This window comes from Leptodactylus fuscus, chromosome 4 (genome assembly GCF_031893055.1).
Source record: "Leptodactylus fuscus isolate aLepFus1 chromosome 4, aLepFus1.hap2, whole genome shotgun sequence".
Classification (NCBI taxonomy): domain Eukaryota; kingdom Metazoa; phylum Chordata; class Amphibia; order Anura; family Leptodactylidae; genus Leptodactylus; species Leptodactylus fuscus.
The window spans coordinates 30,894,847-30,966,935 of record NC_134268.1 but is presented as its reverse complement, the minus strand read 5'-3'; the positions used below and the strand labels follow the sequence as shown (position 1 = coordinate 30,966,935).

The window sequence follows — 72,089 nt, the reverse complement described above, 5'->3', positions numbered from 1 at the left end:
CAAAAAGAAATGTCTAGGTTAGGTATCAATGTTTCTAAAGTTTGGACTGAAATTTTTGTTGTGTTTTTGTATTTATTGTTTTTGTATGCATGGAGTGTGATTTGTTTGGTAGTAGAGATGGGCGAACCTCTCTCAGGGTTTCGGGTTGGGTGGCTTGGGTCCAAGATTTGATTCGGGTCAACAAGAACAATGTTTTTTTTAAATTGTCTTAAATTAAATTGGCTTAAAAATAAAATATATATATAACACTGTCAGGGCTCCTAGGAACCTATCTATAAAACATAGTGTAGAATACTGTCAGGACTCCTAGGAACCTATCTATAAAACATAGTGTAGAACACTGTCAGGGCTCCTAGGAACCTATCTATAAAACATAGTGTATGACACTGTCAGGGCTCCTAGGAACCTATCTATAAAACATAGTGTAGAACACACTTAGGGTTCCTTTAAATTAACTGTTTAATTTGTTGGTGCGCAAAGCCCTGCCCCCTCTCCACCCACTTAAGAAAAGTGGCATATTTTATTTTTATAAACTCAAGGGAAGCCCATAGAAATGCCATGCTCCACCTAGTGGCAAATACAGGAAAATGAAGTGAGTCAATAGCGGGAAGCAGGAGAAGTCGATCAGCACTGTGTTCCTTTCCCCAGGGGCTTTCATGGCAGTTGCATTGTCTGTGTTCATGGTATAAGATGCCACAGTGTGCTGGGATTTTGTGCTTCAGCATGACATCGTAATTCCACCAGGTACCGAGAGCCCAGATATAAGATCTATCAGTCAAATCCTCATGTAGAGATTTACATACACTCACCGGCCACTTTATTAGGTACACCTGTCCAACTGCTCGTTAACACTTAATTTCTAATCAGCCAATCACATGGCGGCAGCTCAGTGCATTTAGGCATGTAGACATGGTCAAGACAATCTCCTGCAGTTCAAACTGAGCATCAGTATGGGGAAGAAAGGTGATTTGAGTGCCTTTGAACGTGGCATGGTTGTTGGTGCCAGAAGGGCTGGTCTGAGTATTTCAGAAACTGCTGAGCTACTGGGATTTTCACGCACAACCATCTCTAGGGTTTACAGAGAATGGTCCGAAAAAGAAAAAACATCCAGTGAGCGGCAGTTCTGTGGGCGGAAATGCGTTGTTGATGCCAGAGGTCAGAGGAGAATGGCCAGACTGGTTTGAGCTGATAGAAAGGCAACAGTGACTCAAATAGCCACCCGTTACAACCAAGGTAGCCAGAAGAGCATCTCTGAACGCACAGTACGTCGAACTTTGAGGCAGATGGGCTACAGCAGCAGAAGACCACACCGGGTGCCACTCCTTTCAGCTAAGAACAGGAAACTGAGGCTACAATTTGCACAAGCTCATCGAAATTGGACAATTGAAGATTGGAAAAACGTTGCCTGGTCTGATGAGTCTCGATTTCTGCTGCGACATTCGGATGGTAGGGTCAGAATTTGGTGTCAACAACATGAAAGCATGGATCCATCCTGCCTTGTATCAACGGTTCAGGCTGGTGGTGGTGGTGTCATGGTGTGGGGAATATTTTCTTGGCACTCTTTGGGCCCCTTGGTACCAATTGAGCATCGTTGCAACTCCAAAGCCTACCTGAGTATTGTTGCTGACCATGTCCATCCCTTTATGACCACAATGTACCCAACATCTGATGGCTACTTTCAGCAGGATAATGCAATGCCATGTCATAAAGCTGGAATCATCTCAGACTGGTTTCTTGAACATGACAATGAGTTCACTGTACTCCAATGGCCTCCACAGTCACCAGATCTCAATCCAATAGAGCATCTTTGGGATGTGGTGGAACGGGAGATTCGCATCATGGATGTGCAGCCGACAAATCTGCGGCAACTGTGTGATGCCATCATGTCAATATGGACCAAAATCTCTGAGGAATGCTTCCAGCACCTTGTTGTATCTATGCCACGAACAATTGAGGCAGTTCTGAAGGCAAAAGGGGGTCCAACCCGTTACTAGCATGGTGTACCTAATAAAGTGGCCGGTGAGTGTACTTTCCCTGTCACCTCCTCCGCTTTATCTCTTACTGCGTGTTTACTCGCTTGAAGCAAGTCCATGGTAAACTACAACGCTTGATGTTTCCTGTGTCAGCCCCAGTGCACACTGCTGCTTAGTCCTCCGACAGCTGATATTTCATATTCCCAGCTGAGCTGGTTAATTGAATTGCAGCTCCGCAGTCCAAGTGTCTTTATTCAGCACAAGATTAGGAAAAGCCACTTACTTGCACCTGCACCGCTCTGAATCCAGGTCTATATTGCTTTAATCTTACTCTAACTTTGCATGCACTGCTGTGGATTATATAACTGCGATGGATTATACAACTTCACGTAAATCCTTCTGTCACACTAAAAATGGAATAAAATGTATTTATCAATATGTTGCAGCAGTGAAGAAGACAGCAATCTCCTGAAGAAGAATAATGCCCCAGCTGTATCCGTCAGCTAACTCAGGCATAAACAAGATGCTTGTCATGGAATTGGCCTGAGGAACTTTGCAACCTGATGGTCACATTGATAGGGATGCAAAGGGAAGATCATAATAGGACGAAATGTGTGGTTACGGGGCTGCAAAGTGTCCCAAAGATAAGTAATTGCCCATTTGTCCTATTATAATCCAACTTTGTGATCAACTTTCGGCATTAATGTTGTGGGAGACGGGAGTCTACTTGAGGTGAGTATTTATTAGGCAAACCTTGCAAGATCCACTGAGGTCCCTGATGTCATTATACTGCGAGGAGATGACAAGAACTGTTTCAATTATCCTTATGTATATACTGTTTTCATTTTATTACTGTAGGACCCGCACTGGGACATTATACAGTGTACAAGGGTCCACTCTGGGACATTATACAGTGTACAGGGGTCCACTCTGGGACATTATACTGTGTGGAGGGGCCACAATGGGAAATCATACTGGTTGCCTGGACCGCTAAGCAACATTATACTGTGTGAAGGGGCCACTATGGGCCACTATACTGAATGGTGACTATTATGGGACATTATACTCTGTGGAAAGGATACTATGGGATATTTTACTGTATGGAGACCAGTATGTGACATTATTCTGCGAAGAGGGGCCACTATTGGACTTTATACTGTGTACAGGGACCACTAAGGGACATTATACTAGGGGGGGACCAGGATGCTATAGGACATAATACTGTGTAGAGCAGGGGTAGGGAACCTTTGGCTCTCCAGCTGCTGTGAAACTACAACTCCCAGCATGCTTCATTCACTTCCATGGGAGTTCCCAGAACAGCAGAGCCAGTATGCATGCTGGGAGTTGTAGTTTTGCAACAGCTGGAGAGCCGTACATTCCCTACCCCTGGTGTAGAGGGACTACAGTCTGACATTATGTGCATTGGTTGCTATGGTACATTATACTGTATGGAGGGGCCACTATGGGACATTATACTGTGTGGAGGAGCCATTATGTGACATTATACTGTGTGCAGGGGCCACTATAGGAGATTATACTGTGTTCAGGGGCCACTATGTGACATTATACTGTGTGGAGGAGCTGTTATTAGGGTTGAGCGATCGGGATCGGAAAAAATCGGATTCCGATCAGCAATTGAGTAAATTTCACGGTCATGATCGGAATTCCGATCTTGATCTTATCCGGTGGGATTGAGGTCAGAGGTTATCTCAAGAATGGCTCAAGCCCAATCAATTATATGTCATTAATAAAGTTGAGTGATCGGGACTGGGAAAGATCGGATCCCAATTGGCGATCGAAAAAATTTCACGATCGGGATCGGCTGGAAAATTATCAGAAATCGGATTTTAAAACCGATCTTGAAATCTCAAGATCAGCTCAACCCTAGTCGTTATGTGACATTATACTGTGTGCAGGAGCCACTATGGGACATTATTGCTATCTCAGGGGTCTTTCTGAACCGCCTGGGGCCCATGGTACTTAGTCCATCTCTGTATGTATGACCACTGGAACCCTTTTTACGGCTAGTAGTCTTCTACTTTCGATGACTTTGCAAACAAGGAACTGAGATAAATTACGTGGCTCACAAGGACTGGAGTATTCTTAGGCCACCTTCACACACTTCAGCTTACATTGCAGAAAATCTGTAACTGAACATCATGTCCATTCATCTTAATTTGGTTACTTTAAGAACAAACACCTGGACTTCTGTAAGGCTCATTCAGAGGAACAAAGCTGATTCTTAGTACCAGATTTTCTGCAGCATACGTGCACATAAATCATATACGTGTGTTGGTCTCTGCCTCCTGTTGAAAGCAATGGCTCCTTCTAATAAATCAACTTTCATTCTGAAAATCCCTGCTATATCCATTTTAACATGGACTGCAGGTCACATGACTCAGATCATACATGTCTATAGAAATCTATAGCGAAGGAAATAAGAGAAGAAAGATGGGTTTGATCTAATGATGGTGCTAACTGGGAGCTTTATATCACAACAAAAGTAATTTACCCACAGCTGTATATATAAGGACTTCTCTATATATGTCCTGTACTGTCCTGGAGCTCAGTAAGAGAAAGGCAGCTTTGGAGCAGATTCTCCTGTACTTACTGTGTGCACTGCCTGACCGCTAGTCTCCGTCCATCAGCTCAGAAAGGACTGCAAACTACAGAGAGAGCCCGCAGAGGGCAAAAGTAGGAAAAAATTGGAAAATATAACTCATTTAATGGTGAAATTTATTGCTATGCTTCATATACACACATTGTACTACTGATATATGCAATGTTTTTGACAATTTAGATACACTTTATGTCTGGATTTCTAATGCTGTGAATTACAGCATACAAGTTACTCCTCTTCATTCGCCTTAAAAAGGCTATTCAGGCCCTGCTAATCGTATTATAAAAGACCCCCCATTTTAAACTAAGACCCTAAAAGCCAATATGCAAATCATACTTACCATACACAGTGGGCGGTTCGTGCACTGCTCGACATCATCTTTCGGTCACGTCCTCCTCTGGTGTCTTTTGTCTACGACGTCCTCCTGGCCTCCCGCTTCCCCACCTCCATCTTCGTTTCTTCCGGCGGGTTTTATCGAAATCCCGCGCTTGCATACTACTGCACTACTGCGCACGCTCCGGCGCCGTTTTTGTGAATGGAAATGCGCGACCGTACTGCGCATGCACAGTACACTCGCGTAGTTCTAGGGGGAACTGAGCTCATTTCCCCTTAGGACTACGCGAGCATACTGTGCATGTGCAGTACGGTTGCGCATTTCCATTCACAAAAATGGCGTGGGAGCACTACTGCGCAGGCGCGGGATTTCGATAAAACCCACCAGGAGAAATTAAGATGGAGGCGGGGAAGCAAGACGGCAGGAGGACGTCATAGACAGAAGACACCAGAGGAGGGCGTGACCAAAAGATGACATCGACCAGTGCACGAACCGCCCACCGTGCATGGTAAGTATGATTTGTATATTGGTTTTTAGGGTCTTAGTTTAAAACAGTGCATAAATCTGATGATAGAGCCCCTAGTAGTTTGAAGCCACTGCCGGAAGAAGACGTGAAGAAAACCCGTTCCTGAAGAAGATGGAGGCGGCACTGGAGAGTTCTCTCACAGCATTGGGGACGCCCCTAGTGCTGTGTGAACGGCGGGGCGGAGGAGACATCTAAAGGTAGGAGAAGAATAGCCTTTCTTAAGGCTATTCCTACGTAGTAGGTAGAAAAAAATTGAGTTTTAATGATAGGATCCCTTTAAGTTTTGTGCTCCTGTCTCCCAGTCATGCAAAATATACTATCTGCCGCTTTTTGCTACAGCATGATATTCTGTTTTCAGATCCCATGGGTTGCTCTCTGGATATCTCTGTCCCCTTGTACAATATAAAATGGATGGCTGTTTACTTAATGCAGTCTCACTATATCTGTCCTTCTAGATGACTCCACTTGTGGCGGTGGGGCTAACTTGTGACTCGCAGACTGATTATCATACTGTAGCAGGAAGTGTTACAGCCTTGCAGCGCTGGAGTCCTGGGTTCAAATTTTGCCCAGGACAACATCTGCAAGGAGTTTGTATGTTCTCCCTGTGTTTGCCTGGGTTTCCTCCCACACTCCAAAGACATACTGATAGGGAATATAGATTTTGAGCCCTATATGGGACAGTAACTGTCAATGTCTGTAAAGCGCTGCGGAATATGACAGCGCTATACAAATACGCATAATAAATAAATAAATACGTGTTGGATAGGACCTGTCATGTTATTGGGGAACAGTGTCATCTTTGTATAGAAAAATTAAAATGGGATAGGTTGCTGTAAAACTTCCTATAGAAACTTCTTTTTTGGTGGGTGGACTGCCCCTTCATAGGGAGTCTGTTACCAGAATCCAGCATATCAACCCATTCCCACAGAAAGATAGGTTAGGGCCACCTAAATTTAATATATCAACCAATACCTACAGATAGATAGGTTAGGGTAATCAGAATCCAGCATATCAACCAATCCCCGCAGATAGATAGGTTAGTGTCACCTGAATCTAACAGTGTTTCCAATTGTGAATTGCCACCTCCATTACAGAGATATTATTTTTTTTAACTACACAAATGAGAACTTTGGAGCAGTGAGGGTGTAGCCACTTACCTCTTTGGAGCAACTACAACATCCTCCCTGCATATTGACAAAACCAGTGATATCTCAGCAAGGCAGGCACTGATTCACAAGGAAAAAATACTGTTTGATTTAGGTGCCCCTAACCTATCTATCTGCAGGGCTGGGGTGATATGCTGATTCTGGTGACACTAACCTATCTATCTGCAGGGCTGGGGTGATATTCTGGTTCTGGTGACACTAACCTATCTATCTGCAGGGCTGGGGTGATATGCTGGTTCTGGTGACACTAACCTATCTATCTGCAGGGCTGGGGTGATATGCTGGTACTGGTGACACTAACCTATCTATCTGCAGGGCTGGGGTGATATGCTGGTTCTGGTGACACTAACCTATCTATCTGCAGGGCTGGGGTGATATGCTGGTCTCTGGTGATACTAACCTATCTATCTGCAGGGCTGGGGTGATATGCTGGTTCTGGTGACACTAACCTATCTATCTGCAGGGCTGGGGTGATATGCGGGGTCTGGTAACAGTAACCTATCTATCTGCAGGGCTGGGGTGATATGCTGGCTCTGGTGACACTAACCTATCTATCTGCAGGACTGGGGTGATATGCTGGTTCTGGTGACACTAACCTATCTATCTGCAGGGCTGGGGTGATATGCTGGCTCTGGTGACACTAACCTATCTATCTGCAGGGCTGGGGTGATATGCTGGTTCTGGTAACACTAACCTATCTATCTGCAGGGCTGGGTTGATATGCTGGTTCTGGTGACACTAACCTATCTATCTGCAGGGCTGGGGTGATATGCTGGGTCTGGTGACACTAACCTATCTATCTGCAGGGCTGGGGTGATATACTGGGGTCTGGTGACCCTAACCTATCTATCTGCAGGGCTGGGGTGATATACTGGTTCTGGTGACACTAACCTATCTATCTGCAGGGCTGGGGTGATATGCTGGGTCTGGTGACACTAACCTATCTATCTGCAGGGCTGGGGTGATATGTTGGGTCTGGTGACACTAACCTATCTATCTGCAGGGCTGGGGTGATATACTGGTTCTGGTGACACTAACCTATCTATCTGCAGGGTTGGGGTGATATGCTGGGTCTGGTGACACTAACCTATCTATCTGCAGGGCTGGGGTGATATGCTGGGTCTGGTGACACTAACCTATCTATATGCAGGGCTGGGGTGATATGCTGGGTCTGGTGACACTAACCTATCTATATGCAGGGCTGGGGTGATATGCTGGTTCTGGTGACACTAACCTATCTATCTGCAGGGCTGGGGTGATATGCTGGCTCTGGTGACACTAACCTATCTATCTGCAGGGCTGGGGTGATATGCTGGTTCTGGTAACACTAACCTATCTATCTGCAGGGCTGGGTTGATATGCTGGTTCTGGTGACACTAACCTATCTATCTGCAGGGCTGGGGTGATATGCTGGGTCTGGTGACACTAACCTATCTATCTGCAGGGCTGGGGTGATATACTGGGGTCTGGTGACCCTAACCTATCTATCTGCAGGGCTGGGGTGATATACTGGTTCTGGTGACACTAACCTATCTATCTGCAGGGCTGGGGTGATATGCTGGGTCTGGTGACACTAACCTATCTATCTGCAGGGCTGGGGTGATATGTTGGGTCTGGTGACACTAACCTATCTATCTGCAGGGCTGGGGTGATATACTGGTTCTGGTGACACTAACCTATCTATCTGCAGGGTTGGGGTGATATGCTGGGTCTGGTGACACTAACCTATCTATATGCAGGGCTGGGGTGATATACTGGGGTCTGGTGACCCTAACCTATCTATCTGCAGGGCTGGGGTGATATACTGGTTCTGGTGACACTAACCTATCTATCTGCAGGGCTGGGGTGATATGCTGGGTCTGGTGACACTAACCTATCTATCTGCAGGGCTGGGGTGATATGTTGGGTCTGGTGACACTAACCTATCTATCTGCAGGGCTGGGGTGATATACTGGTTCTGGTGACACTAACCTATCTATCTGCAGGGTTGGGGTGATATGCTGGGTCTGGTGACACTAACCTATCTATATGCAGGGCTGGGGTGATATGCTGGGTCTGGTGACACTAACCTATCTATATGCAGGGCTGGGGTGATATGCTGGTTCTGGTGACACTAACCTATCTATCTGCAGGGCTGGGGTGATATGCTGGGTCTGGTGACACTAACCTATCTATCTGCAGGGCTGGGGTGATATACTGGGGTCTGGTGACCCTAACCTATCTATCTGCAGGGCTGGGGTGATATACTGGTTCTGGTGACACTAACCTATCTATCTGCAGGGCTGGGGTGATATGCTGGGTCTGGTGACACTAACCTATCTATCTGCAGGGCTGGGGTGATATGTTGGGTCTGGTGACACTAACCTATCTATCTGCAGGGCTGGGGTGATATACTGGTTCTGGTGACACTAACCTATCTATCTGCAGGGTTGGGGTGATATGCTGGGTCTGGTGACACTAACCTATCTATATGCAGGGCTGGGGTGATATACTGGGGTCTGGTGACCCTAACCTATCTATCTGCAGGGCTGGGGTGATATACTGGTTCTGGTGACACTAACCTATCTATCTGCAGGGCTGGGGTGATATGCTGGGTCTGGTGACACTAACCTATCTATCTGCAGGGCTGGGGTGATATGTTGGGTCTGGTGACACTAACCTATCTATCTGCAGGGCTGGGGTGATATACTGGTTCTGGTGACACTAACCTATCTATCTGCAGGGTTGGGGTGATATGCTGGGTCTGGTGACACTAACCTATCTATATGCAGGGCTGGGGTGATATGCTGGGTCTGGTGACACTAACCTATCTATATGCAGGGCTGGGGTGATATGCTGGTTCTGGTGACACTAACCTATCTATCTGCAGGGCTGGGTTACGGTAATCCTGATCTATGTATCTGCAGGATCTGGTTGATATGCTGGATCTGGTTACAGACTTAAGATGTACAGTAAAGTCCTCTCCTTTTGCAATCTCACAATGCAGGAGATCCTTACCAATATGTACAATGAAGGCTGCCGTGCTGTCACAGTGTAATGTGAACATGCTGCAATTGTGTTCCGGCCATAAATCAACACTCGCATAATCAAAGTAGCGTTTTAGTACTTCACATCATGAAGAGCCCTTAACATATCCAAAGGAACAAGAGGCGCATAAGACGTCTTACTCATTCTAATTATTGTAGATCACTTTCGTAAGTGTTGTATATATCAGAGATACCTATATACTGACATCTAAGACATATTTGTGCTGCTATACCGCTTACCTTCTGGAATCAGATTTTTCTATAGACCAGGTAATAGAAGACCACTCATAGCCAGGAGCAAGTGACGACCAGTCCTTGTGTTTCATTAATACCGATTGGGCAATGGGAAATCCCTGTAGGGTTAGCAATCCAATATATGTTACCATGACAACCTCCGTTGCAGACAGGAAAAAAAAAACACACAAGTAACATACGTGTCAATGTATATTTGCAATGTATTACAATGTAACACTGCTCTACGTGCTTGTATTATGGTGAATGTTCCAGTCTATTGTCTTACTATTAAACCTGTACAGAATATCTTACTATTTGTTTTGCTTTGTACATATAGATGTCCCTGCGGAATATATTATTTGTTATTAAACACCTATATCTGTTGACCAGTACAACGGACTGAATTACCTGAATTTAAGGGAAGGTTCACATGGCATTTTCAAGGGATTATCTCCAGATTTTGGACACGGATTTCACCGTGCGTTTTTTCCACCCTGGATATCTTGATCTTCACTGACCTCTCAGTATTGGAGGGGTGACAGAATCAAGTGGTCCTAGTGCAAGAACTGAACCTGAAAATATCTTTGTAATTCCATCTTATCTGCCCACTCCAGATCCAACGACATCAGTAAAGTCAATGGAGGTCATTTGAAAAAAGGGGCAAAGTTCAAGGTTTCTATTGGATTGTGCTTTCATCTATTCTCTCCGACCATTAACCATCATTTGCAGAAGAAGTCACATCCTCGACCCTTTTTACTCCCTCTATAGTTCTGCGGATATCTGTAGAGACATAAATCAAGGTATAGAACAAAGGTGACGAGGAAGAAAGGGAAGAAGAGAGGGTAAGGTTGTTGGTTCAGTTGACTATATGGGTATAAACACATATAATTGTCTTCATTGCTGACTGTATATAGCCCAATAGGTCATGTGAACATCTTGTGAACCCGATTTCTTGTAGGATGTGACTGTGGTAGACTGGGAATGTACAGAAAAGGATGAATTATAAATTCCAACCTTCTTTGTGCCCATCTCTAGCAGAATGTAAGGTCACATTTGAGGACTGGGCAATACGTTGAGTTGACCATTAGTATCGGTCCATATTATAGTTACAATATGTGGATGTGTATAAAGGCCTTAGGCTGGAGTGACTAGAGGAGACGACATTTCTACATACTGTGACAGGACCAGGGGCAAAGTGGTAGAAGGAGTGCACGTTTCTCCCAGGTTCCTGTCTTATATGATCTAAATGCAGCAGAAAAATAAACATTTTTATGTTTTCATTTTTTACTCCTTACCTTCCAAAATCCTGTCTACACAGATGAGGGCTTGATTTTTGTGTGACAAGTGGACTTGGTACCATTTGTTATATTGTACAATGGTTTGTCAGCTTTATTCTTCAGGTCGGTACAATCACAGTGATACCAAATTTCTATAGTTTTTTTTCATGTTTTAATAACTTTACAAAAATCCTATATTTTGAATCACCATATTCTGACCCCTGTAACTTTTTTATATTTCAGTGTACGGGGCTGTGCAAAGCATTTTTTTTTGCGATGCAGTATGTAGTTTTTATTGGTACCATGATGGGGAATGTTGTTTTGATCACTTTTTATTCCATTGTTTTAAACAGGTAATTTGGCAAAAAAACCACCAAATCAGCCATTTTGGTTTTTTTCCCTTCTATGCCGTTTCACGTATGGGACAAATGTTTTTATATTTTAATAGTTTGGGCATTTTCAGACTTGAGGATAACTAATGTGTTAATGTTTACTGTTATTTATTTATATTTATATGTGATCTAGGGAAAGGGGGGTGAGTTAAATGGTTTTTTTTTGTTTTTTTTTTACCTCCCCCAGGGGGCTTGAACATGAGATCATTAGATCACCTGTGCCATAGACTGCAATACTACTATATTGCAGTCTATGGCAGATTTCCTATGTAACTACTATAAGCTGCCGGCAGGCTTCGGTAGTTACAATACTATGGCAGTGCTAAGAGCCTTCAGAGGGCTCCTGGTTGCCATGGTAACAGAACACCTCCCGCGATTGCGCCGCCGCTGTCCTATTACCAAGAACAGTATAGAAAGTGAAACTAACCACTCAGATGCTGTGGTCGCAATTGACCACGGCATCTGAGTGGTTAAATGCCGTGATCAGCATCATCTCTGATGCTGCCGGGTCCCTGCTGTATGAAACCCAACAACTATTTCAGAGCAGTTGCCATCTTTTTTCACGCACACCAGAATGTAACTGTACGTCCTGGTGCACCTAAGGCTTAAGGACACAGATTTCTTGCCCTGCGGTATCCTATGGTGGTGCACTGGAAGTCAAGATCCCGCTGCACATGGTGCATTGTCGCTACCTGCACTTTTTACTGACAGAAGACCCCCGATGTACAATGCTGTAAGGTGTGTTAAAGGGGGTGCTAGTGATTAATAAAAGGTAGATGCTGGAGGTATTATATATATATATAAAAGGGGGTACTGGGGGTACCATTATTTAGAAAGAGGAGGCATTCCTCCAAATGTTCCTGGGACACTGCCAGATTTAGTTTGCTCTTCTGCTGTCCCGACTTCAGCCCTCCCTGTTTCCTAGGACCCAGATAGAGTTGACTACAATGGTGAAGCAGAAAGCCATCACCTCCATCCTCTACCATTCACCTCCTGTCCCTTTTGTTGGTGGCTTGGAGATAGGCACGATTTAATGATGTCATTACTGGAAAAGCGCAATATATTACTTCTTCTTTTTTGCATTTTACTGTTGGGTATAAGAAGGTATAACACCATTTTATCGCTACAGGGGGGCATTACATTCTGTGGAGTATATGACCTTCACACAGTACAATGATCCATATTGGCCCCTCCACACAGTATAGCCAGTAATGGCCAAATTTTACAAAAATTTCGGGTTCATCTGAATATGAAATTTTAGTGATTCACACTCATGGGCTATTGCTATACTCTTTGGAGCCTAGAGTGTAATAAGCGGAGGCCCATAGGAGGTGACAAACATAATAAATAATCTTCCTCACTTTCCCTGGACTCCGGCGCAGCTCCGTTCTCATTGGTGAAGGGGTTGCGTCAGGGCAATTATGTGTCACGTGAAATATCCACCTGAAACAGAATACTAATATTAAAAAAAATTGTTGGTGAGGCAGTTGCAGGTACATAGACCCCCGGTGCGTTCAGGTTGACATTGGCACAGCAGGACTGCAATCATTTCCTTTGCCGTGAGAACAAGATTCGCATCATTACTAGATTTTACAGCCCAGTGATCATCAGAGGAAGCCAAGAGCTGGCAATAGTGGCCCAATTATCACTAGTGTGACCCTGAACCTGTGTCCTCTGAAACAAAAAGGGTTACAAGTCTGTGTAAGCTTAGCCACTTTTAACTCTTTCAGTTCCATATTGCATATCTAGCTCCAGAGTTTATTATTTTGTACAATTCATTGTGAATCTTCACTAGATGATACCTTTTTTTAATGGCTAACTCATAATGATGACAGAATAACGTTTCGAAGCTCTTTGGCTTCTTCTTCAGATATAACTAAGAACAATTTCTGAAGGCTGCATATTTATGTACAACAGGACACATAGGGATAGGATTTCAGGAGGGAGGGGGGTGAGGAGAAAAGGCTTATTAGTATATACATGTAAAGAATTCACAGTTTCCAGGTTCTTATCTTTATGGCTGTCTTAGTTCAGTGATTTCTATAGCATGACATGAACCCATGTGAGACATTTATTCCATTCTCCAGAGTATTAAATAGGGTCATGTTTTTGTATTCATGAATCCATCTCTGTTTACTTGATTTAAAATTCCCTCTTAAAATCAAATTTTTCATGTCATTGGTGATATTATGATCTTTAATGCAGAAATGTTTTAGCACGGGAAAGTCCATTCTCTGTTCTCTAATTGAAAAGGTGCAAAACCTGCCCTCACATACTGACCACTAACAGGATAGAGATACCAAACTCTAACAGGGAATATAAAATCCCAGGTACGTTTACCTGTAACACACCTAATGTAGTGTACAGTGGCTACAAGTAGTATTCAACCCCCTGCAGATTTAGCAGGTTTGATAAGATGCAAATAAGTTAGAGCCTTCAAACTTCAAACAAGAGCAGGATTTATTAACAGATGCATAAATCTTACAAACCATAAAGTTATGTTGCTCAGTTAAATTTTAATAAATTTTAAACATAAAAGTGTGGGTCAATTATTATTCAACCCCTAGGTTTAATATTTTGTGGAATAACCCTTGTTTGCAATTACAGCTAATAATCGTCTTTTATAAGACCTGATCAGGCCGGCACAGGTCTCTGGAGTTATCCTGGCCCACTCCTCCATGCAGATCTTCTCCAAGTTATCTAGGTTCTTTGGGTGTCTCATGTGGACTTTAATCTTGAGCTCCTTCCACAAGTTTTCAATTGGGTTAAGGTCAGGAGACTGACTAGGCCACTGCAACACCTTGATTTTTTCCCTCTTGAACCAGGCCTTGGTTTTCTTGGCTGTGTGCTTTGGGTCGTTGTCTTGTTGGAAGATGAAATGATGACCCATCTTAAGATCCTTGATGGAGGAGCGGAGGTTCTTGGCCAAAATCTCCAGGTAGGCCGTGCTATCCATCTTCCCATGGATGCGGACCAGATGGCCAGGCCCCTTGGCTGAGAAGCAGCCCCACAGCATGATGTTGCCACCACCATGCTTGACTGTAGGGATGGTATTCTTGGGGTCGTATGCAGTGCCATCCAGTCTCCAAACGTCACGTGTGTGTGGTTGGCACCAAAGACCTCGATCTTGGTCTCATCAGACCAGAGAACCTTGAACCAGTCTGTCTCAGAGTCCTCCAAGTGATCATGAGCAAACTGTAGACGAGCCTTGACATGACGCTTTGAAAGTAAAGATACCTTACGGGCTCGTCTGGAGCGGAGACCATTGCGGTGGAGTACGTTACTTATGTTATTGACTGAAAGCAACGTCCCCACTGTCATGAGATCTTCCCGGAGCTCCTTCCTTGTTGTCCTTGGGTTAGCCTTGACTCTTCGGACAAGCCTGGCCTCGGCACGGGAGGAAACTTTCAAAGGCTGTCCAGGCCGTGGAAGGCTAACAGTAGTTCCATAAGCCTTCCACTTCCGGATGATGCTCCCAACAGTGGAGACAGGTAGGCCCAACTCCTTGGAAAGGGTTTTGTACCCCTTGCCAGCCTTGTGACCCTCCACGATCTTGTCTCTGATGGCCTTGGAATGCTCCTTTGTCTTTCCCATGTTGACCATGTATGAGTGCTGTTCACAAGTTTGGGGAGGGTCTTAAATAGTCAGAAAAGGCTGGAAAAAGAGATAATTAATCCAAACATGTGAAGCTCATTGTTCTTTGTGCCTGAACTACTTCTTAATATTTTAGGGGAACCAAACAGAATTCTGGTGGTTTGAGGGGTTGAATAATAAATGACCCTCTGAATAAACTTTTCACAATTTTAAAAAAAATTAAACAAAGAAATAACATTCTTTTTTGCTGCAATGCATTTCACACTTCCAGGCTGATCTACAGTCCAAATGTCACAATGCCAAGTTAATGCCAAATGTGTAAACCTGCTAAATCTGCAGGGGGTTGAATACTACTTGTAGGCACTGTATTTAATAATGTGCACAAATGTTCCACTGAAAATCTGTATGTTGGAGAGACCGGTCAGAAGCTCAGAATGAGAATGAACGGTGTGTTCACCATACAATTAGAGAACAGAGAATGGACCTTCCCATGCCAAAACATTTCTGCAATGAAGATCATAATATCACCAAGGACACGAAAATTTTGATTTTAACAGGGAATTTTAAATCAAGGAAACAGAGACGCATTCATGAATACAAGAGCATGACAGAGCATTTAATACTCTGGAGAATGGAATGAATGTCTCACATGGATTCATGTCATGCTATAGAAATCACTGAACTAAGACAGCCATAAAGATAAGAACCTGGGACCTGTGAATTGTTTACATGTATATACTAATACGCCTCTTCCCCCCTCCCTTCTGAAATCCTATCCCTATGTGTCCTGTTGTTCATAAATATGCAGCCTTCAGAAATTGTTCTTAGTTATATCTGAAAAAGAAGCCGAGAGCTTCGAAACGTTATATTCTGTCATCATTATGAGTTAGCCATTAAAAAAGGTATCATCTACTGAAGACTATCAAGTTTTTTGTTTTTTATATTTCATACCCACTGGCTAACATGGTACAAAAACAAACATTTTCTTCTGTATACAATTTATTGGGAAGCTAAAAAAAAAGAATATAATTGGGGGGAATTTAAAAAAAAAACACAATTGTGCCATTTTCTTACAGGTTTTATTTTTTTAAATTCTTATAAGCTTTATTCTCTGCATTGGTGCCAATCACGGCAACATCAAGCTTATACAATTTTTTTAATTTAACATATACCTTCGTCACTTCCTCACTTGAGCTTATCAGGTTTGTTGCGGCATCAGATATGTCTTCCTATAGTCTTACATATTACTTGACATTTGTGTGGTCATTTGTCTGATTCTGGTTGTGACTGATTTTTACTGTTTATACCTGTATTCATATATGTGATTCTACTATGATGCTTACATGCCGCATCATCAGATTTACTTTCGGTCTACCAGCTTGTCTCCTCCTTTATCTGATGGTATGTTGATCTTTCACCTTTTTATGCTGTGTATTTATCTTTAATAAAGTTTGCACTTCATTTATATATTAGGTATTCCCAGTGCGCTTTTTTTGTTTTTTGTGTCTCCATTTTGGATTTAGGGATACAATCTTTCCATGTTTGACCCTTACGGAGGGAACATGCATGTTATGCATACACCAGGTATAGTGTTCCCTTGATATCATGTTAGTTTTATATATATTGTAGGTATAATACTACAGTGTAATTATAACATAGACACACAGGTGTTGGATTATATACTGTACGATATCAATACATAGAGGATATACCTGTTACCTATTATATACATGTTATTAATGATGTGCGTATACGGTATAATATAGTATATATTTGTAATACAGTGTATTTATAACGTGGACCTACACAGGTAATTGCCGATATACTGTATATTATCAGTAGCTACAGATCTGTATGTTCTACATGATATATATGTTACAGATGACGTGCATATCCAGTATAGATCATACTACAGTGTATGTATAACATGGACACACACAGGTAACGGTTTCTGGCCATGTGATGATATCTGAGGGTGCTGTACATTGGGGATTACCCCTGGCTGGATGAGGCAGCAGTGCTTGCTCTACAGGCAGAGGTGTCTCCTGCACACGTGTAGCAGCTGCAATGAGTGTAATGACATCACAGGGTCTCTGCTCCATCTCACTGGCACAGGCTACACTCCATAAAACTCCACCTTCCTCACGTTATGTCTCTGACACCAGCACAAAGAGCTCCTGCATCCCCATCACATCCACAGGCTGCAGCCAGCTCTGGAGCCAGCACATCCTCCTGCATGGATGGGAGCTCTGGGCCAAAGCTACAGACGTCAGCAGACCTCCTTCTCCTGAACCAAGGGGGGGCTTGTGTTTACTGAGACCCCTGAGGAGGGCACAGAGCAGGCACTGAGACACACATAGCATCAGGAGGAAGAAGGTACAGGAGAGTCTATTCAATGCAGCACAGAAAGCAGCACAATGCCCTGTAGGAAGCAATGAGGATACTTTGTAGCATTAGACGCCTCTCGTATACTTGTCTTATTATCAACTGCAGGCTCATAGCTTGACATGTGCCTCCTAGGAGCCCCCTGCCTGGCTTCTACCTACAGGATATGGACAAAGATCTGATGAGTCCTGGTCTGCGCTAAGGTCTACTCAACAAGGGCTTAGAAGGTATAGAAGGATCCAGAGCTACATCTTATTTCTTCCAGATATTTCACCGAGGAGACTATGGGCTGTGGAGGAAGCAGAGCTGATGCTATTGAGCCCCGCTATTATGAGAGCTGGACACGAGAGACAGAGTCCACCTGGCTGACCAGCACTGATACTGAGATCCCTCCTGCAGGACTGGGACATCCATGTCAGGAGGACCATAGCTCAACAGAGTCTGGTGTGAGGGAGAAGAGAGGATCACTTCATCCCGGTGAGACAAGTCACACTGTTACCTTATCATCATCATCCTCATCTTCTTCTTCTTCGTCATCATCATCTACACCAACCAGATATTGATGTTCTTTTACTCTACATCCATGTCATCCCAATTGTGCCATCCATGAGAAGCTTCTTCTGGAGCAGGACAATGGTGTGGTCACTCTGCTGTGTTGTGCCCTCAAACCTACTTCATGTATGACTAGTGAGATGTTATAATGTGTCCGGTACTAAGAACGTTCCATACATGATTTTAGACAATATGGACTGAACAGACATTACCTTTCTAAAGTTTTCATATTGTAAATTATACATTGATATATGGGATATGCAATCTTTTATATTCCGACAGATTATCGCATATAAATGCAAATTACCCCTGAATATACAACCAATCTATAGGTAAGGTTACGAGCACGAACATATGCATGTATGGGACCGTGACAAAACGACACATGGTTCATATATGTGTACAATTCGTGTCCTTCATGGACCCATATGTATGAGACCGCAAAACAGAAAGGAACAGGACTTGTCCTGAATTTTGCCTCTTTCATCATTATCACTGCATTGTTTACATGAGATTTGCAAAAATGTTGTCCAAAGATTACTAAGCAAACATTAGCTGTATCATTGTAACATTTGTAGGCTATTCTAGTGCAGGAGTATTATACACCATACATGTATAGGCTGCAGTCTGTGAAATTCTGTGAATGGGTTATTAAGTAACGTTGCACCGGAGCCTTCTGTATATTTTTATATAAATAAAGTTAATAACTTAAAGATTAGTAGTGGGTGAGTTTTATTTGACACCTAGTACATAGAAGAGATTAGCGCCTCATAGCAAAATTGGGCCCTGGCATGGAATGGTTTTAAAACCATCAGTACCCTATAACTGCTAGGGGAGCATGACCCCTGCCTGCCCCTCATACTTTCATAAGAATGCATGTGAGACTATCTATCTATCTGTCTATCTATCTATCTATCTATCTATCTATCTATCTATCTATCTATCTATCTATCCCTCTATCTATCTATCCCTCTATCTATCTATCTATCTATCTATCTATCTATCGCTAGTGTATGTGTACCTATACATACAGTAATAACAGCAGCTCTCTGTAAACATCACCACTACCTGTATAAATAGAACTGAGAATGCATTGTTGCTATTTGTTACATAAACCAATACATTTACTACTATCAGTTACTATCTATACATATTCATCTGAGGTTCCTTGTCTAAATAATTGCTCAAGCTTGTAAAAGCCAATCTGCGCAAGAAGGTGGCCTCTTTCAGATGGGACCCTAAGCTAAACCTACCTCTCCTTGACCCAGAATAGGTAAATAGCAATATAGAGTCATGCTGCAGTTCAATTAAAATAGCCTTAGACAGATGGAGGTGTGAAGAGGGATCTCAGAGTGTGACCTATTCCAATGCACTAGTCCTGGGCCAATGGATGGAGTGCAGGTCCAATATAGAAGCAACCACACCCCCATATAGTATAGAAAGCACAGGATAGCACATCCCAGTGGTAACAGGTAGAAAGATTACAGCCACACCCTGTACACTGGACCAAGACCTGTATAAATAGAGCTGACAATGTATTGCTGTATTGTTATATACTCATATACATTTGCTACTATTGGTTACTTTCTATACTTTGAGTTTCTTTGTAGCCATGATTAATCAAGATTATAAAAGCCCATCTGCATGGCATCTATCTATCTAGCTAGCTAGCTATCTCTATCTACCTATCTACCTATCTATCTATCTATCTATCTATCTATCTATCTATCTATCTATTTCTGTCTATGTCTATTACCTATTTATCTTTGTGTCTACTGTCTACATGTCTATTGGTCTCTATGTCTGTTGTCTATCTATGTACCTATCTATTTCTGTGTCTATTATCTATCTCATTGTGTATCTACTTGTCTATCCTGTGTCTATCTATCTATCTATCTATCTAGTTACCTGTCAATATATCTATCTATATACCTCTATTAATTTATCATCTTGCAACCCATTTCTATCTATGTATCTATCTACCTACCTATATCTTTATCTTCTATCTACTCTATCTTATCTATCTATCTATCTATCTATCTATCTACCTACCACTATGTCTTTTATCCATCTACCTATTTATATCTATGTACATTATCTATCCATCTTTGTGTCTATTATCTATCAGTCTCTGGTTATTATCTATCTATGTAACTATCTATCTCACTTTATGTATATCTCTATTTTTATTATTCTATCTATTTTCTTTTTGCCTGTTATTTTCTTTCTATCTCTGTATCTATTATCTATCTATCTTAGATCTATTATCTATCACCTCTTTGTCTATTATCTATCATCTCTTTGTCTATTATCTTTTTGTCTGTGTATTTGTCTATCTAGCACAGATCTGACTTCTGCTTTTTCTACACAGTCTCAGTCAGTGCTTTTACCTGATATTATAGTGAAGTCCAGTATTATTACACTGTTATAAAAGCAAATTGTGCCAAATGACCGACTCAGTTCTGCTACATCATGTATACATTGTTTTCTGAACTTATAATGCAGTATATCTTACGGGATATTCGCATTGCTATTGTCCGTATCCGTTACTGTAATGTGTCATAGGATGAGTGCAACGGACTTTACTCTCTGTGTCCACTCCCATTGTTATAATGTAAAAACAGAAAGCTTCCGTCATGTATGAGAGTGAACGCAGACGGACGCCAGACGGAGGGGGCTGTGTCTGCGTTTTAGGGTTAATGCCCGTTACTCTCATTCTATGATGCTTGAGAGCAATGGACATTAATAATGCTGGTGTGAACCTGTCCCTATTGGTAGAAGTTATTGTGGACTATTCAGTATTGTTCTGCACCTGAGTTGTTATTGATCTGGAAACTGTGCAGACAGAAATAATGTTTTCTGTGTCTGATTCACTGGAGATCATGAGAGCAGGAACATCAGCTAATGATTTTTTTTGGTTGCATCACTTGTTTTCTTCCCAGACGTAGGCAGGTTACAATATATTATTATGGTAAAAAATACCAATAAGATTATTTTTTTCCAACGTCGGGCTCCAGTTGTTTCAAAACTACAACTTCCATTATGCAAAAAGTTTTAGTTTGGATCAGTGGAAAAGTCACAGGTTAAGGAGCACCGACGTAGAAAACAACATCCAAAGGTATTTTGTATCTGCAGTCATTTCAGATTTCATAAGTTGTTGCTGCATAAAATATGGAGTCAGTAGTTGTAAAATGAAATGTAAGATTTATCTCTGTATTCTCAGATATAGAGCTCTATGGAGAAGGAAGGGGTGGAGTAGGAAGCTGCCACCAACTGGTTCATTGATTTATTGCCTCATTCTGTGCACTGGTAGCCTCTTATGTATAACCTAGCAGTGGCACAAGAGCACAGCATAACAGCAATTATATCACAGTTTTTTCTAGCTGCCTCCCCCCCCCCCTTTATATACTAATATGCAAAGTGGACAAGAAAATATATTTAGTTAATCAGATATATTGCAAACGTTCTTGTATTAACACATACTATTCTTTTGTGTAATAGTGTTTATATATGGAAAATAAACTTTAAGTTAACGATACGCTTAAGATACGGGGCTTGGTCATGGATAAATGTAATAGAACAGGGGAAGTAACCCACTTCAAGACACATCAGGTTGTGGCTTTTCTCCATTAAATACAAAGGGATTGACTATGTTGAAATCCTCAATGTTCAACCTCTGTCAGGGAAGAGTCAGGAGACCCCCTTACATTACATAGTTGGTCGATCCCGTGAGTTTATAGTATAGGTTTCTTCTTTATTGAGTATGGGAGAAGTTATGTTACCTAAACATTCGGAGTTACGTTTTACAACAGTCATATAGGAACCTGTAGCCTAAAAATGGCTCATGGACTTCTACGAGAGAGTGCTGTGGGCATGCTCTGTGACTTGTGACGAAGTCACTGTGGGGGAAGAGGTGATCTGTTACTATCGCCTTTTGTGAATCCTGTGTTATCTATATATAGGTTCTTATCTATGTGTAATCCTGCCTATGCTAATAATGACATAACTTCTAAGAAGTAATCTCTACAGAACAGGAAGTGCCAGTCTATTATGGATTTCGTTGACTGGAGTGATTTTTTTTTTTTAATATTTAGATCATGACAATCAACAAAAGATCTTAAAAATATGTTTAAAGGGGTATTCCTAACTCGCCCGCTCACCCATTTGCAGGCTGTGTGCTCTGTTCACTTCCTGGTTTTCTCAGTACATTGGTGGGCGGGGTTTCACTTGCTCTGCTAGCTCTCTTCATAGCAGTACATGTTTGCGGTCAGTAATGAGGGATGGTTGTAAATAAATTAGAATAGTATCACTGGAAGATGCACAATATGAAGCTGATGTAGCAGAGCTGGATTTGATAGGTGATGAGAATCCCAAACTTACATGCTACAGCACCAAGAGTCAGCTTGCAATAAACTCTGTTTTAGGTTTGTGTGTTACATACAGAGGTAATAGACTCCCTATCTCAGCCCTTATCAGCAAAATTCAATTAGCAGACTGATAACTGATAAACAGCTCAGAAATATAAGCTGCCCCAAGCACTCAGCTCCCCCTCCCCTATCTGATAGCAGGGAGCTACATCACTTGTCCTGGGTGGAGAGATAAGACCATCCCCAGGTCTGTGGTTATGGAAACGGAGTGTAAACAATGAAGTGAATAATCTCAGATAGAGGCCAAAAAAAGCAGTTTTGATGAAGCAATGTATTTAGGAAAAGTTTTAATTCCACATAAGCTAGCAGTATAGATAGGATCATTGAGAAGGGACAATCTCTTTAACTTAAAACCTTGCTTCACATTACAGGGTTGTATGTAGGTAACCAGGGCATTTTGGCCATGTCAGCCAGAAAGGAGGGTGTCAGAAAGTGTCTCACTCTCTCATTATCTAAATGGATTCCTTGGTGGACATTCATTTCGGCATTATCCCTACCCCTGGTGGACCTACCATGTCATATAGAGTGAATGTGCCCTTTAACACTGTTTACATTGCTGTTTCACACTGGTTACCTATATGCCCCGGTGGTTCCTATCTGACTATATGTTGTTAGTTTGTAGTTTGATATAACACCCCCTATATGTATAGTCTTTCCACTGCGATGAATGCCGTAATGGGTAAGATGCAAGCCTCGACCGCTCACTAAGCAGTGCCCTAATGAAATTCTCTGCCCCGGGCCATGTACTGGAAACGAAATCTCCACCATACTTCATTGCCTGCATTTGCAGCATATATATGTAAATGGAAACTATACTTATTATACAGTAAATGTGACAGATTCTGTAGAATATTTTTTTCATCTTCTGTGTAAGGGCAGTGGTGAGAACACAGAGCCTGTTCATATAGCAGACTCCTATATACTCTATTACTATATGATGTCTCTGTGATGGGATTTTCTAGACTTATCAATGGAGGACCTATCCTTAGGTCCAACACCCATGACCACAGCATGCAGGTGAGCACCGGTTGCTCTTTACGGAAAAACCAAGTACCAAGTACAGAGCCATAGTGGCTTTGTTTGATATCCACAGTCCAGCACATTCACTTGACTGGGACTGAGCTGAGGGCAGGTCATGTGACTGATGAACGTAACATCACATGGCGTGCGAAGCAAAAGGGGCCCCCTAAATTAATATTGTAGAATATGCCTCCCCCATTTGCAGATTGAAAAATCACCATATTTGACCCACACACAGTACACAGCTCCCTTTTTTTTGGCCCTCACATGGTACACAATCACCTTTTTTTGGCCCCCACTCAGTATATGATCCCCTTTTTTGGCCTCTCCCCAGTATATGATGCAATTTTTTTTTGCACTCTATAGTATATGACCCCCCCCAGTATACGACCCCCTTTCTTCCCTGCACTATATGGTACACCTTTTTTTTAGACCCCCTCAGTATATGCACCCCCTTTTTGCCACACCCCTACAATATGTGAACACCTTTTTTGGCCTCCACACAGTATAGAGCCACCTTTTTTTGCACCCCACATATATGGCACCCCTTTTTTGTCTTCTCCCACAGTATATGACCTCCTTTGTTTGTCCCCCCACAATATATGACCCCTTTTTTTGCCCTACTCTCACCACCCCAGTATATGGCACCACTCCCCTCCCCCAGTAGAGCTAGGGGTAGCTCTACTACTTTATTTCTTGTCCTATATAATAACCCCAGTAGGTAATAGGCCCTATTTACTTACCGATCCTGGTTCCTGGCCATGGTCACCTGCGCTTCTCCTTCTGCAGAGACCACTGTGAGCAGGAGCCAGGATCGGTAAGTAAGGCCACAGGCTCTACAAATGCTGTCTTTATTTTTGAGGGTCTTTTCAGATCCGCGAGTATAATGATTGGAGGGCTAGGAGAGGTGAGGGAGCATAAAAAACACAGTTATTTAGCGACATAGGGTCCGCACCGGACCGCATCGGACCAGGGAGAGGTAAGTAACATATTTTATGTTTGTCTCCGATTATTGTTAATAATTGTTCATGGGTGTCCACAAGGCATAATACTATGTGCAAGGGCCACTGTGGGGCATAATAATGTGTGCTGGGGCCACTACAGGAAATAATACTGTGTGCAGGAGCCACTATGGGGCATAATACTGTGTGCAAGGGCCATTATGGGACATCATACCGTGTGCAGGGACCACTATGGAGAATAATACTGTGTGCAGGGGCCACTATGGAGAATAATACTGTGTGCAGGGGCCACTATGGAGAATAGTACTGTGTACAGGGGCCACTATAGGGTATAATACTGTGGGCAGGGGCCAGTATGGGGCATAATACTGTGTGCAGGGGCCAGTATGGGGCATAATACTGTGTGCAGGGGCCACTATGGGGCATAATACTGTGTGCAGGGGCCACTATGGGGCATAATACTGTGTGCAGGGCCAGTATGGTGCATAATAATGTGTGCAGGGGCCACTATGGGACATAATACTGTGTGCAGGGGTCACTAGTGCTTGCAGAAATGCGGGGGGGGGGGGGGGATTGGTCAGAGTGGGCTCTTCGGTGGGAGTTTGTTGGGGGTGGGGGCTTATGTCAAAAGTTTGCCATATGGCCTATTCCTAGTTACGCCACTGCCAAGACCGGTGACTGTGGCAAGGGCACTAGGCCTGGCGGAGAGAACATTTCACCAGCACCATAGTTGGAGATTCTTTACTATAAGATCAGTGAGGCTGCGGAGCTCAATGTTGTGATAGTGGATTCACTGGGCAAGTTTAAGACGGGTTGGATGCTTTTCTTGGATGCAAAAACATTACAGGTTATTATGGGTTTTAGATTTTTGGTAAAGTTGATCCAGGGTTTTATACTGTAGGGTTATAGGTTGGACTTAATGGACCTGAATCTTCATCCAACCTCACCTATGATTATACTGTATATTGCCTGTGTCAATATTCACTCATTTTTCAGTATCTGTTTGCAGAATGTGAACAGTCAGTGCCAGAGGATGATGATCTGTCCTGGTCATGTGATGGACACATACAGTGGGGCAAAAAAGTATTTAGTCAGTCACCAATAGTGCAAGTTCCACCGCTTAAAAAGATGAGAGGCGTCTGTAATTTACATCATAGGTAGATCTCAACTATGAGAGACAAAATGAGAAAACAAATCCAGAAAATCACATTGTCTGATTTTGTAAGAATTTTTTTTGCAAATTATGGTGGAAAATAAGTATTTGGTCACCTACAAACAATCAAGATTTCTGGCTCTCACAGACCTGTAACTTCTTCTTTAAGAGTCTCCTCTTTCCTCCACTCATTACCTATAGTAATGGCACCTGTTTAAACTTGTTATCACTATAAAAAGACACCTGTGCACACCCTCAAACAGTCAGACTCCAAACTCCACTATGGTGAAAACCAAAGAGCTGTCAAAGGACACCAGGAACAAAATTGTAGCCCTGCACCAGGCTGGGAAGACTGAATCTGCAATAGGCAACCAGCTTGGATTGAAGAAATCAACTGTGGGAGCAATAATTAGAAAATGGAAGACATACAAGACAACTGATAATCTCCCTCGATCTGGGGCTCCACGCAAAATCTCACCCTGTGGGGTCAAAATGATCACAAGAACAGTGAGCAAAAATCCCAGAACAATGCGGGGGGACCTAGTGAATGAACTGCAGAGAGCTGGGACCAATGTAACAAAGCCTACCATCAGTAACACACTATGCCGCCAGGGACTCAGATCCTGCAGTGCCAGACGTGTCCCACTGCTATAGCCAGTACATGTCCGGGCCCGTCTGAAGTTTGCTAGAGAGCATTTGGATGATCCAGAAGAGTATTGGGAGAATGTCCTATGGTCTGATGAAACCAAACTGGAACTGTTTGGTAGAAACACAACTTTTCGTGTTTGGAGGAAAAAGAATACTGAGTTGCATCCATCAAACACCATACCTACTGTAAAGCATGGGGGTGGAAACATCATGCTTTGGGGCTGTTTCTCCGCAAAGGGGCCAGGACGACTGATCCGGGTACATGAAAGAATGAATGGGGCCATGTATCGTGAGATTTTGAGTGCAAACCTCCTTCCATCAGCAAGGGCATTGAAGATGAAACGTGGCTGGGTCTTTCAACATGGCAATTATCCAAAGCACACCGCCAGGGCAACGAAGGAGTGGCTTTGTAAGAAGCATTTCAAGGTCCTGGAGTGGCCTAGCCAGTCTCCAGATCTCAACCCTATAGAAAACCTTTGGAGGGAGTTGAAAGTCTGTGTTGCCAAGCGACAGCCCCAAAACATCACTGCTCTAGAGGAGATCTGCATGGAGGAATGGGCCAACATACCAACAACAGTGTGTGCCAACCTTGTGAAGACTTACAGAAAACGTTTGATCTCTGTCATTGCCAACAAAGGATATATAACAAAGTATTGAGATGAAATTTTGTTACTGACCAAATACTTATTTTCCACCATTATTTGCAAATAAATTCTTACAAAATCAGACAATGTGATTTTCTGGATTTTTTTTCTCATTTTGTCTCTCATAGTTGAGGTCTACCTATGATGTAAATTACAGACGCCTCTCATCTTTTTAAGTGGTGGAACTTGCACTATTGGTGACTGACTAAATGCTTTTTTGCCCCACTGTAGCTGCATGGCTTGTGTGTCCATGGTCTTGGATGAACTAAAATGTGACATGAATTGTAGTAATTCATTATACTCTGCTGTCTTTTTTAGAATAGGTGGATGGGGGAGATAAATCCCCCCCAAAAAACATTTATACTAACCTTTTTTGGGCCTCCATGGCACTTGGTGCCCTCCTGGCGATATCATGTGATTGGGCCAAAGTGGTCACATGGTCATGTTGAGCGTCGTGTCTTTGTACGCATGACATCACCAAGTCCCAAATATGGTGATGGAAGGTGAGGATAAATGTTTTATATTATTTGTAATCTTACCTGGGCCTTCATATAGTCAATTCTGGGGTTTGATATGATAATATCACTTCTGGTTCTATCTGAACTGGTTAGACCCATAACAAATCCAGGATCCGAGCCAGCCGAACCTGAAACAAAATGAATCTTGGGATCTTTGGCCATCTCTAGTTTTAGTGCTTTGTAAAAGCTGTCACTGATGTGAATGATGCCAATAAAATAATTGAATATGGCGCTAAATCTCATTCCATTCTGTGGCGCCCCCATGATATTCCAGTGCATTGAGTATCTGGCATAGATGGTATATGCAACCAGTGAAAGTTTCTGGACGCCAGAAAACACAACATCAGATCACACCTACATTCTAGATGAATCTGCCACTCAAGTACTAATGTATAATTCACATGTCCACATTTTGTAGACATAGGATGCCCAAGATATTCATGGACTGCATGCACACTTACTAAAAAACAGACATTTTACTATCCCTTTTCATATATATGTGACTACCAACAGGTCCTTATGGACAAAGTGTTTAGCATCTCATATTATCCTGTTATAGAGCCATTTGTGCCCGTGAACCTTTACTATACTGACCCTGCTGATGTCCTCCCTGCACCAATGAAGGCAGAGGAGTTCAGTGCGCATGCGCAAGACCTCAGGTGCATGTTCAGTGAAGGTGGGGGGGGGGCAGGGTGTACGTCCTCAGCTTCACTGCACAACAAAGCAGGCAAAAGGAGCACCAGAGAGGAGTCCGATGAGACTTATCAGACTCATCTCTACGCAAGTATTAAAGTTTTTTTTTTTTTTTTAATGGGTACACCAATGCTTTTACAACAGGACGATATGAGACACTAAACCCGTGATCTATAAGGATCTGTGGGTGGTTTGGTGTCCCAAATTGACCTGACAGGTTCCCTTTAAGATAGGCTGAGATTTATAAGGCTGCAATAATAAACACTCTTTAAATCCAAGATATGTAAGATCAATTCTCCAAGATTGTTTACTATATCAGGATGCCGGTATCTACTTTTTTCTGTATTGTTTATGTCCATTGCTGCCCTATGGTTATTAGCTATGGTGGTATCTTTGTGAGGGCAGAAGGGTGTCCACGAAAAGCCCCCTTAATGGCCACCATGTACTTTATCCACATCATCTTGGTAATATCAGCTCTTTACCAGGGGTCTTAAGTACGAGACCTGCAAGGCTCAGCTGCTCGCCCCCTATGGCTCTCAGGTTAACTTGGCTGTCTGTGATAAGACTTCCCCTTTAATGCATATCTTTTCTGTTGATTTCCATTATATCAATGGATGCCTTAGTAGTGATTAGAGGTTAACCTTATCCTGACACCCTGCAGGGCGAACAGACCTTTGTTTAGCGGTATCATTGTGTTATATTGGTATAGTGTAAAAATATTCATTACTTCCATACTCTGTGTCATGTATTCCTCACCTCCATTAGTCATGGAAATGATATTGTGTACACAGTTCTGGATTGAAACACTTCTCATGTATGTGTGGGTGTTACAGCATTTCCATGTCACATCTATAGTACCATATAACACGTATCATGTAAGAAATTACACCGCAAAACAATGCAAAGTGAAGCCTGATCTAAAGATTCCTACAGGAGGTTATGGGTACAAGACTGAGAAGATGCCGCCACCTCCTCCCACATAGAGGCCAGAAGGTTAATTGCTTGCTATTTCAATCTCAGATTATATAATCTCTCAGATAATTTAGATTAACTCTTTATATGCTAGTGCAGTTTTAGAATTAGAGCAGCAACATTTGCATATAGAGAAGAGGTTTTGTGGCACCTCCACTTTGGATTAAAGGAATCCAATCATTCAAACACATTTTTTTTCTGACTAACACGTCGGAATAGCCTTAAGAAAGGCTATTCTTCTCCTACCTTTCGTTGTCTTCTCCGTGCCACCGTTTGCCTGAAATCCTGGTTTTTGTTGGTATGCAAATGAGTTCTCTCGCAGCACTGGGGGCGGGCCCCAGCGGTCAAACAGCACTGGGGGCGTCCCCAATGCTGTGACAGAACTCTCTCCAGAGCGACCTCCATTTTCATCAGCAACGGCCTCTTCATCCTCTTTTTCCAGCGCGCGGTGGGTCAAAATTCAACGCATGTGCAAGTCAACTCTACCTTGGGCAGAGCTGACTTCACATGCGGGTGGCCATTTTTTTGTGGTCTCTTACAAAAAACGGGATTTCAGGCGAACTGCGGCACGAAGAAGACAACGAAAGGTCAGAGAAGAGTAGCCTTCCTTAAGGCTATTCCGACGTGTTAGTCAGAAAAAAATGCATTTGAATGATAGGATCCCTTTAAGTAAATATTCGGGTCACAAATTACCCCCTGTCTTTCTGATAAGTTGGAGTCTGCTTGTGTTTCCTGCCCCAGTTTGAATTGAGCAGCAGATCGAAAACCCACACTGCCACTCCATTCATTTGAATGAGAACTGAAGTACAGCACTCGGCTATCTCTGGCATTCCCCAGTGAAATGAATATAGCATTGGCTATATATATGTGAGATATATATGTGTGTTTCCGACCTGTCACTTCGTTCAAACCGATCTTGCGTTCGGCGGGGTACACAGCGATCGGACCCAGCAAGTAACTTGTTGTGACTGGTATACCTCTTTAACCCTTTAAAAACTGAGCCAAATTTAGTTTTTACATTTCCCTTTATTTTTCTTCACTACATTCCAAGAGCTCTAACTTTATTACTATGTTATTTTTGGGTTCACAGAGTCACATGATAGTTTATTTTTATGGGCAAATTGTACTTTTTAACAACATTGTCTAATATTTTCTGCACTGTATTGGGAAGCTGGGAAAAAATTGAGAATGAGGTGGAATTGGAAAAAAAAACAATTTTGGAAGTGTTTTGAAAAACAGACGTGAAACAACACTTTGCATTCAATATGTATATTCACATGGATGTTTTTTTGCGGCCTGTTTTAGATGGTCATCCAGTTTATGGAGATAGAAAGGGCAGGGTCATCCTACTCTCTAGTTGAGAATTGGAAGAACCCCTCATTTTTGGCAATGCGGGGAATACAAGCAGTTGGACCCCTACCCAACTTGCTAATATAATCTGTCTGATGGACAGAATTTAGAATGGGGTTCTTATGGGAAAACCCCTTTGGATAGATAGATAGATAGATAGATAGATAGATAGATAGATAGATAGATAGATAGATACATAGATAGATAGGAGATAGATAGATAGATAGATAGATAGATAGATAGATAGATAGGAGATAGATAGATATTGATATGCTGTATATACTTGCACATATACACATCCATTCACACACATCCATTCATATACCACATATACACACACACACACAGTATATAAAACACATAATGTACACAAATATAAACATCTATACATATTTTACACAAGAATATATACTCACATTTGGGTGACTTGCTGGATGACCAGGACATGGAAGAAGGCTCATCTGCAGCTCTGTCTGGCAGTGGTAAAGCAGCTAATCGCACAGGATGTCTCCCCTCACACTCCGATGCTGAGGGGGAGGGGCGGCACAGGAAGCTGCTCAGAGCGGGAAACTTTTACAAGCAACAAGCAGCGATCTGCAGCCCCTGCATGTACCAATCAGGGCCGCACCTCTAATGAGGCGAGGTGAAGCGCCGGCTTCAGGCGGCACTTTGGAGGGGGCGGCAGCCAGGGCAATTTGATTTTTTTTTTGTAAACTAGCGCAGGAGAGGGCTGCCCCGAAAACAAACCGAGCAGCCCTCTCCGTGCTAGTTTAAACCTCTGCGGCTCTCCTGACCGATCACAGCCGTCTTCTCTGCCTTCTGATGAAAGGCTCCAGTTCTGTTACCTCTCCGCTTCTCCTGTACCATATCACAGCACTAGAACTGGCCACATGCTGCAGTGTGATCCAGACAAGGAAAGCAAGTGTCCGGCTCACACTGCAGCATGTGGCCAGTTCTGGTGCTGTGATACTCAGGACTAGCTCAGCAGCAGATAAGTCATTGGTACTAGTGTCACCAGAACCCAGTGGCGGATCCAGGGTTTGCGGGGCCCTGGGCAATTGACTTTGGCGGGGCCCTACGCGCAGCGCACCGCAGCAAATTAGGCCCCACCCACTTTTATGTTGACTCCGCCCATTCCCATCAATTTTTTCATGTGATTCCACACAGTATAATCCTCCTACAGTCACCCGTAAATTATATGTCCCCCCTCCATCTCTCCCCATTTTCATATACACCCTTCATCTACCCCTAGTTTCATGTCCCCCCCCTCTATCTCTGTCCTCAGTTTCATGCCATTCTCCCCCTTTATCTGCCCAGAGTTTCATGTCCCCCCCGTCTCTGCCCCAGTGTCATGCCGTTCTTGTATGTATTCCAGCTCATCGGCGGACGGACGCCGATGAGCTGGAATCGTGACAGGCAAGTGCCGGGGGGTCCCCAGAGGCTCTGTGGGCCCCGGCACTTGCCCGACTATGCCGAGGCTGACCAGGACCATTTTGTTAGCGGGGCCCCGGGCGGTTGCCCGGCTCGCCCGGCCCTGGATCTGCACCTGCCAGAACCAGCACATCACCCCAGCCCTGCAGATAAATTGGTTAGTGTCACAAGACCCAGCATATCACCCCAGCCCTGCAGATAGGTTAGTGTCACCAGAACCAGCATATCATCCCAGCCCTGCAGATAGATAGGTTAGTGTCACCAGAACCAGCATATCACCCCAGCCCTGCAGATAGATAGGTTAGTGTCACCAGAACCAGCATATCACCCCAGCCCTGCAGATAGGTTAGTGTCACCAGAACCAGCATATCACCCCAGCCCTGCAGATAGATAGGTTAGTGTCACCAGAACCCAGCGTATCACCCCAGCCCTGCAGATAGATAGGTTAGTGTCACAAGACCCAGCATATCACCCCAGCCCTGGAGATAGATAGGTTAGTGTCACCAGAACCAGCATATCACCCCAGCCCTGCAGATAGATAGGTTAGTATCACCAGAACCAACATATTAGCCCAGCTCAGATAGATAGGTTAGGGTTGCCTGAATCAAACAGTGTTAAATCCCTGCCTGTGTTGTGAATCACTGCCTGTGTTGCTGAGATATCGCTATTTTTGTCAGTATACAAATACGGTAAGTTCTTTGGAGCAATGGTGGCGTTTACACTTACCTCTTTGGAGCAATAGCTATGCCCTCGTTCAGTGGCGTAACTACCGCCATAGCAGCAGAGGCAACTGCCACAGGGCCCGGGACATTAGGGGCCCAGTGACAGCCGCTACCGCTGCAGGTTTTTTTTTTCTTAATAGGCCGTTATCGGCTGGAGTTACTCCAGACGGTAACAGGCCCTATTTACTTACCGATCCTGGCAGGGCTGGGATCGGTAAGTGACACCGCGGGCCCCAAAAACACTATCATTATATTCTTTTCAGACCCCCGAGTATAATGATCGGAGTCCTGGGAGAGGTAAGAAACATAAAAAACACTGTTACTTACCTCTCCACGATCCGGGCAGGCTTCAGGCCTAGTCGTCTGACGTCTCATGACCCCGGCCTGCGTCCCGGGTCATGTGACGTCTGACGTAATTGAACATGGATTACAGAGGAGGCCGACAGCGGAGGACTGCAGCAGAGCCAGGAGATAGGTGAGAAACAGTGTTTTTTTATGTTTTTCTCCACCTGGGTCTCCAATATTACTAAACGGAACAAATGGAGATTTGTTTTGAGTGAACTAAAATGACTGCCACATTTTACCTGAGGGTCTCTTCAGACACAGAGTATAATAGGTGGAGGTTAAGGGGAGGTGTAAAAAATAAAAAACATTCAATAACCTCAGCGGTGACCCCAGTGTCCCCAGAGTATAACAATGTCACTTTCACTTTGACATAACTTCCTCTGTGTTTGTCACTGAGAGCTAGAAATTATACAGATAGATTCCTAGGAGCCCTAAGAGTGTTCTACACTATGTTTTATAGATAGGTTCCTAGGAGTCCTGGCAGTGTTCTACACTATGTTTTATAGATAGGTTTCTAGGAGTCCTGACAGTGTTCTACACTATGTTCTCTAGATAGGTTCCTAGGAGCCCTGACAGTATTCTACACTATGTTTTATAGATAGGTTCCTAGGAGCCCTGACAGTGTTCTACACTATGTTTTATAGATAGGTTCCTAGGAGCCCTGACAGTATTGTACATTATGTTTTATAGATAGGTTCCCAGGAGCCCTGACAGTGTTCTACACTATGTTTTATAGATAGGTTCCTTGGAGCCCTGACAGTATTCTACACTATGTTTTATAGATAGGTTCCTAGGAGCCCTGGCAGTATTGTACACTATGTTTTATAGATAGGTTCCCAGGAGCCCTGACAGTGTTATACACTGTGTTTTATAGATAGGTTCCTAGGAGCCCTGACAGTGTTCTACACTATGTTTAATAGATAGGTTCCTAGGAGCCCTGACAGTATCTTACACTATGTTTTATAGATAGGTTCCTAGGAGCCCTGACAGTGTTCTATACTATGTTTTATAGATAGGTTCCTAGGAGCCCTGACAGTATTCTACACTATGTTATATAGATAGGTTCCTAGGAGTCCTGACAGTGTTCTACACTATGTTTTATATATAGGTTCCTAGGAGGCATGACAGTGTCATACACTATGTTTTATAGATATGTTCCTAGGAGTCCCGATAGTGTTCTACACTATGTTTTATAGATAGGTTCCTAGGAGCCCTGACAGTATTCTACACTATGTTTTATAGATAGGTTCCTAGGAGCCCTGACAGTATTCTACACTATGTTTTATGGATAGGTTCCTAGGAGCCCTGGCAGTGTTATACACTATGTTTTATAGATAGGTTCCTAGAAGCCCTGACAGTGTTATACACTATGTTTTATAGATAGGTTCCTAGAAGCCCTGACAGTGTTCTACACTATGTTTTATAAATAGGTTCCTAGGAGCCTTGACAGTATTCTACACTATGTTTTATAGATAGGTTCCTAGGAGTCTTGACAGTGTTCTACACTATGTTTTATATATAGATTCCTAGGAGTCCTGACAGTGTTCTACACTATGTTTTATATATAGGTTCCTAGGAGGTCTGACAGTGTCATACACTATGTTTTATAGATAGGTTCCTAGGAGCCCTGACAGTGTTCTACACTATGTTTTATAAATAGGTTCCTAGGATCCCTGACAGTATTCTACACTATGTTTTATAGATAGGTTCCTAGGAGCCCTAAGAGTATTTTAAACTGTTTTAAGCCATTTTCATGTGTGATTCGTAACAAACGTGCTCGACCCAAAACTAATCTTGTACCTGAGCCACTCAAACCCAAACAAAACCATCTCTAGTGGCGTATCCACACTGGGCCCTATGATAGTGGGGACCCTCTCAGCTGACCCAGATCAAATGGATCTGTCCTACAGGTACTGCTTTCCCCTCTGTTAGAACAGTAAGCAAACATTAAATAAGCAAGCATCCCTCTTGCTTTTTGCATTACAGCGAATGGGGATGGACGTAGGCAGAGGGGGCTCCATCTGCATCAGTCATTCTGTTGGTGTTTTAATCCATTGCTCTGATTCTATTACAGATAAGATTAACGGAGTATAATGACAGTAGACAGTAAACAGACCTTAAGAAAATGAGCAGGTACTTTATATTTGTATACTAACATCTGCCCGCGACTTCGTCTGCGGGTTGGTGTTGGCGCTGAGCCGCTTATATTTAGCCAATTGCTGTTGTGGATGATCCGCCTGCTCCCGCATCTCAGCTCTGATAAATCACTGCATATGCGCAGCATACTCAGTTGTATGTACATCTCTGCAAATGGAGAGCGTACTCAGCTGTGCTACAGCTCTGCCTAAGCTCTGCTACATCTGGCCATTTGCATTAGAGGGGTGTTCTTATGTCAGTGTCTGAGCAGCTTCTGTGTTGGAAACGGCTGAACAGATGTTGCAGAAATTTGCAACATTTCGATCAGTCTGCTCCCGTATCTTGGCTCTGCTACATCGCTGCATATGCATAGGATACCCAGCTGTATGTACATGTTTGCATATGGAGAGCCTATAGAGGTGTGCTACAGTGCTGCCTAAACTCTGCTACATTGGGCAATTGTGATTACAGGGGTTTGGTTATGTGACTGTCTGAGCAGCTTTTGTGTTACAAAGGGCTGAACGGATGTTGCTGAAATGTGCCAAAGTTCTCTCCCCTCCCTATCAGAGGCAGAACAACACATTCCCTGTAGTACTCACTGAAACTCTACACCTGATATAGTCCTCTTGCTCACACACAGCCTGCATGTTCTGTAGTCTCCTGATCTTCCATGAGACTCCATTTTCTTCAGCTTTCACACTGTCCAGCTTCATCCTATATAGCCCCGCCCACAAAATAGCATGTAGCTCCGCCCACTGCCTAGCATCATCCTATCTGAGAATGGCTCAAGGACCTGTGATGACGTCATCACAGGTCCTTTAGTGTTGTGTGAACCTACATTCCTTCACTGCGGTTGTGTAGTGACGTCATTTACCGGGATACAAATTAGCCTATGTTTTAATCGGGGTTCCTATCTATGTATGTGGCAAATTTCATGCAAATCCGTTCAGCCGTTTTTGCGTGATTGAGGAACAAACATCCAAATTCACAAATATCCAAATATCCAAACACTCAAACTTTCACATTTATAATATTAGTAGGAAGGATGTGAAACCTATGTAGACTGTAAGCAGCTTGAAATGGGAAGAGGAAGAAGAGATTAAGTGTATAAATGACTGAATTTGAAAGACGACATAGGACATAGTAAGAAGACTTGAGAGCACAGCTAGTTTTTTTATTTTTGAGCAACTTTAAAGTTGTCGCTTCCACTTGACTGGAGCCATGTTACAGTCCACTGCACAGCGAGTGGCCGGGAGCATCACTGTACCGGAGGACTGTCGAAGGGACACTTGTCCTTTCATTTTAGAGACCAGCAGGGTGATATGCCATATAGTTGTAAGGGTAAATACAGGAAGAAAAGGAAAAACTATCTTTTCAGGAGCACTTCCTTCTAACAGGACATAATAGATGGTTTCTTTCTCTTACTTCCTATGAGGGGCAGCACTATAACTCTGATAAACAAATAATAGGCTCTAACTTCACCCGAAAACTTTACACACCATCAAATACCAAGATAAACACATCAATTAATATATGCAATTAAATTTACTTCAGTGAACACTCAGAACTCGAAAAAACGGCTGACAGCGGGCTGCCTCGGATCACAAGTCTCCTGAATTATTATCTGATCAAAGCCAATCATAATTTAGTTTAGATGAGAACACAGAACTTGTTGGACATTGAACTTGACTATGAAGGCATTCTGCAGCTTGCTATGTATCATAAAGCATGTACTTAGCTCACTCAAACACTGTCCTAAAAATGAATTGCAAAAATCATTTTTGGTGTAAAATACAAGCATTTAAAAAAAAATGGGAACCCCCGAACAGACTACGAATGCATTGGCAACCGATGTACAGTGAAAGCACATGGACCCCTTAATGGGCTCTGTGTGCTTTCCGCGTTGTGTCTGCATGAGTCGTGCGGACAAGAAAGTAGATCATGAACTACTTTCCTGTCTGCATGTTCCGTGTGGACTCGGCGCGAAAAGCACATGGACCCCATTATAGGCTGTGTCAATGCGTTCAGTAGTCCTTTCGGGGAGGGGAACCTCATGCGGACTCCCCCGAACGGATTACCAATGCAGATGTGAACCAGGCCTTAGACCAATCAAAATGTTTGGACATAGTCACACTACAGATAATCTCAGTTTCTACCCCTACACCCCAGAGTGACCTCTCTACCATGTTACAGAGCATGTCCACAATGCTTTGACATATAAGTTGATCTCTCTGAGTTTTCTCATGTCAAAATGCCAGCTTGTATATACTCAGAGAATTTTTTTTACATTTTTAAATATTTATTTTTTTCTCATTCTCACCCAGTAAGAGTAAAGTTAAACAATGAGATATACAGTAGGTACCCCAAAATGGTGCCATTATAAGCCCTCATACAATTGCATTAATGGGAAATAAATGGCTGACTACCAGTTGTCCCATATGATCATAATTCAGTTTAGATGAGAACACAGAACTTGCTGGAGATCGATATGCTTGTCTATCAGACTTGACATTGAAGGCATCCTGCAACTTGCTATGTATTGTAAAGAATGCAACCTCAGAAACCAGCCGATGCAAAACTTGTCCTAAAAATGAATTACAAAATTGCCTAGTCGTATTGACTCTGAGTATAAATTTATAAGGTTATTTAAACTTCATAGTAAATGACAAACATTTTATAGCATAAAACAATAGTGGTGGATTTTTCATTTTTTTTCTCATTCTCTCCCAAAAAGATTGAAGAAAAGTTAAGCAATGAGATAATACAGTAGGTGCCCGAAAATGGTGCCATTACAAGCCCTCATACAGTTACATTGTTCCTCAATCACGCAAAAACAGCTGAACGGATTTGCATGAAATTTGCCACATACATAGATAGGAACCCCAATTAAAACATAGGCTACTTTTTATCCAGGTAAATACACGACCGCAGTGAAGGAATTTAGGTTCACACAACACTAAAGGACCTGTGATGACTTCATCAAAGGTCCTTGAGCCATTCTCAGATAGGATCATGCTAGGCAGTGGGCGGAGCTACACACTATTTTGTGGACGGAGCTATATAGGATGAAGCTGGACAGTGTGAAAGCTGAAGAAAATGGAGTCTCATGGAAGATCAGGAGACTACAGAACATGCAGGCTGTGTGTGAGCAAGAGGACTATATCAGGTGTAGAGTTTCAGTGAGTACTACAGGGAATGTGTTGTACTGCCTCTGATGGGGGAGGGGGGAGAACTTTGGCACATTTCAGCAACATCCATTCAGCCCTTTGTAACACAAAATCTGCACAGACAGTCACATAACCAAACCCCTGTAATCACAATTGCCTGATGTAGCAGAGTTTAGGCAGTGCTGTATCAAACCTCTATAGGCTCTCCATATGCAAACATGTACATACAGCTGGGTATCCTATGCATATGCAGCGATGTAGCAGAGCTAAGACGCGGGAGCAGGCTGATCGAAATGTCGCAAATTTCTGCAACATCCGTTCAGCTGTTTCCAACACAGAAGCTGCTCAGACACTGACATAAGAACACCCCTCTAATCCAAATGGCCAGATGTAGCAGAGCTTAGGCAGCGCTGTAGCACAGCTGAGTACGCTCTCCATATGCAGAGATGTCCTTACAACTGAGTATGCTGCGCATATGCAGTGATTTAGCCGAGCCGAGACGCGGGAGCAGGCGGATCATCCACAACAGCAATTGGCTAAATATAAGCGGCTCAGCGCCAACACCAACCCGCAGACGAAGTCACGGGCAGATGCTAGTGGAATATAAATGGGGGAGAACGCAGAAGTTGCTGGATATCGAGCCACCAAATATGCTTGTCTAATGGATTTTACAAGGAAGGCATTCTGCAACTTGCTATGTATTGTAAAACATGCAACCACAGAAACCAGCCAATGCAAAAACTGTGTTAAAAATGAAATACAAAAATAGATAATCATAATCGTATAACTTTATATGGTTGTTTAAACTTCACAGTGAACGATGCAAAATTTATCACAAAAGCTAAGATTGGTGAATTTTAAATTCTTTTCTCATTCTCTCCCAGAAAGAGCTAAGAAAAGTTAACCAATGAGAAATACATTTTATACTCAAAGATGGTGACATCACAAGCCTCATACAATTACATTGATGGAAAATAATAAAAGTTATGACGGAAAAACGCGAAACTTGGCTCGGTCATTAAAAGTCATACCAGGCTGGTCACTAAGGGGTTACACTCAGTATTTTGGAGAGATACTGGCATTACAGTATGTCCCTATCAGTGGCACCGTAATATACTGGAAAACTCCTTAAAGACTCAATTTCTCGTAAACGTCATGGGAGGTTGTAAGACATGTGACAAACCAGATAACAGAAGAACATTCATCTGTAACTAAAAATTCCTAGAAAATGACAGTCTTTTTCTCATTCGGATGGAACTGAAATCCTCCTCTTCCTTGGAGACTCGGCCCCATGTGGTCCGCCACACCAAGCAATGACAGGAAGCATCTTGTGGCGCACCACCGATATAATTAACTGGCAGCTGGAAAATCCCAGCACATTAGTTCTTGTTTTTACACTTGATAGATGAGTCTTACAAGTGACAGATGTGACTGAGCTTTAAATATCATGGCGAAGATCACGCTGCGTGAGAATAATGGAGCTCCATCAGCCAGCTATAGACATTGATGAGACGTACTGTACAGTTCCTTTGTCTCGTAAGCACTGGATAGAGCTGATGTATCTTATGGGTGCTTATCATAGTGGTAAAGTCATTACTGGTCATGACATGGGAAATTATACTACAGTTAATGCAACAAGGCTCCGCAAGACTGTCGTACATGTATGCCAGGATTCCGGACTGATAAGTTCAATGCAACCACTGCAAATTAGATTGCAACGTCAATTTTTGTTGCACTTTTTCTCTGATCAATGGAGCAACAAATGGCGCATTTCTTTAATATATATGCCATTTGGCCAATTGCACCACTTTTAGACTAAGGCCCTATGGGACGATACGCAGTGCTAAAGCGCTGCCTTAAAAAACACGCAGTGCGAACGCATCATGGAGTTTTCCTCCACTGACTTTCTGTTACCATTATACAGTATCTACGGGGAAGCTGCTGGAATTTCCGTAGATATAATTGACGTGCTGCAATTTCCAAAACCGTGCCAGTTTTGGAAATGAGCAGCGTGTCTGCACTGCAATTTTTACCGTAAAGTGGGCATGGGATTTGCATGAATCTCATCCACTTTGCATTTACTGTAAAACACTACGATTTTTCCCACAGCGTTTCCTCTGCGGGCAAATCTCAGCGTTGCTGGCCCATGGCGCCTCGGTCTTACTGATGATAAAGTGCTGGCATAGACCATCAATAAGACACTCACAACTTTGTAAAATATGGATTTCTGTCTGAAGTAAGTCTGTTAGCCGGCAGTCTTATTAAAGGGGCTGACCAGGATTTTTTATTTATGACCTACCCTTAGGCCACGTTCACACAACTGAGTTTCACCAGTGAAACTTGGTTCATGTGTTTGCCAGATTTACCGGCCTGAATATCATGTCGAGAAAGGGACTCATAGCATTACAGTGATCTATACTGCTAGGAGTTCCTGTTTCCTTATCCAATAGTCAGCACAGGACAATATGTTGATGGGATGCAGGGACTCCCAAAATGCTAGTAGTTGCCTCCTGGCATGATGTTCATGTCGATAAATCCTGCAAACACACAAGTGAAACTCGGTAGTGTGAGCGCGCCTTAGGATAGACCATGAGTATATGATCAATGGGGAGCCGAATGTTTCGCTCTGCATAGATCAGTTATTCAAGGCCACTTCCGACACCTGTACTACGCACTGCATGGGACCGGAACCATATGGCTCCTTGTCATGTATAGTGGTTGTGCATTGCTACTGCATCTTAGCTCCAATTGAAGGTAATGGTATATAATAAATTCTTGGCCAAACCCTTCTAAAGGGGCTCTATCAGCAAAATCATGCTGATAGAGCCCCACATATGCGTGCATAGCCTTTAAAAAGGCTATTCAGGCACCGTAAATGTTATATTAAACTACACCCCCCCCCCCCCCCCCGTTTTAAAATAATACCCTAAAAAAGAATGTGATCTACTTACGATGCGTGCATGCTGGGCGGGCATTCAGGGTGCGCCGTCTTCTTCATCCACGCCTCCTCTTCCTGCGATGTCTTCGGGTCCCATCCTCCTCCAGCGCTCGTGAACTGACATTGATAAAAAAAAAAATGTCCTGGGCGCATGCGCAGTAGCCGTAGTAGAAGCCGCATGCTACTGCGCATGCGCCCAGGACATTTTTTGTTATCAATGTCAGTTCGCGAGCGCCAGAGGAGGACGGGACCTGAAGACATCGCAGGAAGAGGAGGCATGGTGAAGAAGACGGCGCACCCTGAATGCCCGCCCATCGTGCACGATGCGTAAGTAGATCACATTCTTTTTTAGGGTATGATTTTAAAACTGGGGGGTAGTTTAATATAACTTTAGCGGTGCCTGAATAGCCTTTTTAAAGGCTATGCACGCATATGTGGGGCTCTATCAGCATGATTTTGCTGATAGAGCCCCTTTAAGCCTATCTGGATGAAGGGTTTTCGTTTTTTGTAGTGGCATCTTGTCCCAGTCTAGACAGTAAAGCTAATACAGTAAGTAAGTCGTAAGTTCTGTATCTAGTTCATGCTGCTATTATAACCTTCCACTTAGGTATGATTAAACACGTCCCCAGGCTCACTATCAAAAACTTCCATCAGTCTCCCTTTAATGTCTTCTCCTTTACTTATAATAATAATCTTGTCCCAGTCTACACAGTAAAGCTAATAAGTAAGCTGTAGTGATCATTAAATGTTGGCCTAATGTGCGACGGCTTCAGTGTTATAATTGGAATATCTTGGAATTTAATTAAAAAAACAACAGCAAAAAAGATTTAAAAAAAACTTCAATAACATAATTAGCCATTTACATAATATGCAAATTTCTGATAATTCATTCCCTTTAAAAGACTTGCTGTAGAGTATTTTGTGTTTAAGGTAAAAAGCAAAGCTGTAATGTAATGATAGAAATGCATCAACCTGAAAACATGTACACGTGATAGAGAGATGCACTTGGTAATTATTGCAGGTTCGTCGACAAGACTTCGGTATTAATTAACACAAATCTGTGGATAGAACAAAGTAAATAGATGGAATTAAATATCTGCCTCCAGTGAAGGAGGGGTCATGACACCAATAGGAAGGAGAAGATGATATAAATTACTTGGAAAAATTGCCTGTTGGTTGCGTTTGAAGTGAGATACAGAATCAACAAATAACATTTACAAAGCAGTTTATACCTATTCAAGATGTGTCTTCGGGTAACATTCGCACTGAGACGTAACATTATGAGCAGAATATTAGATCTAAGGAAAGAACAGAGGCTGCCAAATGAAATAAGGTTCAATTCACATTAGAAGGGATCAGATTCACCCAGAGAAAAAATTGTGTTTCCACCACAAAGCAAGCATGAGTCTGAACGTTGGTGACCCTGTTATCTGACCTCCTGTAAAAAATATGTTTGCTGCCAAAATAGCGAATATTCCCCTTAATATTATAACTTTGCTGCTGGAAGTGCCGCCATCCACATGCCACTTGGGTTATATGATCAGCCAAACTACACCCCGTTTTACTCACTTATGTTAGGTTCACATCTGCGTTTGGGTTTCCGTTCTTCGGGTCCTTGTTACTGGCCCCTCGTACAATATAGGATGCCATGCCCCTGCACTTATACCGTATTTTTCAGACTATAAGACGCACTTTTTTCCCCCAAAATTTGGGGGGAAAAGAAGGGTGCGTCTTATAGTCTGAATGTGGCGCCTGGCATCCGCTGTACTAGAGAGGCGGAAGCCGGAAAGGGAGAGACGCCGGGGCCTGAGACATCGCTGCGCTCCTCTGCCCCGCCTGAAGCCAGCAGCGGGAGGAGTGATGCTATTCAGCTCCTCCGTGCCCCCGCCGCTGGCTTCATTCAGGGCAGGGCAGCGATGTCTCAGGCCCCGGCGTCTATCCCTCCCCGGCATCCGCCTCTCTAGTACAGCGGATGCCGGGTCAGTATCGGTGGCCCCTTCTCCCCCGGGGCCGGTCCCCACCGGCCCCGTACCTGTAGAGTTGCAGGCCGGCTCCTGCGCGGCGATATCGCAGGAGCCGACCTGTTCGGGTGACAGCCGGGAGCCTAATGAGGCTCCCAGGCCTGTCACTGCTGTATTAGTATTGCGGCTGGTCTCTATGACCAGCCGTAATACTAATAGACAGAATGTCCCATAGACGGCAATACAGTTGTATTGCCGTCTATGGGACTTGCAATCAAGTGACCGCAGGCTCAAGCCCCCGGGGGGGAATAAAATAGTAAAAAAAAAAAAAAAAAAAGCTTTAAAAATATAAATAAAAGTTCTAAATCACCTCCTGTCCCTAGAAAAAAAAAAATTATATATATATATATATATATATATATATATATATATATATATATATATATCATAAACCACCGGGTTTTTTTTTCAATAAAAGGTGATCTAAGCAATAGATATTCCCCAAAATGGTATAACTAAAAAGTACAGCTGGCCCCACAAAAAAAACACTCTATGCATCCCCGTACAGCTGCAGGGTCACCTGTCAATGTGGCCTTGCAGCTGTTGCAAAACTACAACTCCCATATATTAAATATTTTACCATTTTTTGCTTCAAAATTTTTTTTCCCTATTTTCCTCCTCTAAAACCTAGGTGCGTCTTATAGTCCGAAAAATACGGTAAATAGTATAACCCCTTATAAATAATATGTCCTGTCACAGCTAATTGCCCCTTATCAATAACAATTATACAAAAACATTAAAAAAATATTTTTTTTATTTTAATGTAGATTGTGAGCCCCACATAGAGCACACAATGTACATTTTTTTCCTATCAGTATGTCTTTTTTTGGAGTATGGGATGGAAATCCATGCAAACATGGGGAGAACATACAAACTCCTTGCAGATGGTTTTTTGCCCTTGGTGGGATTTGAACACCAGGACTCCAGTGCTGCAAGGCTGCAGTGCTAACCACTGAGCCACCATGTGACCCCTAACATAAAAAAATAATAAAATAAATAAATAAATAAATAAAAATAAATAAAATAATAATAATAATAATAATAATAATAATAATAATAATAATAATATAAAATCTTGTACTCACCTTACCACGATCCCCCAATGACTAGAGCAGCTAACATCTTCTCCTGTTGTTGCACCCTAGTACAGGTCCGGGCCCGTGCATGATGAAGTGACATCACCAGCTTTGCCGGGACATAAGTATTCTATGGCAGAGCAAGGACTTTACAGCTCCCTGCTCTGTCATAGGCTTCAACTATGATGAACTTACCAATGAACTTACCAATACAGCTGTGAGTAGAGCTCTCCTGGGCAGAAAGTCTGGTGCCCGTTCCTTTGCCCGTGGTGCCTTTGGTTAAAGTGGCCCTGATGGAGGACCTCTAACCAAAAGAACATCACAAACCTGCGATGGCCACTTTTATTTATTGATCTTTCTTTAACGCCATCATATTCTGCAGCGCTTTACAGACATTGTGGACACTGTCCCATATAATGCTCACAATCTACATTCCTTATCATTATGTCTTTGGAGTCTGGGAGGAAACCCACTGCAAAGACAGGGAGAACATACAAACTCCTTGCAGGATTTGAACTTGGGACGCCAGTGCTGCAAGGCCACCAGTCCGATAGTGACGCCTATCCCTGCCACATCAGAGCAGCTAGCCCAGAGTTTGCTACACATCGGCTCCATGGACATTTCTCCCTTGCAGAATGTTTTCTTCCCAATTAGATTTCTATCCCTTCAGCCTAACCTCGTCATTGTTCCATACCTTTACCTTACATACTTGGGTTTATTCTCTGTTTCCTTTTCTTAAGTGTGTTGCTTATTGTTCATTGCACGTCATTGTAATGGGACTGGTGACTCACGCTTGTAGCAAGGCCGCCATTTCAATCAATTGACCTTGCACAGCTCGCCAGACACATGGTTCAATATTGTGTAAGTGATTTTAGAGATTTGCTTTTTGAGACAATATTGGATGGAGTGAAGCGCTTCCGCGATATTCCTATCTATCCCTAAATAATTACCCTGCACGGCCTGGCCATGGATCTGCTCAGAAAACTCATAAGGTATTAAAGAGGGATTAGAAGTGCAGAGAGAGAATCCATAGACGGAGGAGGCGAGCTGCCTAATGCTCTTACCCTTCTGATCTATAACCCTCACCTCTGATTTGTATGCACAGAGTCTGACGGGGCTGCGGCTACTAATCCATAACACCTTATACCGAGACTCCTCTGCCTACAACAGGCTTAGCATATTCCTCTAGAGATCTTCAGCATCTTAGGTACAGGTGTAAATTTGGAAATGTACCTGGACACCTCCATACTTGGTGTATCATTCCTGATACCACTAAATTCTGCAAGAGTATACATTATAGATAACATATAGATTGGAATCATGTATTTAATGATATAGGAGAAATGAAGGAGATGATCCTACTGTCTGCAGCATTTTCTCTAGATTCCTTAGGATTTCTTGTAGAATTCCTGCAGAGAACACAGACATTAAAGGGGTTGTCCCATCACAGAGATCCTATCTATACTGCTTGTTAATGTGGATGTAAGACTTTTCCTAAATACATTGCTTCAGCAAAACTGCTTTGTTTCTCCACTATCTTACTTTATTCAATTCATTGTTGACATAGCCCTTGACTTATCTGGTCAAAAGTCAAGTGATGTATCTGCTGCTCTCAGGGGGGAGGGAGGAGGGGCTAAGTGCAGGGAGCGAGCCTGTGTATCTAGCTATTCCTGTGTCTACACCACATGACCTAGCTTTCTGCTCTCAGATAGGGGAGAGGGGCTGCTTTCATTTCTGAACTCGTCTTCTGTTTTCCCAGTTATCAGGCTAGCTAATTCAATTGTGTTCATTATGGCAGAGACAGGCAGTCTCTGTATGTAACACAGAATGGAGTTGCTCCTGCCTGTACTTCATAGTCCAATATTGTGCATATAGTGTTGTTTGAGGACCTTTGATGACATCACAGGCCCTTCAGCCGCTCTATAGAATCATGCTATGCGGTGAGCGGAGCTACACGCTAATTTGGGGTGGAGATAAACGGCAGGTTGCATGTGAAACCCCACCCACCAAATGACGCAAGAAACCAGGAAGAAAGAAGAGTTTACAGCAGTGAAGACAGGTGAGTATGTGATGTGGGAGTACCCCTTTAATCTCTTGCTGATCTCTACCATTTTCAGCTGGAAACTGAATGGTTTGGGATGTAGAAGACAGGATGGGGCTTAACAATCGCTGTATCCTATATCAGACAGAGCAGGGGGAGGCTCCTGCTGCAGCCAGTTGTCTTAGATCCAGACATAGGTCAGCGCTGATGGAGATGGGTTAGGGACAGGTGACCAGTTGGGCACATAAGGCAAACTATTTTCTAGTATAAATCTTATGTATCTGTAGATAAAAAAAAATTTGGGTTATTGTTAAACGCTGTGAAATACAAACAAATGAGTTCTACCCTGTAATAATATTATATAATAATATTCCCTTCTATCATATACGTCAGCATATTATCTGTGATCAGATTATTTCATGTGCTGGAATGTCTCGAACCTCTTGAAACATTCGCCGTTGCGCTCATTGAGCCGTATTGCTGTGTCCCACTCGGGGCCGTGGCGTTTTATGATTACAGTATCACAGCGCTGTCATGTAGTTATCACATTTTCGCACACTTCCTTTTAAGCCTTGTTACTTTCATGTTCTCTGCCGGCACATTTTCAGCACAAGATATTTTCAGGTTGAAAGAAAGTTTTCTTAATAGAATTCTTTGGTCAATATTTTCTTTACAACTGGCTCCCCCCCCCCCCCCCTTTTATTTTGCTCTGTTCTTGTTGTACTTGTTTATTGTCCTTTTTATCTTGATTTCTTTTATTTTTGACTGTGTGCAAAAATTTTAGGCACACGTGGGAAACAATACTGTAAACTAAGAATGCTTTCAAAAATGTAAGTTAATAGTTTATTTTTCGTCACACTAGTGTCTGTTGCTCTTATCCATGATAGGGTGAGAACAAGGGATCTTAATGGTAGTGGAGTAAGAGATGCAGATGGAGCCCCCTCTGCCTGCGTCATTCCCAATAATGCTAATGTAAGGAGTTTTTGTTATGTCATGAAAGTAAAAAATATGATAGGAGAAAGTCTATGTCATGACAGATGTCAGAAGCAGGGGCCTTTGTGGTCACCTGTCCAGCAACTAACTGTGAGTGACAATGGCTGGCCAAATTCAAAGACTAGGTGCTAGCAATGAAGGCTCCACACCACACAAGAGTTTGGTATAAGAACTTTTCTCTTAGCCTCAGCAGTGCACACAAATAGAGATGAGCAAACAGTAAAATGTTCGAGGTTCGATATTCGTTTCGAGTAGCCTCTCAATATTCGACTACTTGAATCGAATATCAAACCCTATTATAGTCTATGGGGGGAAAATGCTCGTTTCAGGGGTAGGCAACGTTCGATCAAATTATAGTTACCAAGTCCACGAGTGAGGGTCGGGCTGGATCCTCCGAGAAGTCTTCTACGTGCAGCGTCCCCGTGGCATCTTCCGGCTCTGAATTCACTCTGCCAGGCATCGGACCTGGGCAGAGCCGACTGCGCATGCACGCACTACAAGCGGGCCCGATGCCTGGCAGAGTGAATTCAGAGCCGGAAGACGCCGCGGGGAAGCTGCACGGAGAAGACTTCTAAAGGTAGGAGAAGAACCAGCGTTGGTTGGCCGACTGTATAGCATTCGGCCAATCAATGCTGGTTCTGCATCGAACTTTTACATTCGAATAGCGAGTGGTACTCGATCAAGTACGAGTATTTTGAATACCGTAGTATTCGATCAAATACCTACTCGATCAAGTACTACTCGCTCATCTCTACACACAAAGAGACCTTTATTACATGCATGCAGGTTTTTATATCCAAACACAGGAAGTGAACAAGTTCTATCATGAGTCTGATTGGTTGGTTGGGGTATCCACCTCCTGTGATGTCGCTTCCTGTGATGTCACTTTCTGTGGGTGTGCTAGGTCCTCCTATGCTGTCATGGGAAACCCTGTATAATCTCCCTGTGTCCACATGTTCAGGCCTACACCTGAGCACAGTATGGAGGCCATCTTGTCATGATGTCTAGTACATTGTCAAAAGCCCATATCACACAGGAATGTCTTTGCAGCCTCAATCTTCACAATCCCATGCATGTATTACAGTATATACATATGGCTGTGCCTAGTATGCAGCATTGGCTTAGCTCTGAACTCCATCCATTAGGTGTGTGAGGGGCTGGCGGTTAATTGAATTTTATCTGTTCATGCTTTGACAGTTTTTTCCACCATTGCTTAGAGATGGCTCTTTGAAATAGGTGTCCATTGTCTCCAACCAAATGGAGACGGCTCAAATCAGCTGGGGGAGGACTACTGTCTCCACAGACAACAATGGATTACAAGATGCCAGCAGGGTCATAGGATTTTAGTTTCAACCCGGGACAAAAAGGCCTATTATAGCCATATCCAGATATTGCTGGCGTCATCTTGTCACATAATATCATATTCAGTTGGAAACATAAATAGTTATACTGCATTTCGTTTTAAGGATAACAATGTTTTTGTGATCATACGTTTACAACCTTCACACAGACACTGGTCAAAGGGAGCTCCATCTGCGTCAGTTGTCAATGTCCATTGCTTTTATCCAGTATGGTGAACATCCCCTAACAAAATGAAGTGAATAATCAAAAGACAAATCTAAATCAAATTAATATTCTGATAACAGTATACAGGCTAGGTTAATGATGGCAAACCTACGACAAATGTCAAATGTGACATTTTGGGTGACATATATTGTCCGAACCAAGTTTCAGGCACAGGGGGATACCTTCCATGAGGCAAACTGAGGCAGTCGCCTCAGGCAGCACCTCATGGAATAAACTAGTGGGCGAAATTTTATTTAATCGGCAGCTACTTAGTGTGTAATTGTAATAAGCAGCTGCCGATAATTTTTACTCACCTGTCCACCCTCCTGTCCTGGCCGCCCTCTGCTGCGTACTCTAGGTGGTGCTACACTGACGTCACGACGCTGGGATGCTATACACAGTGTCTTGACTTTCTTCAGTGTCAGTTACAATGCATCTTGGAAGCAGGAGCAGAGGGCGGCCGGGATTTGAGTGTGGGTAGATGAGAAAAAATTATCGCCCACAACTTGTGTGGAGGAAAAGTGGTCATATACTATGGGTGGGCTTTAAAAAACGGGCATATGCTGTGTGGGGGCCATGGTTTTTTTTTACGAATTTTGACACACCCAGCTCAATAGGTTAGCCATCACTGGGATAGACAATTTCCAAATTCCCAATGGACCCTATACTCCCCTATACAGCAGTATTGATATTTGTGACCTCAATGTTCACTTTCTCCCACATTTTTACAAATGACCCTATGGCAACATTTTCATCAAAGTTCCATTTTCTAATAGAAATTATCCCAGCCTCAGACCCGGAACATATTGTGCCGTTACATAATATTTAGTGCAATGTACAAGTCTGTTGTTGAAGTTTAAGATTCATTTTGTCAAATTAAGAATGTATTGCTACAACAATCCTACAGTCACATAAGACGGGAAAACAGACGTCTCTGCTCCGCCATATGTCTGGAGACGTGTACTTGACTAATCATAGGTTTCTCAGCACAGATGGCTCACGTCTTTTATATAGCATTCCTTTCATCTGTGTCTTTGTCTCCGGCTGCTTTCATTACGTCCTACCTGTCATACATCCAGATATAATGTACATTTTATCTGCTAAAACAATAGTCTCCAGTCATTAGGAGCTTGCGATCATTAGGAGAGGAAGTGGGAAAAAGCTCATTAGAATGATTATAGAAAGCAAAAATATCCATAGAAAGAAATGTCCGGCTATACCGACCAGGGGTAGGCAACCTTCAGCACTCCAGCTGTTGTAAGACTACAACTCCCAGCATGCATTCTAGTCCTGCTGTTCTTGGACCTCCCATGGAAGTGAATGGAGCATGTTGGGAGTTGTAGTTTCACAGCAGCTGGAGTGTCGAAGGTTTCTGACCCCTGTTGTAGGCCATGCTAATAGGTTATTGTATTTGATCTAGAATTCACAGCACTCTGTAATTCCGTAATATTTCTGGTGCACTCAAAGGGTTTAACCCATCTGTTCAAGCAATGAAAATTCGGGCACTCTATAATGCGTAAAATTGTTTTATAGATATGCAATCCTGTAACCAACCGTGACGTTTCGGTCCATTTTAGACCTTCGGATTGCCTTTTGGAAAATTAGGTAAATAGATGAGACACTTGGTTATCCTATGCCGCTATGACTGCATTAACACTAAGTGTCTCTCATCTATTTATCTAATTTTCCAAAAGGCAATCCTACAGTCTGATGAAGGTCTAAGACAGACCAAAATGTCACCATTGGTTATAGGATTGCATACAAATAAACTAACTTTACGCATTATAGTGTGCCTGAATTTGTTTTACTTGGTAGTTTATTGTATGTCAGGGGCTTTTTTTGAGTGATCAGACCAGCAACAAGTCCTTACATAATGCTTATGACCAGCCTTAGATATTATGCATATGGTAAAGTTGTGAGCATGCAGCCTATATGGCACCATACACTTAAATTACAGGTTATTCTCCTGTAAAGACAATGTCTAAATATAACTGCTTTATAATATAATGTTCAATGGACAGACCAAAAACCTCTGCATGTCAACATATCACATATGGACCCATATACATTTTATGGTTCCATAAAAAAAACCTTATTCACACATCCACATTTTGGTCAGTATTCCATCCTGCTTGTGTTTGGTTGTGTTCAATTCACTTGATCCTAACCTATCTATCTGCAGGACTGGGGTGATATGCTGGTTCTGGTGACTGTAACCTATCTATCTGCAGGGCTGGGGTGATATTCTGGTTCTGGGGACACTAACCTATCTATCTGCAGGGCTGGGGTGATATGCTGGTTCTGGTGACACTAACCTATCTATCTGCTGGGCTGGGCTGATAGGCTGGTTCTGGTGACACTCACCTATCTATCTGCAGGGTTGGGGTGATATGCTGGTTCTGGTGATACTAACCTATCTATCTCAGGGGCTGGGGTGATATGCTGGTACTGGAGACACTAACCTATCTATCTGCAGGGCTGGGGTGATATGCTGGTTCTGGTGACAGTAACCTATCTATCTGCAGGGCTAGGTGATATGCTGGTTCTGGTGACAGTAACCTATCTATCTGCAGGGCTGGGTGATATGCTGGTTCTGGTGACAGTAACCTATCTATCTGCAGGGCTGGGGTGATATGCTGGTACTGGAGACACTAACCTATCTATCTGCAGGGCTGGGGTGATAGGCTGGTTCTGTGACACTAACCTATCTATCTGCAGGGCTGGGGTGATATGCTGGTACTGGAGACACTAACCTATCTATCTGCAGGGCTGGGGTGATAGGCTGGTTCTGGTGACACTAACCTATCTATCTGCAGGGCTGGGGTGATATGCTGGTTCTGGTGACACTAACCTATCTATCTGCAGGGCTGGGGTGATATGCTGGTACTGGAGACACTAACCTATCTATCTGCAGGGCTGGGGTGATAGGCTGGTTCTGGTGACACTAACCTATCTATCTGCAGGGCTGGGTGATATGCTGGTTCTGGTGACACTAACCTATCTATCTGCAGGGCTGGGGTGATATGCTGGTTCTGGTGACACTAACCTATCTATCTGCAGGGCTGGGGTGATATGCTGGTACTGGAGACACTAACCTATCTATCTGCAGGGCTGGGGTGATAGGCTGGTTCTGGTGACACTAACCTATCTATCTGCAGGGCTGGGTGATATGCTGGGTCTGGTGACACTAACCTATCTATCTGCAGGGCTGGGGTGATATGCTGGTTCTGGTGACAGTAACCTATCTATCTGCAGGGCTGGGTGATATGCTGGTTCTGGTGACAGTAACCTATCTATCTGCAGGGCTGGGGTGATATGCTGGTTCTGGTGACACTCACCTATCTATCTGCAGGGTTGGGGTGATATGCTGGTTCTGGTGACACTAACCTATCTATCTGCAGGGCTGGGGTGATATGCTGGTACTGGAGACACTAACCTATCTATCTGCAGGGCTGGGGTGATAGGCTGGTTCTGTGACACTAACCTATCTATCTGCAGGGCTGGGGTGATATGCTGGTACTGGAGACACTAACCTATCTATCTGCAGGGCTGGGGTGATAGGCTGGTTCTGGTGACACTAACCTATCTATCTGCAGGGCTGGGGTGATATGCTGGTTCTGGTGACACTAACCTATCTATCTGCAGGGCTGGGGTGATATGCTGGTACTGGAGACACTAACCTATCTATCTGCAGGGCTGGGGTGATAGGCTGGTTCTGGTGACACTAACCTATCTATCTGCAGGGCTGGGTGATATGCTGGTTCTGGTGACACTAACCTATCTATCTGCAGGGCTGGGGTGATATGCTGGTTCTGGTGACACTAACCTATCTATCTGCAGGGCTGGGGTGATATGCTGGTACTGGAGACACTAACCTATCTATCTGCAGGGCTGGGGTGATAGGCTGGTTCTGGTGACACTAACCTATCTATCTGCAGGGCTGGGTGATATGCTGGGTCTGGTGACACTAACCTATCTATCTGCAGGGCTGGGGTGATATGCTGGTTCTGGAGACACTAACCTATCTATCTGCAGGGCTGGGGTGATAGGCTGGTTCTGGTGACACTAACCTATCTATCTGCAGGGCTGGGGTGATATGCTGGTACTGGAGACACTAACCTATCTATCTGCAGGGCTGGGGTGATAGGCTGGTTCTGGTGACACTAACCTATCTATCTGCAGGGCTGGGTGATATGCTGGGTCTGGTGACACTAACCTATCTATCTGCAGGGCTGGGGTGATATGCTGGTACTGGAGACACTAACCTATCTATCTGCAGGGCTGGGGTGATAGGCTGGTTCTGGTGACACTAACCTATCTATCTGCAGGGCTGGGGTGATATGCTGGTACTGGAGACACTAACCTATCTATCTGCAGGGCTGGGGTGATAGGCTGGTTCTGGTGACACTAACCTATCTATCTGCAGGGCTGGGGTGATATGCTGGTTCTGGTGACACTAACCTATCTATCTGCAGGGCTGGGTGATATGCTGGTTCTGGTGACACTAACCTATCTATCTGCAGGGCTGGGTGATATGCTGGGTCTGGTGACACTAACCTATCTATCTGCAGGGCTGGGGTGATATGCTGGTACTGGAGACACTAACCTGTCTATCTGCATGGCTGGGGTGATATACTGGTTCTGGTGACACTAACCTATCTATCTGCAGGGCTGGGGTGATATGCTAGTACTGATGATACTAACCTATCTATCTGCAGGGCTGGGGTGATATGCTGGTCTGGTGACAGTAACCTATCTATCTGCAGGGCTGGGATGATATGCTGGTTCTGGTGACACTAACCTATCTATCTGCAGGGCTGGGGTGATATACTGGTTCTGGTGACACTAACCTATCTATCTGCAGGGCTGGGTGGATATGTTGGGGTCTGGTGTGGGAATCCAAGCTATTAGCAAATTAAACTCTCTTCATGTTCCTCCGTGTGAACGTACCCTAAAGTGCCAATATTTGCCTACAAGTGCCTGAGATGTGACTTCAGTTCTGTGCACAGTAATATTTCCCTCCATGTAAAAAGTACAAGGTCCAAAATTGTGAAAATTTAACAGAAAAAATAAACAGGGACGGGTCATCACTGACTATAGACACATTTATTGTAGCTGCACACTTTCATCCTTTGGGATTTGTCATGAATACCATCAGCCCATTGCATACATTTGTATAATCCTCAGCGGTTCCAGAGCTGTCTTTTACCTTGTTGCGCACGTTCTTTATGCTAATCCACCATACTCCCATTGTGATACGTTCCAGTTCATTCTAATGACGTTGTTTATGCGTGGTTAACTCTTTCTTCTCTGGAAATTTCTAGCCCAGTAAAACCAGAACAATCATAAAACCCTTCTCCTTTATCTCGTATGACTGCCTGTAGTCATGATCTTTATTATAATGTTGGATAATCTTCTTAATTCAAGTATTTAACAGATTGCTTTGTCATGCTTAACTTTCACTCCTTTTTCCTGGGAGAAAACACAGATTTTTTGGAGACCATGTCTGTGCATTTCTAAGTACCATAGGGTGTAAATTTAAAGGGATGATCCGGGATTAGAAAAAACTCTGCCATGTCTGCCCATGGGCTGTGTCTGCCATTGCAACTCATTCCCATTGGAGTGAATTGTAATGTTCTGCAATACCAGAGAGAGCCATTGGACAGATGTGGTGCCAGTGCACCCCTATGGCACACCTTGTGATTACTGTCCTATAGAAATGAGCAAACCAGTCCAGAATGTATCAGATTTGGCCGGCATTTTCCAAAGGTTTTGGCTTTACCCCAAAACAGGAACCTTTGGGGTTTTGCCGTCATTGAAACATTATGATAATCTGGGTTCATTTCAGACCCCAAAGTATAATAAGTGAAAACCCAGGGATGGCGTAGAACTTATCATTATACTAACCTCTCCTAGGCTCCCTCATGGTGCCCATTGGTGTCTCCCGCACTTCTTCCTGCCTCTTCCATTTTCATTGCTGTTATTTCTACATTTGCTCTGCCGTCCATCATATACTGCGGGCACACACTGGATAGGAAGGGATATCATGTGGTGCTTGTTCATTACAGATTTGCTTCGAGGATGTTGTTGAATGTTTAACCTTGATAAAAACAACTTTGATGTCCTTGTAGAATCGTTCATCATGAAATCTCCTTACTGCTATAATTTGTACTTACATTATCTCACATTGCCAAAACTAGTGAGTGACACCTGATGCAGAAAATACACATGGCGCGGTATAGGACAAGGGTTGTTGGGGTCAAAGGACTGAAGGATAAAATGTCCATGGGGATACTTGAGCAATAGACTAGATTATGCAAAATTTATTACTGTATGTCCAGGGTACTCTGCCTTGTTGCATGACAGACAGCAGCACTTCTAAGTATAACAAGTGTTATGACAGAGGGTTGTGAAAGATCTGTTTTACCCTTTAAGTACCATACAGGGATCTGGATTGTGCTGTAGGGAGGCCACCAGGTTGCTGCCTCTTGCAATGGTCATAGCTGGCCAAATAGCAAGTGATAGCTGGACAAACAACAAAAGACAATGGTGCCAAGCACCAGGGATAAGGCTGAGAATGGTCAGGTATGGGCCGAGGTCAGGACAGGCAGCAGAGGTACAGTTGTCATTACCAAGCCAGGTTAGCAAAGGGAAACCAGGACAGTGTTTATAGTTGAGTACTAAGCCAGGTTAGCTAAGAGAAGCCAGGACAGTTTATAGTTGAGTGGGCTAAGGACTTTGGTGAGGAACATAAGCTGATGTCAGGAACAGGAACACTTTTCAGCAGGAATTTAGCAGCTAAAACACATTGCTCAGGCAGCGGGCTGAGAGCTGGACTGGACGTTATAGGCAAGGGTTAAATGGTGATTGGCTGGAAATATTGTTATTGATACACAAGGTGGCCCCTGAAAAAGCAGAAAGAGCTGGCATGCACAATGTGCGGTGACAGATACAGGGGAGCAGGAAGAAGACAGTGGACACACAGAAGAGAAGGACAGCAACAGGATCAAGAGTAGGAAAGCTGTTGGCTGGAAGCAATGGAAGGAACAAAGCCATCAGTGCGACATATTAATGCTTCTTTTTTTTAATGTAGATTGTGAGCCCCATATAGGGATCACAATGAATATTTTCCCTATCAGTATGTCTTTGTAGAATGGAAGGAAATCACGCAAACACAGGGAGAACATACAAACTCCTTGCAGAAGTTGTTCCTGGCGGGATTCAAATCCAGGACTCCAGCGCTGCAAGTCTGCAGTGCTAACCACTGAACATACTAATACTTCTATGGCCTTTCCAACCAAACATGATGCCTCAGTCACAAAATTTATTGCAGATTTTACTGTAGATGTGCAGACCCCTAGGCCAGCCTGGACATACTTATCTATTTAGCATGTCATCTTCTTATATTATCTCTAGATTTTCTTGACTAAATGAATAGTTACTGACTAATTTCTGTTTGCTTAAGGTATTATGGAAGATGGGAAGTCAACTCAGACATGTGTTACGGTGTCATCCTCTGGCAAAGAAACCCTTAAGAAAACCAATTCAGGAACACAATGTGGGAAGCCGATAGCCTACTCCACGGGAACGAAGGCACAAAAACAGAAAAGTATGTGCAGGACTTCAGAGGTACCGATCCTACTCCTACAGTACAAGTATGTAAGACGACTGCAAATAGCTGGTGCGGCCATGTCAGTACTTGGGTCAGGGCTCTAATCCAATGGGGCCGTGGTCCTGAGTCCTCTAATATCTACGCCCTTTTACAGTCTGGTCTCCATCATGTGCCGTATTAAAATAAAAATCTAGACTTAGGTTTAGACTTAGCCACATCATCTCTAACATAGTCCACAGCAGACAATGACACTTCACCATTAATATTTTATCCTGCAATTGATATATTGGTATCTTATTAAGCAAATTTGTATTTTTTATTTTTTTTACATTTCTCAAATTTGTGTATTATCTCAATGTAGATACACATAATGTTCTATTGTTATGCACCAGAAGACCAGTGCAGGTTCTTGCTTACTTCCATTCCTATCTTGGAACTGAAGAGTCTAGCATTGCTTACCACCTTGGAGAGTCTAGCATAACTTACCAGCTTGGAGGGTCTAGAATTGCTTACCACTAGAGATGAGCGAACAGTAAAATATTCGATATTTGTTTCAAATAGCCGCTCAATATTCGACTATTCGAACAAATATCGAACCCCATTATAGTCTATGGCGATCCCAGCATTCGACTCAGGAGAGTCACTAAGTCCACAATGACACCCCAGGAAATGATGCCAACACCTCTGCAATGCAACTGGGACAGCAGGGGAAGCATGTCTGGAGGGATCTAACATGCCCAAGTCACTGCATTATGTCGGGATCCCTGTCATCTTGCGATATGCGGGAGCTGACTTTTTCCCATAGGAATGCATTGACCAGCGTTGATTGGCCGAATGCCATACAGAGTACAGCATTCAGCCAATCAACGCTGGTTCTGCCGGAGGCTCCTCTGTGAGGGGGTCGAGTCTAATATCGGACCAGAATGGAGACTGCTGTGGATCGATCTTAGACTCCGCCTCCACCGGCAGAACCAGCGTTGATTGGCCGAATGCTATACTCTGTATGGCATTTGGCCAATCAACGCTGGTCAAAGCATTCCTATGCTGAGATGTAGCAAAGCTGGCCATGCGCTCAGCTCGTTTACTCCGGAGATGCAGCCGAGCTGAGCGCACGGCCAGCACTGCTACATCGGAGATGCAGCAGAGCTGAGTGTGCAGCAGGGTTCAACGCACACTCAGCACTGCTATATCTCGGATGCAGCAGAACTGAGTATGTGTTGAATCCTGTTGCACACTCAGCTCTGCTGCATCTCAGATGTAGCAATGCTGAGTGTGCGCTGAACCCTGCTGCACACTCAGCTCTGCTGCATCTCTGTGTGTGTTGAGCTCTTCTGCTTCTCCATGTAGCAGAGCTGTGTCAGCACTTACATCTGAGATCGGACCACAATGGAAACTGCTGTGGACCGATCTTAGACTCCGCCTCCTCCGGCAGAACCAGCGTTGATTGGCCGAATGCTGTACTCTATATGGCATTCAGCCAATCAACGCTGGTCAATGCATTCCTTTGGGAAAAAGTCAGCTCACACATATCGCAAGCTGACAGGGATCCCGACCAGATAGAGCCCCAAAGAGCTGGGTGAGTGACATTCCCACCTAAATAAAGGTAATCCCTAGCTAACCCTGCCTGTACATCTGTCCCTGTCTCACAGTCACATAGTTCACAGTCTCAAATTAATCGAATGTTAAATCCACCATTCGTATAAATTGGAGGTCACCTGATTTAGCTAGCCAATTACTTTTTCCGATTTCTTTTCGATGCCTCTGTTGTCGTAGTTCCTGTCCCACCTCCCCTGCGCAGTTATTGGTGCAAAAAAAGCGCCAGGGAAGGTGGGAGGGGAATCAAATTTTTACTGCGTTTGCTTCGTGGTATTCGATTCCAATCGAATACCCCAAACAGCCTGATATTCGATTGAATATGTATTCGATCGAAAATAATAATAATAAATTTTATTTACCGTATTTTTCGGACTATAAGACGCACCTAGGTTTTATGTGTAAACTGAATTTTTATTGAATTTTCAAAGAAAGAGAAAAATAACAAGGGACAAACGATCAAACAAAGAAAAATACAGGGTATTACAATAACATCAAAAGAAAGCCAACTACGGGCACGTCCAATATTCTGGAAACAACAGAACAGCACCTGAAGTGGGTCAAATAGGACGGACATGCACCAAGAGCAAACAACCCCAGGCAACACAAGAGGCGCATCCACAGACTCAACACGGCCCCAATAGCGGGACCAACAAGACACAAGGGCCGAGGTAGGACAATACGCCACATAGACAGGATACAAAAGGGAAGACAGACAACATCAAGAGACATGGACGTAAAAAGACAAACGACATAAAACAAAGAAAAAGAGTGAAAGAAAGACCCCCAAAAGGGACAAGCTGAAAAGAGTTTAAGGAAAAAGAGAAGAGAACTCAGACGAATCCTGAAAAATGATCCACGGCCGCCAGAGGGTCTCAAATTTAGAGGAGTCAACAAGGTCTTCCGCGACCAAAGCTTCCATCCTCCTAATTAGTAGGAGTTCATGAAGCCACTCTGACATGGAGGGAACCACAGTGCTGCGCCAATGGCGTGGAATGACTGTTCTAGCAGCTGTAAGAAAGTGGCGTAACAAGTCACCCTTTACTTTAGAAATCTTTCCAGGAATAACGGAGAGGAGGGCCAATTGGGGGGAGGGGGATACAGCACGACCACTGACCTTAGTGTACAGAGAGAAAACAGACGACCAAAACTCCTGAATCTTCGCGCAGTCCCACCAAATATGAAGGAGAGAACCCACCGCGGATCCACAGCGTCAACAGTCAGCCGACACAGAGGGAAAGATACGGTGCAAAAGGGTCGGGCAACGGTACCAGCGAGACAAGATCTTATAATTTTTCTCCTGCGCATTACAGGGCATAGGCAGTTTGTGAGTCAACAAAAAGGAGCGTTCCCAGTCAGCAGCAGATAAACGAGAGCACAGGTCAGAGTCCCAGGCCCTAGTAAAAGGAGGGAGTCCCGGGGCAGAGGCCTGAAGAAGGATATCGTATAACAAGGAGAGGACACGGGATGGCGCCACGGGGCGAAGAAACTCTGTCTCCAAGGCAGTCGGGGCAGCGGAGAGAATGGGTTGTAGAGAAAACCGGTGAAGAAACGCAGCGAGCTGGTTATATTCAAGCCAGGAAAGAGTAAGGTCCGGAAAAGATGCCTGTAGTAAACTAAGAGAGGGCAGGGAGGGGGAACCTACAATAGACCCCAATCTGACATCGTCGCTAACAGACCAACAAAGAAATCGGCGGGCAGACCGACCGGGAGGAAACATGTCATTCCGAAATAGGGGAGTCAGACGGCCTGGGACCGCGGCCAGGGAAAGAGAAGAGCGGACAGAATCACGCAACTAGGTTGTAGAGGAGGAAAATAGGGAAAAAAAATTTTGAAGCAAAAACTGGTAAAATATTTAATATATGGGAGTTGTAGTTTTGCAACAGCTGCAAGGCCACATTGACAGGTGACCCTGCAGCTGTACGGGGATGTATAGAGCGTTTTTTTTGCGGGGCCAGCTGTACTTTTTAGTTATACCATTTTGAGGGATATCTATTGCTTAGATCACCTTGTATTGAAAAAAAAACAGGAGGTGATTTAGAACTTTTATTTATTTCATATTTTTAAAGCTTTTTTTTTTTTTTTTTTTTTTACTATTTTATTCCCCCCCGGGGGCTTGAGCCTGCGGTCACTTAATCGCAAGTCCCATAGACGGCAATACAACTGTATTTCCGTCTATGGGACATTCTGTCTATTAGTATTACGGCTGGTCATAGACCCAGCCGCAATACTAGTATATAGCAGTGACAGACCCGGGAGCCTCATTAGGCTCCCGGCTGTCACCCGAACAGGTCGGCTCCTGCGATATCGCCGCGCAGGAGTCGGCCTGCAACTTTACAGGTACGGGGCCGGTGGGGACCGGCCCCGGGGGAGAAGGGGCCACGGATACTGACCCGGCATCCGCTGTACTAGAGAGGCGGGTGCCGGGGAGGGATAGACGCCGGGGCCTGAGACATCGCTACGATCCTCTGCCCTGCATGAAGCCAGCGGCGGGGGCACGGAGGAGCCCCTGCCGCTGCTGGCTTCATGCAGGGCAGAGGAGCGCAGCGATGTCTCAGGCCCCGGCGTCTATCACTTGCCGGCTTCCGCCTCTCTATTACAACGGATGCCAGGCGCCACCTTCAGACTATAAGACACACCCTTCTTTTCCCCCAAAATTTTGGGGAAAAAAAGTGTGTCTTATAGTCCGAAAAATACGGTATATAGCGCCAACATATTCCGCAGTGCTGTACAATTTGTAAGGTTCAAATACAGACAGATACATAACAAAGAACAGTGTTTGCTCATCTCTACTTACCACCTTGGAGGGTCTAGCATTGGTTACCATCTCTCTCCAGCCTTTATGGGAGAATTAATAGCCTTCTTAATAATAATTGTTTTAGTACCTGTAATCCAAAAACTTTGGACTACTTGAAGTACAGGTCAACAAGCCCTGAGAATAAACTCAACATTGTTGCTATTATAAGTGCATGAGCTTCCTTGGTGGTAGGCACAGCATTTAGGTTTCATGCACATGACTGTATTACAGCTCCATTATGTAGTTATAATAGGGCTCTTATTCCACTGCATGAGGTCACAAACAGTGAAAATGCAAATTTTGATGGGATGAAACCTGAAGCAGCTGGGCTGGTTGCGAAACCTGTAACAGGGAAACCCCAACTATTTTGTGTCGCTCGCAGTACTCCTTACTTCATAGCACATCATCACTTTCTATGAGACTCTGGTGGGACCAGTGCTCCATTAATTTCTATGGGTTACCAGGATGGTGATCCCCAGCAGCCCCATATAAGTGAATGGAGCACTGGTTACACAAGCTGGGGCATAGCTAAAGACTTAGGAACAAAGTGCAAGAAGCTCAGCTTGTGTTCCCCTGCACAACTCGTCCTTGCGACCATCAGCCGTGTCCTATCTTTACATTCTAGAATTTACATTTCCCTTTCCTTTTCCACATTGGCCCAGATCGTCTTGATGACTTGTTCACAACATGTCTATGCATACACACTTCCCCTATCCCATGCTCTGTTGGTGCCCCCCATATACTAATCATGCACCCTTTTGTGCCATAACCTTCCTCACAAAATCTCTTCTTCACTATATTCTGCTGGCCAACTACTACTTTGCCATTAAAGGGTTATTTTTCTCCTTTCTGATAGTGGAAGGCTGTGTATTAAATATCTTCTCACTCCAGTGCACCAGAGGACGGGGGATATAAATTTACAATGCACAGATTGAAAGCCATCAAAGGGAATCCAAAAGGAGATCAAATAAGTTTAAACTCCTCTAGTGTGTTGAGGGTGACCCGTGGGTCCCCTGATTTCTGGGCATGAACACAGCTGTGACCACTCTTACTATTATGGTTATGCTAGTGCAAACAAGGCACCAGTGCTAGGGTTGAGCCGATCTTGACTTTTCAGGATCGATTTTAAAATCCGATTTCCGATCATTTTTCATTCGAAACCGATCTCGATCCCAATTCCGATCCCAATGCAAGTCAATGGGATTTTTTTATTAATCGGAGATCGAATTTTAAAAGCAATCATATTCACTATACAGCATGGAATCTAACAATTGAACGCTTTAATTGTTAGAATCCACGCTGTGTAGTGAATCACTAAGTAGCCAAAGGATTTTTTTTTAATCCTCTGGCTACTTAGTCCCCCTGGTGTCCACTTACCTCCAGAGATGGCTGCTCCGCTGCTTCTCCTTCTTCGCCTCGCTGCCGCCCCACGCTGCAGTCTTCTTGCCTCGCTGCCCCCTGCCTCTCAGGTTAGGAGAGTGTGGGCGGGTTAGGAGAGTGTGGGCGGGTACTGGGAGGGGAGATGTCACGTCTCTCCGCCCTGTACCCGCCCACACTCTCCTAAGCCACAAGCTCCGCCTTCCTAGCTCTTTAAACACTAACCTGGGAGGCAGGGCAGTGAGGCGAGAAGAGCAGCGTGGAGCAGCAGCGAGGCGAAGAAGAACACCGGAGCAGCCATCTCTGGAGGTAAGTAGCTACTAGAGTTGTTAGTTTAGTCTCCCATTAGAATGAATGGAGGCAGCCGGCACGCAGGGGGTTAAGGCTGTGTGCCGGCTGCTTCCATTCGTTCCTATGGAACCGCAGCGGAGCCTTTATACTGAGTATACACTATATACTCAGTGTGAAGGCTAAGCAAAGCATTGTGGGAAATCGTACCGATTTCGATCCCACTGTGAAAGATCGTGTTCGGAATTCCGATCGCGATCGTGAAATTTTCTCGATCGCTGATCGGAATCCGATCTTTTCCAAACACGGTCGCTCAACCCTAACCAGTGCTTTATTCACACTGAGGTTCCCAGTGGTCAGTTCCCCAGTGATCTCACACTCATTCCCTAGGACAAGAGTGGTACAATCCCTTTAACCCAATCAGGATCTGACCCCATGGTTCTAGTCTAATATTTTCCCACCTTTCGAGTGTTCTATAAACCATTAAATTATTAACGTTCTGCAGAAAAAATGAAAGATATTCTGCATTAAACCGAGAATTCGTCACAAGCCAGTGATCGGGGATAAATGTCTGTATTTTCGTCGTTTCCTACATCTGAAGTAGAGCTTATGAGACAACACATGACTTAAATTACAGAATTTCACACTAGAGTGGCATAAATTATGTAAGATTACCGAGAGCTGGCGCAGCAAGAAAACCAATTCATTTCCAGCAATGTTATCTTTGTGTCCGCTTCAGAGGCACAACACGGCATATATCAAACTCTATTAAGGTAAATTTAATTTTATGTGGAGCTTGTTGTAGAGATCATGTTATTTACTGCTGTCTTGAAGTGAGAGCAAATGCAGACAGAACTGCTGCTGTTTATGTTCAAGGCTGCACAAGTAATGTAGGATCCATTACTTGGTACCTACTGCGCATTTACATGTAGGCATTGCTGGCCACATTGGTAAAGAGAAGTAAAAATTGAACAAATATAAAATAAAAAAATAACCATATGCGTTACGTCAATTCACACTGTAGAAGGAATATTGGCCCCTGTGCTCTCTGTTCATTACCAGTTAGGGCACATAACAGATGACATCAATAGCCCACCATGTGACTGCTGCTGCTAGTCTTTGGTGTCAGTGGTTACTGTGGTAGTGGGTTATAGTACATCATCTCTGGGGCACTGGAGTCTGTCACCGGGACCCATCAACCCAGCCCTGCAGATAGATAGGTTAGGGTTTTCTGGCTCAAATGATGCTTTTCTCTGGTGAATTGTTGTCTTCATTGCTATGATATTGCTTTATTCTTTCAATATGCAAAGGAGGTCTTTGGTGCAATAAGGGCGTTGCCAATTCTCCAAAGAGGTAAGCAGTAACACTCTCATTTCTCCAAAGAACTCATCTGCATATTGCTAAAAATGGCAATTTCTCGGTAATGAACGCAGCTATTCACAAGAGGAAAACATTGTTTGTTTAAGGTCACCCTAACCTATCTACCTGCAGGGCTGGGGTGATTTGCTGTTCTGGTAACACTAACCTATCTATCTGCAGGGCTGGGGTGATATGCTGGTTCTGGTGACAGTAACCTATCTATCTGCAGGGCTGGGGGATATGCTGAGGTCTGGTGACACTAACCTATCTATCTGCAGGGCTGGGGTGATATGCTGGCTCTGGTGACACTAACCTATCTATCTGCAGGGCTGGGGTGATATGCTTATTCAGGTGACACTAACCTATCTATCTGCAGGGCTGGGGTGATATGCTGGATTCAGGTGACACTGACCTATCTATCTGCAGGGCTGGGGTGATATACTGGTTCTGGTGACACTAACCTATCTATCTGCAGGGCTGGGGTGATATGCTGGTTCTAGTGACACTAACCTATTTATCTGCAGGGCTGGGGTGATATGCTGGTTCTGGTGACACTAACCTATTTATCTGCAGGGCTGGGGTGATATTCTGGTTCTGGTGACACTAACCTATCTATCTGCAGAGCTGGGGTGATATGCTGGTTCTGGTGACCCTAACCTATCTATCTGCAGGGCTGGGGTGATATGCTGGTTCTGGTGACACTAACCTATCTATCTGCAGGGCTGGCGGATATGCTGTTCTGGTGACCATAACCTATCTATCTGCAGGACTGGGGGAATATGCTGGTTCTGGTGACACTAACCTATCTATCTGCAGGGCTGGGGTGATATGCTGGTTCTGGTGACAGTAACCTATCTATCTGCAGGACTGGGGTGATATGCTGGATTCTGGTGACACTAACCTATCTATCTGCAGGGCTGGGGTGATATGCTGGTTCTGGTGACACTAACCTATTTATCTGCAGGGCTGGGGTGATATGCTGGTTCTGGTGACACTAACCTATTTATTTGCAGGGCTGGGGTGATATGCTGGTTCTGGTGAAACTAACCTATTTATCTGCAGGGCTGGGTTGCTATGCTGGTTCTGGTGACACTAACCTATCTATCTGTAGGGCTGGGGTGATATGCTGGTTCTGGTGACAGACTCCCTTTAAGGACAGTGATTGGCTGTGATGTCCATATGGGGAGGGGGGGCACTGATGTCCTTACTGAAGCCTTGGAACTGAAGACCAATTGAGAGTAACCTGCTACAAAACCAATGAATGCAGACATACAGTACATATACAGGGTGGGCCATAAGTATGGATACATGTCAATACATGGACCATAAATATGGATTTGCGTCAACGTGTTAATAACTCGATAATGATTAAAGCTATGTTAATAATGAGTACCCCATTGTTTCTCTTGTGCAATTCTCCATGTGTTTGATGTGTCAAATGGCTCCGTTCCCATTGAAAAAAGTAAAGTTGAATCCAAAATGGCAGCTTTGGAGATGGCCACCATAGGCGTACTAATATGCCACAAACAGTAAGGTGATATATATATATGGAGGGCCATATATATATATATATATATATATATATATATATATAAAGAAAAAGGCATGGCTCTAAAAGAATAGTGAAAAAAGACAGCAATATTTATTTCATGTGCACATAAGATATATATATATATATATATATATATATATATATATATATATATATAAATACCAATATTTATTTAATATTAAATATTATTTAATATTAAATATTTAATATTTAATATTATTTATGGTGGGTTTTTTTTACATTTTTGACAAATATTTCAGGCATTGCACCCAAATATTTTGACACGGTGCTTCGGTGGACTATATGTTGTTATATATTTGTACATATTCCTTGTTGTCTAGAGATTAGAGAACATCATGAGAGATTAAGAGATTATTTATTTAAGAGATTAAATAAAATTATATCCTGGTAGTGACTTCTGGGTACATACAGGTTTATATTCCAGTTATGACTGGGATCTCTGCACTTCCTGGTCACATAATACCGCCATTGTATAGAGATAAACTAAACGAATTGACTGTTCTTCCATTGTTGTGGTGGACAACAGGAAGTACGGCCATGTTGCCAAGTGGTTTATCTTCACTTCCTGTTGTCATGTTCGCAAAATGGTGAAGGCAAAGATCTCTGTTATTAAGTCAAACAAACTCCTAGGCCTGTGGTGGTGACAAAGGGGACATCATGTAAACCTAGGACAACAGCCATACGGACATGTATGACATGAGATATAATCCAGAACTAGTCTGTTTCTGATGACTAAATGAATGAAGGCTGGAGTGGAAAAGATCTGCAGTCCATCCACCTTCAGAATATTTAGGGCGAATTAGAGTAACATATTGACATAGAGGGAGATTCACCTGGCCCAGTGAGGTACTTTGTGACCTAGATGGAGTGGGTCACGGGCCTCAGGCCGCTACAGGAGCTCATAGCGCCAAGACTATGAGTGACCACTCTACATATAGAATAGTTGCACCTATGTACTGGTGCTTTAGGGGATCCAAGGACCCTTCCGCCATATTAGACTCATATTATAAATGTCACATGCTAGGTGAGGGCTCTGTAACAGTTTTGCAATGGGCCTGAGAACTTCAAGTGATAGCTCTGGTGTGCAAACAGCTGTATTGGCCCATGACCACCTCTGCAGACATACTTCCTAGAGATAGGACAACCAGTTTTTTCCGAGCCAGATTTGACTCAAATATTTAAATTTGGGGTCTCTTCAGATCTTCAGACCTCAGAGTATAATAAGTGGAGGCGGAAAAAAAAAACAAAAAAACATGTATATTCACTTTCCTTCACCTCTTTTGGGCCTGCTTGTGATGTCCAGTGCTCTCATGGTGATGTTATTCTCCCGGGGTCACTGCTGAGGCCTTTGATTGGGCCACAGTGGCCACTTACAAAGTATTGTAAGCGGCCATTTTCTTGTGGCCGGTGAGCATGCGCAGTCAGCTTTGCCCTAGAAGTTTGAAGCCAAACTCCCAGAAGAAGACGCGAAGAAGACCCGTTCATGAAGAAGATGGAGGTGGTGCTGGAGAGTTCTCTCGCAGCATTGGGGACGCCACCAGTGCTGCAAGAGAGCTCATTTGCATACTGGCGAAAACCGGGATTTGTACGGAACGGCGGTGCGGAGAAGACATCTAAAGGTACAGTCCTATGAAAAAGTTTGGGCACCCCTATTAATCTTAATCATTTTTAGTTCTAAATATTTTGGTGTTTGCAACAGCCATTTCAGTTTGATATATCTAATAACTGATGGACACAGTAATATTTCAGGATTGAAATGAGGTTTATTGTACTAACAGAAAATGTTCAATATGCATTAAACCAAAATTTGACCGGTGCAAAAGTATGGGCACCCTTATCATTTTATTGATTTGAATTCCCCTAACTACTTTTTACTGACTTACTGAAGCACAAAATTGGTTTTGTAACCTCAGTGAGCTTTGAACTTCATAGCCAGATGTATCCAATCATAAGAAAAGGTATTTAAGGTGGCCAATTGCAAGTTGATCTCCTATTTGAATCTCCTCTGAAGAGTGGCATCATGGGCTACTCAAAACAACTCTCAAATGATCTGAAAACAAAGATTGTTCAACATAGTTGTTCAGGGGAAGGATACAAAAAGTTGTCTCAGAGATTTAACCTGTCAGTTTCCACTGTGAGGAACATAGTAAGGAAATGGAAGACCACAGGGACAGTTCTTGTTAAGCCCAGAAGTGTCAGGCCAAGAAAAATATCAGAAAGGCAGAGAAGAAGAATGGTGAGAACAGTCAAGGACAATCCACAGACCACCTCCAAAGAGCTGCAGCATCATCTTGCTGCAGATGGTGTCACTGTGCATCGGTCAACTATACAGCGCACTTTGTACAAATAGAAGCTGTATGGGAGAGTGATGAGAAAGAAGCCGTTTCTGCACGTACGCCACAAATAGAGTTGCCTGAGGTATGAAAAAGCACATTTGGACAAGGCAGCTTCATTTTGGAAACAAAAATTGAATTGTTTGGTTATAAAAAAAAAGGCGTTATGCATGGCGTCCAAAAAGAAACAGCATTCCAAGAAAAACACATGCTACCCACTGTAAAATTTGGTGGAGGTTCCATCATGCTTTGGGGCTGTGTGGCCAATGCCGGCATCGGGAATCTTGTTAAAGTTGAGAGTCGCATGGATTCCACTCAGTATCAGCAGATTCTTGAGAATAATGTTCAAGAATCAGTGACGAAGTTGAAGTTACGCCGGGGATGGATATTTCAGCAAGACAATGATCCAAAACACCGCTCCAAATCCTCAGGCATTCATGCAGAGGAACAATTACAATGTTCTGGAATGGCCATCCCAGTCCCCAGACCTGAATATCATTGAACATCTGTGGGATGATTTGAAGCGGGCTGTCCATGCTCGGCGACCATCTAACTTAACTGAACTTGAATTGTTTGTCCAAAATACCTTTATCCAGGATCCAGGAACTGATTAAAAGCTACAGGAAGCGACTAGAGGCTGTTATCTTTGCAAAAGGAGGATCTACTAAATATTAATGTCACTTTTCTGTTGAGGTGCCCATACTTTTGCACCGGTCAAATTATGGTTTAATGCATATTGCACATTTTCTGTTAGTACAATAAACCTCATTTCAATCCTGAAATATTACTGTGTCCATCAGTTATTAGATATATCAAACTGAAATGGCTGTTATAAACACCAAAATATTTAGAACAAAAAATGATTAAGATTAATAGGGGTGCCCAAACTTTTTCATAGGACTGTAGAAGACGAATAGCCTTTCTTAAGGCTATTCCTACGTGTCATCCAGAAAAATAACATGTTTAAATGATAAGATCCCTTTAATATTTAACTAATGCACTGCTGGAGTTTTGTGCCACTAAAGAGAAAAAACATAAAATTCATTTTGAATTTTTCAGCTTGAGGATTTTGTAGGTTACCTCCTGACAACTTGAAGGTTTTACACCTCACAAGGAAAGTTATCTCAGAACAGATTTTATCTTCGGTGCTTCATTTTCCACTTGGCTGAGGATGAGGTGAAGGACGTGAAGCTGCTGCCAGTGATCTAGAATTAGAGTCTTTGACTCAACGCTCCAGAATAAATATGTAAAATTATGCCTCTATGATAATGTCGCGAACATGTTTCCTAATGAACAAGAACGCTTGCAGATTTGTCCTGTACATGTCAGCGCCGACAAGTACACATGACATTAGCAGAATTATCCTCCCGCCTTAACAGCATTTCATTAGAAGTCAATCCATTAGCGGTAAAATATTTCAAGTAATGGGCTGTAGAGACTAAAGGGGGTCAAAGTTGACTTCTCAGGGCTAATATTATGCTTAATGCTGCAATTCTTCATGGCTGTCAAGGATATAAAATTTCCAGGCAAGGAAGTTTGCTGAGCAAGTAAATGTAACCGTGTTCTTTATATAAGGTTGGTCTAAGTTGTAGTATAGAATACCTATGCAGTAGACCAGGGTTGCTTCTAGGACTGTATACTGGACATTGTAGTGAGGGCTCCAGGCTCGAATCCTGAAAAATGGGCAAAGACTTACCTGTTATCTGCTACCCAACGGTGCCAAATGAACAGGGAAAATATTCTGCTGCAGGGGAACATGATATGTTCCTTTTGGCGCATCATGACCATGTTCTTCCATCCTCAGAATACTCTGCTTTAGGACACATAATATATATCAAATGAGGGGACAGGGGTGTTGGTATGGAGGACAAGAGTAATGGTATACTTTTGGCTCAGGTGGACTATACATCAGTCAAGGGCTGTGGATAGCGAGAAAGTGCTCTCTTTGTCTACTGGTTGGTGCACCCTAGAAGGAAAATGTGGAAGGAAACCCAGGTGGACATGACCCTTTAAATAGATGACGAAAATAGAAAATAACCTAACTTACCCTTTAAACTTCTCCCCCCTGGTACAGCACTGATGCTCTGGTGGTTCCTGCAGACTGGACTACACATATATGATTCACACAATTTCTGCAGCTTATGGCCTCATCATTATTATTATGCTTATATAGCGCCATCATATTCCGCAGTCACTGTCCCATATAGGATTCACAATCTACATTCCCTATCAGTATGCCTTTGGAGTGTGGGAGGAACCCGGAGTACCCAGAGGAAACCCACACAAACACGGAGAGAACATATAAAATCCTTGCAGATGTTGTCCTTGGCAGGATTTGAACCCAGGACTCTAGTGCTAATCACTGAGCCACCGTGCTGCATCATCATTGATCATCAGCATGTGATTGTCAGAGACTGACAGCAGCGGTCATGTGACCCTAACCCTATAAACCCTAATCCTTAAACCTATCCCTATCCCATACAGGACCAAGCAGGGACCACTTAATTGAAGGTGCTGGGAATTTAACATGTGTGGTATCTGTGGCCCTTATCTTTTCTCCTTCCTCTATATTATGCCTTGCTTTATTATTTGCCGCGTGTTTGACAGATTTTGACACCTCTGGGAAACACCATTGGGACTCATTATTCTTCTCCATCCTTATTCTCAACAGGCCAAAAGAGACAGCAAACGGATGACCAAAAAAGAAGTCACAATCAACTTATCAAAAACCATCAGACCAATGGACGGCGACGGACGAACTGCGGAGAGCTGTCTTAAGTAGCCCGAGACAAGAAGATACTCACAAGGACATGGTAGAAACAAATTGTGCACGTCAACTAAGAAGCCGCAGAGAGAATGAAATCTTCTAACAGCTGACTGGCTAATTCATTTCTTAAGATCTTCTCTATTTTGCAAGGAGTTACATAAAGTGACTGTCAAAGGCACTGAGAAGAAATAACAGGGCGCACGTGTTTGCTGCAGAGTGCCTTCAGTAAAAGGTTGGAGCATCAGGTTGATGGAAGTCGTGCAAAGTCTTGTGAACACTTAGGCTTATGGATTTTTTTGATAAGTGCGGTGCATTGGATTATAATAGTCATATTAAGAACATTTTACTGAGTTTTTAATGCATTATGCATTGAATACATAATAAGAGCCTACTTCTATAAGGTCAATGAGTGACTTCTTTCTTGAGAATATCTCGAAACTCTCATGGCGTCTTTTGATCTGATACTAGAATGTCTCTTCTATATAATACCATAAAGTGGAGGCCTGTGTTTTGTGATTATACTACTACTCCTATTAGTGGATGTGTGCTTTCCAATGGCTCGAACACTGCATGCAATAACTCACAACGTGTGATCTCTCTAGATGCTTATCCAATTTATCCGCATACAGGTTCATGGTAACATCATACATCTCTGTAGGTCACTATAGGCCTTTAGGGCGAGGATATGAAAGTCTTTGCTTCTTGTGCGATTGCTTTTATAAGGTTCTGGAATAAGTGTACTTTAACCAGAGGCATATATAAGACCTTTATATGGTAAATGTGGGAGTAATGTGTCTTTTATTCACCACTTGTGACTTGTTGGCCTTTTTATGTGGCCCTATATGATGCCACCAAGCTCAATCTTGGAATGGATTCATGGGGCACATGCATTAGTCAGCAGACTGTGATATGTGCCATTGCATGTTGTACTATGGACCTATTCTCCCCTAGAACCTTAGAACCCCTAGAATATGGTGCATTCATCTGAGCCATGGTGGAAAGCCAGAGGGCCGGATTGTGGAGAGGAGTGGGGCGTAAGTCTGTTTTAAATTCCTCTTTGCTTTCCACCATGTGAACTTAGCCTCATATCCATATTAAGAATCTATAAACCCTCCGTGTATTGCCATATGTTGCCTTTCTGTAGCGCCGTATTCCAATGCAGGGGTTCTAGAGGAGAACAGGTTCATAATACACAATGGTACAGTGCATGTGCCCCATGTGTAGAATGCAAAAAGGATGCTATATCTCAGTAAGACAGCAGCAAAATAACTATTTTCCTAGAATGAAGAAAAAACTAACTACGATAAAGGCCTATGAGTGCCGTATTACAGATCTGTAAAATGTTAATCCATTATATTATATGACTGTGTGCATGTGGCCTTAGGTAATTCATGCCTGATGCTTTCAGTGAACTGGCATTAGACAAAGCTTCATCCATGTTGTACCAACCAGCTGATAACCTCATATGGCAAGGCTAGCCATGTACAG

The 72,089-nt window shown here is 43.3% G+C and overlaps 1 protein-coding gene across 2 annotated transcripts; it reads left to right on the top strand.

Moving 5' to 3' along the window:
* The first annotated feature begins 17,317 nt into the window (after positions 1-17,317).
* Positions 17,318-71,358, top strand: BAALC (BAALC binder of MAP3K1 and KLF4). 2 transcript variants are annotated; one of them, XM_075270292.1, is made up of 3 exons: positions 17,318-18,004; positions 56,368-56,511; positions 70,506-71,358. In XM_075270292.1, the coding sequence occupies exons 1-3, from the start codon at positions 17,812-17,814 to the stop codon at positions 70,610-70,612; spliced, it is 444 nt and encodes a 147-aa protein (XP_075126393.1). In that variant the 5' UTR covers positions 17,318-17,811; the 3' UTR covers positions 70,613-71,358. The 2 variants fall into 2 exon arrangements, with proteins under 2 accessions (XP_075126393.1, XP_075126392.1); XM_075270291.1 differs by having other exon boundaries at positions 56,368-56,531.
* The last annotated feature ends 731 nt before the right edge of the window (positions 71,359-72,089 follow it).

Bases quoted from the DNA above. Each gene is read 5' to 3' on its own strand.
- BAALC (XM_075270291.1), top strand. From the start codon at position 17,812: ATGGGCTGTGGAGGAAGCAGAGCTGATGCTATTGAGCCCCGCTATTAT. The intron at 18,005-56,367 runs GTGAGACAAGTC...TGTTTGCTTAAG, and splicing joins GAGAGGATCACTTCATCCCG to GTATTATGGAAGATGGGAAG. The intron at 56,532-70,505 runs GTACCGATCCTA...TATTCTCAACAG, and splicing joins GTATGTGCAGGACTTCAGAG to GCCAAAAGAGACAGCAAACG.